At 31.8% G+C, this 70369-nt stretch overlaps 7 protein-coding genes, 1 long non-coding RNA gene and 1 pseudogene across 18 annotated transcripts; 7 read left to right on the top strand and 2 right to left on the bottom strand.

The window, feature by feature from the left end:
* The first annotated feature begins 2020 nt into the window (after positions 1–2020).
* LOC11415652 (F-box protein CPR1-like) lies at positions 2021–3070 on the top strand (annotated as a pseudogene).
* Positions 3071–8366: 5296 nt separating this feature from the next.
* On the top strand, positions 8367–12894 carry LOC11410735 (E3 ubiquitin-protein ligase UPL5). 7 transcript variants are annotated; one of them, XM_039830362.1, is made up of 5 exons: positions 8367–8822; positions 8937–10016; positions 10948–11534; positions 11730–11789; positions 12434–12894. In XM_039830362.1, exons 2-5 carry the CDS (start codon positions 9179–9181, stop codon positions 12695–12697), a joined length of 1749 nt encoding a protein of 582 aa, XP_039686296.1. In that variant the 5' UTR covers positions 8367–8822; positions 8937–9178; the 3' UTR covers positions 12698–12894. The 7 variants fall into 7 exon arrangements, with proteins under 7 accessions (XP_039686296.1, XP_039686297.1, XP_039686299.1 ...); XM_039830363.1 differs by having other exon boundaries at positions 8367–10016; positions 10948–11339; positions 11410–11534; positions 12434–12577; XM_039830365.1 differs by having other exon boundaries at positions 8367–10016; positions 10948–11339; positions 11410–11534; positions 11734–11789; positions 12434–12571.
* Positions 12895–18200: 5306 nt separating this feature from the next.
* On the top strand, positions 18201–22903 carry LOC11410028 (E3 ubiquitin-protein ligase UPL5). Of its 2 annotated transcripts, XM_039830359.1 has the most exons (4): positions 18851–18993; positions 19077–19932; positions 20689–21275; positions 22348–22903. In XM_039830359.1, the coding sequence occupies exons 2-4, from the start codon at positions 19095–19097 to the stop codon at positions 22609–22611; spliced, it is 1689 nt and encodes a 562-aa protein (XP_039686293.1). In that variant the 5' UTR covers positions 18851–18993; positions 19077–19094; the 3' UTR covers positions 22612–22903. The 2 variants fall into 2 exon arrangements, with proteins under 2 accessions (XP_003594229.1, XP_039686293.1); XM_003594181.4 differs by having other exon boundaries at positions 18201–19932.
* Positions 22904–26264: 3361 nt separating this feature from the next.
* Positions 26265–31136, top strand: LOC11407480 (E3 ubiquitin-protein ligase UPL5). The gene is made up of 3 exons (XM_039830358.1): positions 26265–27943; positions 29029–29615; positions 30464–31136. Exons 1-3 carry the CDS (start codon positions 26347–26349, stop codon positions 30725–30727), a joined length of 2448 nt encoding a protein of 815 aa, XP_039686292.1. The 5' UTR covers positions 26265–26346; the 3' UTR covers positions 30728–31136.
* Positions 31137–38744: 7608 nt separating this feature from the next.
* Positions 38745–42504, top strand: LOC11406418 (E3 ubiquitin-protein ligase UPL5). Of its 2 annotated transcripts, XR_005644077.1 has the most exons (4): positions 38745–40480; positions 40896–41287; positions 41392–41482; positions 42049–42060. XR_005644077.1 is itself a non-coding variant. In XM_003594177.4 (3 exons), the coding sequence occupies exons 1-3, from the start codon at positions 38851–38853 to the stop codon at positions 42310–42312; spliced, it is 2481 nt and encodes an 826-aa protein (XP_003594225.2). In that variant the 5' UTR covers positions 38745–38850; the 3' UTR covers positions 42313–42504. The 2 variants fall into 2 exon arrangements, 1 of the variants encoding a protein (XP_003594225.2); XM_003594177.4 differs by having other exon boundaries at positions 40896–41482; positions 42049–42504.
* A 251-nt stretch (positions 42505–42755) lies between these two features.
* On the bottom strand, positions 42756–44372 carry LOC11406417 (fruit protein pKIWI501). Its single transcript, XM_003594176.4, has 2 exons — positions 44216–44372; positions 42756–43644 (listed from the first exon to the last, which is right to left on the bottom strand). Exons 1-2 carry the CDS (start codon positions 44228–44230, stop codon positions 43174–43176), a joined length of 486 nt encoding a protein of 161 aa, XP_003594224.1. The 5' UTR covers positions 44231–44372; the 3' UTR covers positions 42756–43173.
* Positions 44373–53769: 9397 nt separating this feature from the next.
* Positions 53770–56120, top strand: LOC11410027 (uncharacterized). Its single transcript, XM_003594174.3, has 5 exons — positions 53770–54383; positions 54830–54941; positions 55035–55116; positions 55552–55606; positions 55716–56120. Exons 1-5 carry the CDS (start codon positions 53970–53972, stop codon positions 55854–55856), a joined length of 804 nt encoding a protein of 267 aa, XP_003594222.2. The 5' UTR covers positions 53770–53969; the 3' UTR covers positions 55857–56120.
* Positions 56121–60757: 4637 nt separating this feature from the next.
* LOC11411050 (rho GDP-dissociation inhibitor 1) lies at positions 60758–63778 on the top strand. Its single transcript, XM_003594173.4, has 5 exons — positions 60758–61394; positions 61486–61552; positions 62110–62328; positions 62663–62787; positions 63468–63778. The coding sequence occupies exons 1-5, from the start codon at positions 61176–61178 to the stop codon at positions 63537–63539; spliced, it is 702 nt and encodes a 233-aa protein (XP_003594221.1). The 5' UTR covers positions 60758–61175; the 3' UTR covers positions 63540–63778.
* Positions 63779–66068: 2290 nt separating this feature from the next.
* On the bottom strand, positions 66069–68794 carry LOC120578142 (uncharacterized). Of its 3 annotated transcripts, XR_005644076.1 has the most exons (4): positions 68280–68794; positions 67400–67503; positions 66950–67085; positions 66069–66511 (listed from the first exon to the last, which is right to left on the bottom strand). It is a non-coding gene; the product is annotated as an uncharacterized lncRNA (long non-coding RNA). The 3 variants fall into 3 exon arrangements; XR_005644075.1 differs by lacking the exon at positions 66950–67085 and having other exon boundaries at positions 68280–68791; XR_005644074.1 differs by lacking the exon at positions 66069–66511 and having other exon boundaries at positions 66528–67085; positions 68280–68792.
* Positions 68795–70369: the final 1575 nt, after the last annotated feature.

Genomic DNA, 70369 nt, shown 5'->3' with positions numbered 1-70369 from the left:
TTTTACATTGTCAATGTATAATTATTTTTTAAGTATCTTATTTTAATATTATTTACCAAACATATTTTAGCATAGTATATATGTTCTTTTCTTAAAGAAGCATAGTATATATGTTAAAATTTGTATCTCTTTTTATTTACAATTAAGTTTCGTGAAAGGGTCATGCTAACTTGTGTTTTAAGGCACATGTTAAACGAACAAAAACTAAAATTATTCTTTAAAATTTTATGCATTCAATTAATTATTTTTTTGAGTGAATGCATTCAATTAATTAGAAGTTAAAAATTAAATTCAATGGAATTACAGAAAAATATTATTACATTCGACTCATCAATATATATAGGCTTAAATATGCAAACTGTCCCTCTAATTTGAGCGCATTTTGATTTTTATCCCTATAAAAAAAAAATTAATTACATCCTTGTAAGAAAAAATTTGTTTTAAAAATGTCACTGGCCCCACTTCATTGGTGATTTGGCAAGGTTTTGGGCCACGTGGCAGTTGCACGGAGCGCCACGTGGCATAAGTTGCACAATCAGCAACTGCCACGTGGCCCAAAACCTTGCCAAATCACCAATGAAGTGGGGCCAGGGACATTTTTAAAACAAATTTTATTTTTATAGGGATGTAATTAATTTTATTTTATTTACAGGGACGAAAATCAAAATGCGCTCAAATTACAAGGACAGTTTGCATATTTAAACCATATATATATATATATGGTCAAATGCATCTAAAGGTCATTTAAGTTTTTCATTTTTCCTAAAGTCGTCCTTTAAGTTTCAAAAGTCCCAAACAAGTCCTTTTAGTTTTTGAATCGTTTCAAACAAGTCCTATTGTAGATAGCATAGTTGGTAATTGCTTCCTTGAACTCATCTTTGGTACCAAATTTGGCTCCTAACACCCACTTAAAATTAGCTATCTTTTTATGCATGACAAATGGTGGATAATGCTCTTTGTTGCTATCATCACCATCATCCTCTAAAAGGACTTGTTTGAAACGATTCAAAAACTAAAAGGACTTGTTTGGGACTTTTGAAACTTAAAGGACTTGCTTGAGACTTTTGAAACTTAAAGGACGACTTTGGGAAAAATGAAAAACTTAAAGGACATTTATATGCATTTGACATATATATGAGTCAGGATCCGTTGACACCAGGTGTCAACGAATTCGTTGACACCAAATCTCAACCATCAATTTTTTTTAATCAAAAGGCTTGTAATTAATCCATATTTCTATATTGTGCATATCCATTTTCTCAACCGCATAATATAATTTTGTTCAACCATTGAAAAACATGAACTCATGACTCATGATACTCCTTATTCTCTCTTCTTGAATTCTATTTTTACTATCTGCCACACGCACACTAATAATATTTTTGTCTGCATCTTCTTCCCTCTTGACTGATTCCTCTATCAATCATAGCTGATTAAGTCAATTTATGCCAAATTTATGAAAACGATTGCAATTGAATAGCAATGAATTTAAGATTCTTGGGGTATTTTGGATGGGTTTTATTTAATTTATTTGTATGATTTTAGGTTTGACAATTGTGTTTGATCTAAATTTTACTCAATTTATTGATAAATCACAAATTTGAATCGTAGTTTGGTGGAATAAATTATAATTGTCCCTTAGTATTTCAATGCTCAAATTTGAACCTGTAAAAAATATTGAAATGGAGAAGATGATGTGAATTTGATTTGGGATAAGAGAACCGATAGCAAAGAGGGAAAAATCTGAGCAGTAATAATATTAATAACAATAACTAAAATGAGAAAGATGAAGATTGGTGAAATTGAAAGGGCGAGCGAGAATCCAATAAAGTGATGACAACGTGAGATTTAGTTAAGTAAATATGAGCCTTTTGATTAAATAAAATTGATGGTTGAGATTTGGTGTCAACGGATCCTAACTCATATATAGTAGCACTTATCAAAACTGAAGCTCTATTTCCACTTCTCTGTTGTAACGAAAAACCCTAAACCCTAGTAGAAGGAACCTTCCTTCCATCCAATGACGACTGATCTATTGCCGGAAATACCTGCCGAAATCTTCTCCCGGTTACCAGTACAATCACTTCTCTGATTCCGATCAATCTCAAAATCACTTAAATCGTTGATTGATTCCCACAACTTCATCAACCTTCATCTCAAAAATTCCCTCAATTTCAACCTCATTCTTCAACACAACACCCAAACTCTACGAACTCAATTTCCCTAACCTAACCAAATTCATAATACAACTCAACCATCCTTTCAGTAGCAAGCAACAATGATTCTTTCACGCGTAACAGCACCATGGCTCTTATAGGTTCATGTAACGGCCTCATTGCTATCTCCAATGGCCAAACCGCCTTCAGGCATCCTGACGATGCAAATGAAATTACAATCTGGAACCCTAACACCGGTAAACATCGGATTATCCCTTTTCTCCCTCTTCCTATACCTAACATTCTCAAATCAGACAACATTGACAGTGTTGCTTTGTGCGCTGTGTTTGTTCACGGTTTTGGTTTTGATCCTTTATCCGGCGATTATAAACTTCTCAGAATCTCATGGTTAGCTGATATACATTACTCTTTTGAATCACATGTGAGACTCTTCAGCTTGAAAACAAACTCGTGGAAAATAATTCCCAGTATGCCGTACGCTCTTAAATATGTTCAAGCCATGGGGATTTTTGTTGAGAATTCTCTTCACTGGGTAATGACTAGGGAAATTGATGAGTCACACCCTTGTTTAATTGTTGCGTTTAACCTAACACTTGATATTTTCAATGTGGTTCCTCTTCCTGAAGAAGTCAATAGTGAGAGTTTTGAAATTAATGTTGTTGTTTTGGAAGGGTGTCTTTGTATGACTTTGAATTATCGAAATACTGAATTTGAAGTTTGGGTGATGAAAGAATATGGTTCTACAGATAGTTGGTGTAAACTTTTTACTTTGATGGAACCTTGTTTCCTTGTAGATTTGGAAATTTTTAGGCCTTTATGTTATTCTAGTGATGGAAGTAAGGTTCTGTTGGAAGGAATTCATGTTTCAACGGAGGGAAATAATAGGAACCTGATTTGGTATGATTTGAAGAGTGAACAAGTTAGTTTTGTTAAAGGAATTCCTAACTTCAATGGAACTATTATTTGGGTTGGAAGTTTTGTACCACCCTCCTTCCCTGTTGATAATTCTAGGAAGAAGGAGAATCATACAAGCAAGAGCAAGAAAAGGTACTATATATGTAGTTAAACTTTATGCTAAAGGTCATGTTGAATTCTTATTATAGGACAAGGATTCACTAATTACTTTGAATCTACCTTTGTTTATGTATATGTGACAATGTGTGTATGCATGATTTCTAAAGAACAAAAAAATTGACAACAATGTATGCTATGTGTTGGTTTAAGAGTTGACCTTGAGATCTTCATTCCTAATAATATTTTGGCAAAGCTTATTTCTGAATGTTAAGACTATTCCACCCTGTCGTGGTATGTGAAGAGGAGAAAATTGTTATTTAGAAATTGGCCTACAATGAAATTATTTTAAATTTAAGCATAGTTCCTTTCAAAAGCATGTTTTTTATCAACTATTTTTTTGTGATATTGTTGAACTTCAATGAGATTCATTTTTTTACTCCCTCCGTCCCTTAATACTTGTATATTAGTTGACCTTATTACGTATGTCAATGCATAACTTTGAACTTAAATATCTTGAATAATATAGGGTTAATAGTGTTTTTCACCCCTATAAAATTTTCGGTTTGATTTGTGTCCTCGTAAAATTTTTATTTTCCAGAAAACACCCTTAATAAGCCATTTTCATAATTTTTTTTCAAGAAATTTTGGTTTTTGAATGGCCTATTAAGGGTGTTTTCCGAAAAAAAAATATTTTACGAGGATGCAAATCAAACCAAAAATTTTATAAGGGCGAAAACCGGAAATCGCATATAATACAGGGGTGAAAAGCACTATTAACCTAATAATATATTAGGAAAAATTATGAAAATTTGATATTTTGAAAATACTCATCGAGAAGAATCTAACGACATCTTATATGATGTTATTTATCTTTGTATATTAGTTGAAAAATACGGTCAAAGTCAGTTAAGTCAAAATTAAAAAAATTCCAAATGAGTCAAGTTTAAGGGACGGAGGGAGTATTTTTTTTACAGGGACGACTTCTTGTCCCGAGGATTTAAATTGAGATTGTGAGGGATGGAAGGAAGGACCTGTGATATGCAGCTTTAACACGATGCTCAAGTTGCTTCTTGTTATGGAATTAGTCTCCTTGGTTTGCGAGAAAGGTTGAATTGATAATGAATGGAGCTGCATCCATTTTTGTCTCTCATTTTGAATTGAAACTTTGGTGTAAACTTTTTACTTTGATGGAATTATGTTATTCTAATGGTGTGTTTGATTTAGAAGAGAAGTTGGGAAGAGAGAAATAAATGAGAGAGAGTATGGGAAGAGAGAAAGAGATGAGAAATAGTGTAGATTTGATGGGTTATTTGGTATAAGAGAGAAAGAAGAGAAATAGAGAAGAAAGAAGTGTGTTTAATTTTTAAAAAGACCGAAATATCCTTATACTAAAAAAGTTTTTTTTTGACAATTTTATCATATTTCAATTTAATTTTGCAATGAAGTTAATGTAGTTTATTTTAAAAATACTTTTTTTAAACAGAAATAAATATTATATTTACTTGTATTTTACTTCTACTTTTCTCTTTTGTTGCATCAACGTTGCTCCACCAGCAATGCATGCCTACAACCTCAAATAGCTTTGCTGCATTTTCCACTACTTTGTTCAAGTACCATTGGTGTTGAAAGCTATGAGAACTTTGTAACATTTGAAGGCAAGGGCAAAGTAGGAATAACAAAGACTAGAAACCTTTCTCTCCCCTTTCTTCCCTACTTTGGAGAGAAAATAAAAAGTGGTGGGCCCTACAGTTTTATAATCTCTCTTCCCTATTTCTCTGCATTTCAAACAAGAGAAAAGTATCATCTCTTCTCTCTTTCTCTCTTCCTCATTTCTCTTCAACCAAACAGAGTGGAATGTACATGCAAGAGAAGTACTTCTTGATTATCTGTTTTTTTTTTTTTTTAGTTTTTGCTATGTATAAGTTAATGTCAGTTTAATGAACCCATCATATGATCTTTGCAATTAAACCCAATGCTAAAGGTCTAATTGAATTCTTATTATAGAAATAGGATTCTCTACCTTTGTTCTGGAATACGCAATTTGTGTAAGTTGTGCTAGTTTAAGAGTTGACCTTGTGACTAGCTAGCTAAAGATTTGCTTAAAGAAAGAATTTTGGCATGAATTGTATTTTTTATTTTTTATTTATTGTTTGAGATCTTTACTCCTAAATGTTGAGACTATTCCACCCTGCCGTGGTATGGTATCTGTGTATGTAAAGAGAAGAAAGTAGTTGTTTGAAAATTGGCCTACCATGAATTTATGCATACTAACTTTCAAAAGCATGGTTTTTTCTATCAACAACTTTTTTTATCCACAGGGTCGACTTCTTGTCCCGAGGATTTAAATTGAGATTGTAAGGGATGGAAAGAAGGACATGTGATGTGCAGCTGAAACAGGATAATCAAGTTGTTGTTTCTTGTAATGGAATTAGTCTCCTTGGTTTGTGGGAAAGGTTGAATTGATAATGAATATGGAGTTGCACCCATTGTCTGCAATCACACTATCCCTCTTGTGTAAAACTGATATATCCCTATTTTTAGTGGAATTGATAAACGCTATTATAGCCGTAAAGATTTTGGCATCGGCATGTGAAGCATGAACTTCATGTCACAATCAATTTAGATGTCAATATTGAAAATGGTCGATTTAAAAGATTTGGGTTTGTGGACTGACTCTAAAATGAGGCAAGCATCTTAGTAATGAGTTTGGCATCCAGATGCAGCAATCTCTTTTTGGTTTACTATTTTCATTTTTAGTATTTGGATGCACGTTTAAAGGAATGACTATTGTAGGTTTTAATTCTTTATCAAATCAATGATCATTCAATTCTTGTAATTATTTGTTCAAAAAATTCCCCGTTATGATATCATTAGGAGTTTTAAGTTTTAACATAAACATTAAGGACAATTTTGACTTGTTGTTTTAGATTATTATTATTATTGACTCTGTTTATAATCAATAACATGAACATTAAGGAGCTTATGAAACTTGTTAGTGAAAGAAGTGGTGGTGGTGAGACTACATGGTGTTCATGAGTCCATTTTGAATGACCGTTACCTTGTTTTTGTGAGAATCTTTTGGAACTGTTCTGAAAATGTCCCTGGTTTACCATCCTTAGACGGAAAACCGCGCAAAGGTTGTTAATATATGTTTGGTGGCTTATCTTCACTGTTTGGTATTAGTTACATTACTGTTAATTTATGTATACATGTATATGTAGGACTTATGAATTAAAGCAGTTTTATGATAAGAAAGGGTATTTCTGCAAACTGGTGATTCTTATCGTTTTGTTTTAAAATCTTGTTTGTATTTATGTCAAGTAATGTAAAGTTGTTAGTGAAAGATTTTAAAAATGTCATATTGGTGTGGTTTGTCATCTTGGTTAAGTAATTATTCCTTGTCTTTTCAATGTATAGATATCGAACATTCTCAACTACACCTTAACCTCTCGTGATAGATGGGATTGAGATTAAATGACACAGATCAAAAGTTTCTTCTTCTTCTTTCGGCTTGCAACATAATGAAGGTTTGGTAAAAAATAAGGATGGAATTAGAAGGCAATATATATGTTCATCCTCATGAACAGTTGAGTTAAGATATTTCAACTCTCATCAACAAAACTTGCTAGAGTCATAAAAAAGGAGTGATCATTTGGCCTTTTGTTTTTAAATTCTAGCTCTTTTTTGTTTGTCCTCTCTAAGTACCTCAGATGCTAAGAGGGTGATGGTTACAGAGTGAATGATGAAACAAGTGCAGTCTTGTACGTACGTACATACATATATACACACATATAAAAACATTAAGATTTTTCTTAAAAAAAAAACATTAAGATTTAAGTTAGCAAGTGTGCATTTTTCATTTGAACAAAAGAGTTACTTTTTTTTTTTGAACAAGCAAACAAAAGAGTTACCTGCCCTAATTCAAACCAATTTAAAACAAAGGATAATTTAGTAAATTGTACTAATTTTTTTATTTTTCAATAAAACATTCAAAAAATTGTTTGAATAGTAACAAATGGTTGTTTTTGCCCAAATAAAAATGTGCACACTTGCTTTCTAACGTCCATTTAGATTAGGTTGACTTTGAGCTTATCCATAACAGCTTATGCAAATTAAAAATGTTCATATATTATTTATAAATTTGTTAATGTAGTTTATAAAAAACAGTTTCTGAAAATACAATTTTTGTTATAGAAAACATACAAATCAACATAAGATTTTATTTATTTACATAAATTATTTTTCATAAGCTCAAAAGTATACAAATACAAATCGACCCTTAATATTTTTAGGTTTGTCTTACTTAGCAACCCCTCCATCTTTCTCTCCCCCTAGGTATGGTGAGTTGGCTAGCTTGGCTAGTCAAAAAGCCGTGTAGGTCGCTTGTCGAAAAAACTTGTGCTTTTGTAACTTGCAGGGAGACAAGCATTTACTTTTAAAACTCTTTCGTGGCATTGAATTTGAACGACTTACGTTCTTGAAATCTTTGTTGTGTTTAAGTCGAGTTGCAGATCAATAAATATGGCCGTGTTGGTCCCTTATTGAAAAAACTTGTGTGCATGTAACGTTGCGGGATGATTAGCATTTGCTTACAAAAATCTTTTGTGACATGGAATTTGGGTCGACTTACGTCCTCGAAATCTTTGTTGTGTTTGAGTCGAGTTGTAGTGCAGGTTAATAAACAAAGCCGTGTTAGTCCCTTCTCGAAAAATCTTGTGTCCTTATAATGCTACGAGGCGACTACCATTTGCTTACAAAACTCTTTCGTAACATTGTATTTGGGTCAACTTACGTCCTCGCAATCACAACGATCTATATAAAAAAAGATAATACATGATGATTTTGAGTTGTTCATTTTCAATTATACTTTTAGATAAAATTATTTATAAGAATATTATATTATTAGTGTCATTCAAAAGATACAAAATTATATTATATTGACTAAAATTATTTATATCAATATATACACTTTTAATCAATATGAAATTTTCTATTTTTTAAGAGAAAAAATAACATTTCAGAAAAATCCCCTTTAAAAATAGTTCGTAAAAAATCATTCTTATGATTTATACGAATTAGAGCAATAAAAATAGGAAACCCTAAACCCTAAACCCTAAAAATAGGAAACGAACACAAGACTGCGTACACTTGTTTCATCACTCACTCTGTAGTAACTGTCACTGAGAACTCAGGTTTCCTCTCCGCCGTCACGATTAACACCGGCAAATGTCACAGACCACCAAAACTCTCACGGCCAACCACGGCAAAAACCACTTCTCAAAACTCACATGCTCGTCTTCGAAGATGAAAAAGGTCTCAGAAACGAAATCATCGAAATTACAATTCTTCGTCCGCATGTGGAACAGTAACACCTTAGTGATTCGTGCTTCTAGCGAAAAAAAAAAGTTGAATCCCTTCTCGAACAAATTTCATTCAAAACCAAAATTCCGATTGAACATCAACGATTAATATACGAAGCAAAACAGCTTCAGCTAGAATAGAGTCTTCGCGAATGTGGCATCGAAAACGATGCAAATCTCCAATTGGTTGGACGATTGAGGAGTATAGTTTGTCCTAAAGTGTGGAAAGCCAAACATTATATTGTTTCTTTGATTCTCAGGCTTTGTACAGGTAAATCGGTGATTGGTGCTTCGACAATTATTGATGATTGCTTTACAAATTACATCAATGATTCTGAATATTTTTCTGTTTCCATGTTTATGGAAATTCCTTCACTGTTGGTAGATCTTTATGCAAATGGGCGTATTGCTTATTCTGTGATTAAGGATTTTGTGAAAATTTGCTTAAATTCGAAGGACAAAAAGTTGCAGGGTGTTTACCTTGAAGTGTTATTGGAGTTTTGTGAATTGCTTAGAAGGACAGGGTGTAAGTCCGATGATCGTCTGTATGTTTTTTGCCGGGATAGTTTTGCATCTTTGTTGACGCTTGTTGGTGGTGTTAGCTTTCATAATCCTAAAGGAAAGGTTATGCTTCGGGGTGTTTTTGACTGTGTTCACGAGATCGCATATAAGTTGTTGAGGTTTTTGGATTTGAGTATGAACTGTCCCACGGGTGAGGGGCTTTCGTTCAAGGTTGTTTTGGATTTTGTTAAATTCTCCGACCATTTGAGGATGGGATTGGCCATGCATCAAGCAACATCCGATGAATTTTTGAATTGTGCTATTTGTTACACAGAGGGTCCCTTGTTTGCAGGAGTAGTTGATCAACTTCATATTGTATTTATTAAGTTATTGAGCAAAATGGATAAGTGTCTTGAAGTCATGGAGGATTGCTTGGTTAACAAGAAACATGGAAAAGGTGATGGGGCCGCTGTCCATAATGGATGGTCTCATTATATTATAATCCTGAAGGTATTGTTTCACATCTCCAAGTTCTACAGTAGTGCACAAGAACAGTTTTGGGGACTTTTCTTGCGTCGAAAAAATGTGCTACCTCATATGATTGTTCGGTACGTGAAGAAAACTGATGATCATCGGTGGCTTCTTGAGAACAGAATTGTGACTGATTTTGAATCCAGGAGGCATTTGGTAATGATGCTATTCCCTTACTTAAACGATGAAATATTGGGATATGAGATGCTTATTGACAGGTCTCAGGTTTTGGCTGAATCTTTTGGGTACATATCACAAGCTATGCCTAGATCATTGCAGGGTGATCTATTGATGGCATTCAAGAATGAGAAAGCTACAGGACCGGGTGTACTGAGGGAGTGGTTTGTTTTAGTGTGTCAGGAAATATTTAATCCAAGAAATGCTCTTTTTGTGGCATGTCCAAATGACCACAGAAGATTTTTTCCTAATACTGGTGAGTTTTGCTTAGATATCTAAATGCGTAATTTTTCTCTTCTGCTTACCATGTTTTCCAAGTACTTTTCAATAACAAGTACGTTGTTCTCGTGTCCTTTCAAAAGAAACATAAATTTGATAAGATTTATAGAATCTTTACAAAATGATATTTCTTAGGATAATAAAATGTTGACCTAGTGTTCAAGGGTGTAATTGCGAAGTCCCTACAAAACAAAATGCATGTTCAAAGGTTCAAGACTACTTACTTCATTGGAAGTCTCTCAATTGTTAAATATAAACCATCCAACATGTGAGAGAAAAAGAAATATAAAATTATAAAGAAAAAAGAAGATTAAATTTGTGGTGGATATGTAACAATTGTGAAAAATTGAGAGAATTTCAATGGAGAGATTAATTTCCTTGAATAGAACTTCATATCCCAGCTGTCTTAGGTATTTCAACTCGCCAAAAACAGGGAGGTTTTCAGATTTGATTAAACATGACAACCTTGTAACAGAAGTGTTAAAGTTGAACCGTGATGGGCCAGTTCACCTATTAACTCTTGATTGTGTAATACTAATATGTCTGATCCTTAGCATTTTGTCACAAAACTTGAGTTCCCATTTGTTAATGTTAGGTCCTATGGTTGCTTAGCTATTTTCACAGATATTGATGTGTTTTACCGTATATTTTTTATCAATAGATATTATTAAACAGCTTCTGTGAAGTCATACTTAGTATTACAAGTCTTGATAGAACTCATAATTGAGAAGAAAGTATAGAAAAGTGAAATATAAATTATATTGACTATGAGGGTTAGTGTGTTACATCAAGTAGCCATTGAGGCTTTATAGAAAATTAGACCAACTACGTTCCAACTAATCTAACCAACATGCAACCAACTTTTACATCTCTAATACTTAGTATACTCTTCTTCTACTTGTCTGCAGCATCTATGGTAAATGCTCTGCACCTAAGGTACTTCATCTTCTCTGGACGTATTATTGCATTAGCTTTGAAGAAGAAGGTGCACGTGGGTATTGTTTTTGCTTGTGTATTTTTCAAGCAATTGGCTGGAAACTATATTATTACTTTAGAAGATATTCGGGATGCAGATCCTATAATGTATAGTAGCTGCAAGCAAATATTGGAGATGGATGCTGATTATATTGATTCAGATGCATTAGGACTGACATTTTCTATAGAGGTAGAGGAATTAGGACACAGGGAAGTGATTAAGCTCTGCCCTGGTGGAGAAAGCCTTGTTGTGGATAGTAAGAACAGGGAGAAGTATGTTCATCTTCTTATACAGAATCGTTTTGTGACATCCATATCTAAGCAGGTATCACATTTTGCCCAAGGTTTTGCTGATATTATATCTTGCTCAAGGCTAGAGTTCTTTCAATTTTTAGACCATGAAGATTTTGATTGGAAGCTGCATGGGAGTGAAAATGACATTAATGTTGAAGATTGGAAGGCACACACCAAGTATCTTGGCTATAAAAAGAACGATCGTCAGATATCTTGGTTTTGGAAGGTATGTAGGATACTGATCTTATGGGATATCATTGTCTTTACCTTCATCTTCACTATTTATTTTTTCCCTCTTTTCTTGCATTTTTTGGTTAGCGTAAATTTATTATATTTATTTTCATATTTAAGAACAGACTAAATTGCAACCAAAAAAGGAGAACAAACTAAATCAATTTCCCCCTTTTTATATAGTTCATAGGCAGGATGCAGGAGTAGCTTTATTGGGCAACACATATCTTGCTACATGGTTATCTCTAAGGTTGTCCCCGCTGTGATCCATGTCCTCTAATCTTATAAAATAAAACCAATTTCCATGACAGAATTGTTTGTCTCGTTTCAAAATAAAACCACTTATAAAATTCACTTCTCTCCTTATTTCCTGATCATCAGTCATGCTATAGAGTTCTATTCTGTGCCGTGTTAGGTTCAAGTTTTGATTTGCTCTACATTTTGTATAAATGCCTCCCTTAGTTCCTTTATGCTTCCAAATAGTAACATGATTTTGTTATTGATGCATGAAATCATAATTATTATACTTTGTTTACAACAATAACCAAGTCTTTTTAAGAAGTGTGTTCTGAATACCATAGTGCAGTCGTATTTACCTTTGCAGAATCTAGTTAAAACCAATGTTATAATGAATTTGAAAAATCCTAGAATTAATGTGAAAGTTTCAACACTTCCATCTGCATAGTAAGTTCCTATGACTTTTTTATATCATTATTCTTATTATTAAAAAAAAGCTTTAGTTATTATTTTAAGAAAAAGCATGCAGTTATTGAAGTCTTCGAAATAATTTTTTCTGGAATGTTTCTAAAATAACTCATCATGTAAATTTGCAAGGAGATGATGATCAGTGTTTAATTTGTTGATATTATATTTAATCCAAAAAAACCTTGGCAGATCGTTGGAAAAATGTCCGCGGAGCAAAAGAAGGTTCTTCTGTTCTTTTGGACATCAGTGAAACATTTACCAGTCGAAGGTTTCCATGGGTTGAGTTCGACTCTATTAATTTCCAAATCCCGTGAACCTGGTAATCATTTGCCCTCATCTCACACATGTTTTTACAAGCTGTGCTTTCCCCCGTATTCTTCTATGGCTATCATGCAAGATCGCCTTGGAATCATCACTCAAGAACACATCAGCTGCAGTTTCGGTACTCGATGATGGTGAATAGAATACAGCTGCAATTTGGTTAGAAGTGGTTTCGAATCTTTTGATTGCACATAGAAATACCGGTAGTCACCTTTGTACATTTGGATAGGATTGTTCCTTTTTTTTTTTTTTTTTTTTTTTTTGTCAAAATGATAACCTGAGAATGATTTCTAATTCTGTTTCTCAAATTGATTATGGGTGGCAAGGCAATGCCGTTGATCTTATGTGAAGGGTTTATGGGTCTGTTTGGTTAACCTAAAAAAGAGCTTTTAGCTTATAGCTTATAAGCTCGTTTGACAAAAAAAGCTCTGTTTGGTAACACTTTTTCACCATGAGCTTATAGCTTATTTCACGAGCTTATAAGCTATTTTTCAAAAGCTATTCCAAGTAGCGTTTGAGCTTATAGCTTCTCACTTTTTCTTCCAATTTTACCCTTATTATTTCATTTAAATTGTATTTTTATCCATTATAATTTTTATAATAAGCTACGTAATAAAGACTACTATCCCTTTATTCCAATTTTTGTATATATATCAGCTGACCTTTTTTTTTTTTTTTTGAAAAAATATATACCTTCGTTTTTTTTTTTTACGAAACAAAATATTATTATTCTATTAGTGTTACTTTTTTTTTTTTTTGAGGTAAGTGTTATTTTCTTTATTCTCTGTTATTAGTATTACTCTATTAGTGCTACCTTTTTTTTTTGTTTTTGAGGTAAATGTTATTTTTTTTATAAAGTGGAAACACTTAAATGATAATAAATATAAGATAAAATTTTAGTGAATAAAATTTAATTTAATTTATAATACATAGGATATATTAAATTAATAAATTTAAAGTATTTTTTTTTAAAGAAAAATTAGTTTATCAAATTACAAATACTTAAATTAATGATATAATTTTTATTATGAATTAAGAATACCCTTTATGTCATTTTATATTTATCAGCTAGTTGAACCGCTATTTTTACCAAACACTTCAGTTAGCTTATCAGCTATAAGCTATCAGCTAACTTATCAGCTATAAGCTATCAGCTATCCGCTATTTTTACCAAACAGAGCCTATATGAGGGGTAAAGAGTCTAGAAAACAGGATTGAAGGAAATAATTTTTTTTCTGTTGACAATGTTAAGTAAGCAAGTGCAATTTTTCCTAGCTCTATGATTTATGGAGTGATGTTAACTTATATTCTTCTTCACTCTTTTAAATCTGAAGTTGGTCGGTCTAGTGGATTATTTTATCAGCGTATCTGGCTTGTTTCAAGCTTGAATGGTTGACTTTTGGGGTTGCATACTTTCTGTGAAGAAAATCAATGTTATAGCCAATTTTCAACTTATAAATTTTTTCTACTTAAAAATGTTACACCACATGCATTGTGAATACTTTTTTGAGGGAAATGCATTTTCAATGTTTCCACATAGTAATACTCCTTACAAAAATATTTATATTTATCCTCTTTTAAAGACAAAATATATAACAAGGCACATATTTTTATCACTAAATCAAACTCTTAAAATGATCGATCAGCTTTAAGTGAAATTAGCCCAAAAAAAAACACTTAATAATTTTCAAATATTAGCGCAATAAAAAGAGCGGAATGAAGGGCATGTAAATGCCCGTCTTTTCGCTGGTAGAGAATAAAAATAGATTATTGATTGATATCAGAAATTTTAAAATATAATGAGTAGTTTGTTGAGATATTTATGTTACAAAAATATTAAAAATAAATTTAAAACTTAAATAAAATATTTAGTTGACAACTCTTTCAAAAAAAATATGGCTTAAATAAGTAAAAGGTTCCTGTAAGTTCGCGCGTATTTGGTTTTAGTCCATGATCTTTTTCTGTTGCGAAACAATCCTTGTATCTTGTTATCTTTATGGAATTGGTCCCTAACGTCAACTTCCATTAAAAAAAGTTGTGCTGGCTAACGGAGACTTACGTGTCACTTACTGAGTTGGCAAAACACAGTTATGTGGCGTGAGAGATGATAAGTGTTATGATTAGAGGGACTAAAACCAAAAAAGAAAAATTGCAAGGGATGAAATTAAAAAATGCAAGCATAAAAAATCTATTAAATTATAATCATCAACAACTATTTTTTTTTCCTTTCTTCATCTTCTTTCCCTCTTCTCCTTCGTCATTTTCAACATAATCTTCATACCAACACAAAAAACAACAACACACAAGCTCAACAAAAATTACCTTGAATTATCATCACCCCTCTTCTCCTTCTAGTTCCACTATTCCATTTTCACTTCACATTTATCTTCATTCACATTTATCTTCATTGAAAATTCAACCGCACCTCTTCGTCTTTTGCAAAATCAACCCATAAAATCAATTATAATACTTTTCCTTCAATCCTCCATGTTTAGTTTACTCTCACCATTTCCAGGAAAAAAAAAACCACCATTTTAATATTTTTTTTCTCTCTTGAACCCTTTTTTCTTTGACCCTTATACAAAATCATTCACATCAATTATATCATATTTGAATTCGGATTCAGACTTTAATGGAAGAACTAAAGCGAGAGCATCCAAAACCATCCTTGTTTGTTCAACATAGATCTGAAGCGGCTCGAAAAATGCAATAGAACGTGTTCGTTTGTGTGGGAGGCGATGGAGGAGTGGATGATGATGGGAGAAGGAGAATGAGTGTTGTTGTGTTGCGTATGTTTGGAATTGGAAATGGGAGAAGAGAAGGAAGATAACATGTCTATGTTTCCACCATCTCAATCCTTTTCTTTTTTTAATTTTAGTTCTTCTGCCATTTCGGATTGTGTTATTCTGCCATGTTGAGTTGTGTTCTATGCCTTTTCTTTTTCAATGGAGGAAGAAATTGATGAATTATTGTGTTTCAATTTTAGATTTCAGTGATTGGTGAAGAAAATGGGTTTTAGGGTGCAAGCAATTGAAGGGTGGGCATGGAAGGATTGAAGAATAAAGAAAGATCAAAAGAGAGGAAGAAGAAGGAAAGAGTGGTTTTTAAATTCAAAAATTAATGATTACGTTTTTTTAATTACATACTTTTGTAAAAATACGTTTTTGGTTTTAGTCCGTCTACTTATACCAGTTGGCATCGGTTGCCATATCAGCAAGTGCCACGTAGGTGTTTGTTAGCCAACAATGCATTTTTTTCACGGAACCTGACGGCAGGGACGACTTTCAAAATGTCTGGTAATTACAAGGATTGTTTTGCAACAAAAAGATACAGAGACTAAAACCAAACACGCGCAAACTTACATTGACCTTTTACTTATTTAAGCCAAAAAATATTTAGTTGATAAGATCAAAATAATATATGAAATTTGTTAAGATATTTATGCCAAATAAAATATTAGTTTTAGAAAATAGAAAAAATAATAAATATATTGAGAATAAACGTGAAAGCGACATGTGGCATAAAAAACCTTCCTCTATATATATATATATATAGGGTGGGAATATTTCGACTCCAAGAGTAATTGTAATATCTTACTCCAAATCTTGACCTTTAATTCTAATATTGGTTAATGACTTAGATTAATTGATATGATAGACTTTAATTCCATTTTATATTATAGTCAACACTTATCACCACAAAATAACAAAACAATAAATGTCTTTTAATTGCATGATTTTTTTCATCTTCCATTGTTTTTTTTTTGTTTCACGCTAAAATATTTTTTGAGGGTTAAATTAAAATCATTTCCTTAAAATAAAAATTTCAAGATTCACTCATTCTATTCCTTAAAAAAATTTGCATATATTTTTTTATGCTAAAAGAATTTTTTTCTTCGTTTTCCTTCTCCCTTTACTTTTTTACGCTAAAAAAATTACATATATATTTTTTTTTTAAAGAAAGCAATTGTAAAATTCAAAGAATTGCATATTTATTCTTTCTCCCGTTACTATTTTTTATACGACATATTTTTTTTTATTTCTTCATTATAATCCTGATCTTTTCTTATGTTATTTTGTAAACACACATTTTTGTATTAATTTGTCACGAAAAAAAAGACGATAAAGGAAGTAACCCTAGTCTTTTCTTATATCTAATTCATTTACAATAATTGCATGAAAAAATAAATAAATTTGTGTATTTTCTTATATAAATAACGACAAATTAAAATAATCATCTCCATCGTAATTAGTTTTTTTTGTCACTGACATACATGGATGATGATGTTATTTGAGAAAGAGCTCAAGAATTCAACATAACATAATAAAAAAAAAATAAAAAAAAACACGTGAATCCAACATAACATAACAAGAGCTAAAAATTCAAAAACAAATTCGTAAAAATTCCAACATGAGGGTATATTTGGTCACACATTATGCCATTCAAATTCCTTGTAAATCACTATGTTGTGGATCCAAGCATGGCCATAAACCTGCATTTGAACATAAGTAAAATTAGTTATTTTAATCATTAATTTAAATTTAATAATAAAGACAACATGTACGAATGTAAGAACACTTACCTACACATGTATTAATCATGTTGAATTTTTATTTCAAGGAAAGGATTTTAATTTAACCCTCAAAAAATATTTTAACGTGAAACAAAAAAAACAATGGAAGAAGAAAAAAAATCATGCAATTAAAAGATAATTATTGTTTTGTTATTTTGTAGTGATAAATGTTAACTACAATAGAAAATGGAATTAAAGTCTATCATATCAATTAATCTAAGCCATTAACCAATATTAGAATTAAAGGTCAAGATTTGGAGTAAGATATTACACTTACTCTTGGAGTCCAAATATCTCCATCCATATATATATATATATATATATATATATATATATATATATATATATATATATATATATATATAAGAAGCTTGGAAAGGACGGGGCGGATAGTTGATGTTATGTGGAAGAAACTAGATGATGGTTGGATTCGGTTGAATACAGATGGGGCTAGTAAAAGAGATATTTCAACCGGTAGTGGAGGGCTTTTTCGAAATGTTGAAGGGAAGTGGATTAGTGATTTTTTCCGTAACTTGGGTAGATGTAATGCATATTTAAAAGAGCTTTGGGGAGTCATTGATGGTCTCCGAATTGCTAGAGAGAGGTTTTGCGAAGGTTGAGTTACACGTTGATTCGAGTGTGGTGGTGAGGACTCTGTAGACAACTAAGGATGGAAGTGTTGTTGGTTGGCGTCTCATTCAAGAAATTCGCCGAGTGCTTTGGAGTGGGGAGTGAAGATTTGTCATTCTTATTATGGGGCGAATTTGTGTGTAGACGCTCTTGCAAACATGGGTTATGAGCATGCGCCTGAGTTGCGTGTGTATGAGTAGTATCCAACTGAGCCAAGTTATATGTTGTTAGATGATATTATGGGATACCCTAGAGCCATCTCTATTTAGTTTTCTCTTTTCTCGGACTTTGACCCTTTATTTAAAAAAAAAGTAGTTCATAATAAATTGTTCATAATTTATATGAATTAACGCATTAAAAAGAGGAGATGTTCTTAACAACTGTGTGTAAATATATAGGGAGGGAGGCACACAAGACAACACACACTTTTTTTTTTTTTTTACCAAAGACAACACGCACTTGTTTCATCCTTCACTCTGTAACGGTCGCCGATTACTTATCTTTCCTCTCACTCATCACTATCTCCGCTGACGGCGTCAGTGAATTTCATAAATGTCACCAACCACCAAAATTCTCACGGCCAACCACCGCAAAAACCACTCCCCAAAACTCACATCCTCGTCTTCGAAGATGAAAAAGATCACGAAAACGAAATCATCGAAATTACAATTCTTCGTCCGCATGATGTGGAACTGTAACACCTTAGTGATTCGTGCTTCTAGAGAAAAAACAGTTGAATCGCTTCTCGAACAAATTTCGTCTAAAACCAGAATTCCGATTCAACATCAACGATTAATTTACGAAGGAAAACAGCTTACTCTAGAACAGAGTCTCTGCGAATGCGGCATCGAAAACGATGCAAATCTTCAATTGGTTGGTCGCTTGAGGAGTATAGCGTGTCCTAAAGTGTGGAAAGCCACACAATATATTGTTTCTTTGATTCTCAGGCTCTGTAGAGGTGAATTGGTGATTGGTGCTTCGAGAATTATTGATGATCACCTTACATATTACATCAATGATTCTGAATATTTTTCTGTTTTCATGTTTATGGAAATTCCTTCACTGTTGGTAGCTCTTTATATGTCACGGTATGCAAATGCGTGTGTTGCTGATTCCGTGATTAAGGATTTTGTGAGAATTTGTTTAGATTTGAAGGACAAAAAGTTGCAGGGTGTTTACCTTGAAGTGTCATTGGAGTTTTGTGAATTGCTTAGAAGGGCACGGTGTAAGTATGATGATCCTCTGTATGTTTTTTGCCGGGATAGTTTTTCATCTTTGTTGACGCTTGTTGGTCGTGTTAACTTTCAGAATCCTAAAGGAGAGGTCATGCTTCGGGGTGTTTTTGACTGTGTTCACGAGATCGCAGATGAGTTGTTGAGGTTTTTGGATCTGAGTATGAACTGTCCCACGGGTGAGGGGTTTTCGTTCAACTTTGTTTTGGATTTTGTTAAATTCTCTGGCCATTTAAGGATGGGATTGGCCGAGCAGCAAGCAACATCCGATGAATTTTTGAATTGCACTATTGGTTACGAAGAGGAACCCTTGATTGCAGGAGTAGTTGATCAACTTCATATTGTATTTATTAAGTTATTGAGCAAAATGGATGAGTGCCTTCAAGTCATGGAGGATTGCTTGGTTAACAAGAAACATGGAAAAGGTGATGGGGCCGTTATCAATAATGGGTGGTCTCATTATATTATAATCCTGAAGGTATTGTATCACATATCTAAGCTCTATAGCGGTGCAAAAGAGATGTTTTGGGAAGTTTTGTTGCGTCAAAAAAGTATGCTATCTCATATGATTGTTCGGTACTCGAAGAATACTGATGATCATCGGTGGGTTCTCGAGAACAGAAGTGTGACCGATTTTGAATGCAGGAGGCATTTGGCGATGATGATGTTCCCCGACTTAAATGATGAATCGTTGGGATATGAGATGCTTATTGACAGGTCTCAGCTTTTGGCTGAATCTTTCGAGTACATATCACAAGCTAATTCTACATCTTTGGAGGGTGGTCTATTTATGGAATTCAGGAATGAGGAGGGTACAGGACCGGGTGTAGTAAGGGAGTGGTTGGTTTTGGTGTGTCAAGAAATATTTAATCCGGAACATGCCCTTTTTGTGGCATGTCCAAATGACCGCAGGAGATTTTTTCCTAATGCTGGTGAGTTTCGTCTTGAATTCAAAATGCATAATTTTACTCTTCTGCATGCCATACAATTGGAGTATTTTCAATGCCAATGACATTTTTATTGTATTCTTTCAAAAGAAACATAGATTTGAGTAGCTTTATAGAATGTTTACAAAATGATAGTATTTCTTAGGAGTTAGGATAGTAGAATATAGTGTTCAAGAGCGTAAAACTCTTCTGCAAAATAATAAAACAAAGTACCTACTTTATTAACATCAGACTTTAACAACAGTGAATGCTAGACTTCAGCTGAAAGGCAGTAAACTTCATGGTAGAGGGTTTAGTTGAGGTTAGCTCATTTATTTCTGTACCAGGAGCAATCATTCCTCTTGGTTGTAGAGGTGTTCCATTAACTTTCCGTTTTTTCACGGTCTCCTCCCAGTGAAACATATTTTTCTCCCAAAATATAACTTCATATCCTGGCTGCCTTAGGTGATTCTACTCACCAAAAATAGGGAGGTGTTCAGATTGTATCTGATAGATACTGGTTCTGAACAGAAACAGATTACACAATACTAACAATTTATTGATATTCAATACCAGAAATATTACAGACACACAGTACAATAATTATACAAAATAACATAACAAAGACACCTAGATTTCAGAGCTTGGCCTCTCCCCTTCTCAAATGTTCAAGAGTTGGGTCTCTCCCAATAACCACTCAATTGATATTATTGAAGAGCTTAGGTGCAATCATATTTAGTATATTCTTCTACTTTTCTGCAGCATCTAAGGTAAATCCTCTGCACCTAAAGTACTTCAGCTTCTCTGGACGTATGATTGCGTTAGCTTTGAAGAATAAGGTGCACGTGGGTATTGTTTTTGATCGTGTATTTTTCAAGCAATTGGCTGGAAACTATATTATTACTTTAGAAGATATTCGGAATGCAGATCCTATAATGTATAGTAGCTGCAAGCAAATATTGGAGATGGATGCTGATTATATTGATTCAGATGCATTAGGACTGACATTTTCTATAGAGGTAGAGGAATTAGGACACAGGAAAGTGATTGAGCTCTGCTCTGGTGGGGAAAGCATTGTCGTGAATAGTAAGAACAGGGAGAAATATGTTGATCTTCTTATACAGAATCGTTTTGTGAAATCCATATCTGAGCAGGTATCGCATTTTGCCGAGGGTTTTGCTGATATTATATCTGGCTCAAGGCTAGAGTTCTTTCAATTTTTAGACCTTGAAGATCTTGATTGGATGCTGCATGGGAGTGAAAATGCCATTTCTGTTGAAGATTGGAAGGCACATACCAAGTACCGTGGCTATAAAAAGAATGATTGTCAGATATCTTGGTTTTGGAAGGTATGTAGGACACTGATCTTATGGAATCACATTGTCTTCTTTATCTTCACTATTTTCTATTTTCCCCCCTTTTCCTGCATTTTTAAAATTCTTTGGCGAGTGTAAATTTATTATATTTATTGTCATATTCAAGAACAAACTAAGTCAATTTCTCAGCTATATAAAAAGGCGGTCCCTCAAAAAATAAAATAAAAAATTAAAGATAGCAGTGGCTTTATTAGGCAACGTGTATCCTGCTACATGGTGCTCTCTAAGGCTTTCCCTGTGTTCCATGCCCTCTAATCCTGATTACTTGTTAAGTTTCCCCATTTCCATGACGGAATTATGTGCCTTGTTTCAACATAAACCACTTTTGAAATCTACTTCTATCCTTACCTGGTCATCAGTCATGTTAGAGTTAATTTTGTGCTTGTTTAAATTACTCCTTTTTTCTAGCCATATTAGTTTAGGTTCAAGTTTTTTTTTTTTTTTGACAAGAGTTTAGGTTCAAGTTATGACTTATGATTTGCTACATTTGTATAAATGTCTCCCTTTAGTTCATTTATGCGTCCAAAATCCAAATAGTAACATGTTCTTGTTACTGATGCATGAAATCACAATTTTAATACTTTGTTTATAACAACAACCAAGTCTTTTTTCCATAAGTTGTGGTCGGCTAGATGGATCAAACAACACCATTAAATATCATGCTTTATTATAAATTGAGTTCAAAGATGGACCATTCAACTCTAAAATACCATAATGTAGCCATATTTACATATGCAGAATCCTGTTAAATCATTGTTATAATGAATTCCAAAATGCTAGAGTGTAGAAGTGTCAAAAATTTCCATCTTATGTTCACATACAATAAGTCTGCATAGAAGTTCTTATGACTTATTTATATCATTATTTATATTATTAAAAAAATGGTTTAAGATACTATTTTAATTAAAAGCATGTGGTTATATTGAAGCCTTTGAAATGATTCTTTCTTGAATGTTTTTTAAAATAACATCATTTAAATTTGCATGGAGATACTACTCAGCGTTTACTTTTTTGATAATATATTCTTTAAAAAAAAACTTGGCAGATCGTTGGAAGAATGTCAGCAGAGCAAAGGAAGGTTCTTCTGTTCTTTTGGACATCTGTGAAACATTTACCAGTTAAAGGTTTCCATGGTTTGGATTCTTGTCTATTCATTTGCAAATCCAGTGAACCTAATAATCACTTGCCCTCATCTCACACTTGTTTCTATGAGCTGTGCTTTCCCCCGTATTCTTCTATGGCTATCATGCAAGATCGCCTTGGAATCATTACTCAAGAGCACGTCGGCTTCAGTTTTGGTGCTCCATAACGGTGAATAGAATACACCTCCGATTTGGTTAGAAGTTGTTTTGAATCTTTTGATTGCACATAGAAATACCATCACTCGCCTTTGTAAAGATTTAGGATAGGATTATTCCTTTTTTTGTAGAAATGATTATTTGAGATAGCTTTCTAGTTAGTTCTGTTTCTCAAATCGATTATGGGTGGCAATGTAGTGATGTTAACTTATAATAACGGCCTCACTCTTTTAAATCTGGCTTCTTGTCTGAAGCTTCACTGACAGAAACTTTGGAGGTTGTAAATATGCAAAATCATCAAGAAAATCAATGTTATATATCAAATTTTCTATTTTTCTTAGGATCATCAAATTTCTATTTTAAAAACGTCACACCACTTAGTAGTGCATTGACAATACTTAATAGTACCATAATATATTTACCAACTAGCAGAGGTCAAGGAAGAAGAGAACCTGGTCTTTTCTTGTTTCAATTTTCTCGTGATCTTACATGGAGGTTGAGCACAAGAAGGGTCCATGGAATTTCGAAAATTATCTATTGGTGGTGGATAGAGTCAAGATTGGCAAAGCTTTGGAGGATATACCCCTTTTTCATGTAGATTTTTGGGTGCAAATCCTTAATCTTCCTGTACGTCTTGTGTTAGAGAGTGTAGGTCGGCCTATAGCAAACTACATTAGTGAGTTTGTAGAATATGACAAGAATGATGATACTAGTTTTTGGAGGACCTACATGAAGTCGAAAGCCGGAATGATGTTTGGAAACCCTTGATAGCTGAGCATAAGATCAAGGTGAGTAGGGGAACTTGGTGTGTGGTGAAATTACAGTATGAGAAACTTGATATCTTTTGCTTTGTGAGTGAAGTTAAAGTATGATAATATACTATAATAAAATTTTACATTTTGTCATAAAAAAAAGTTCAAATCACATTTTTAGTCTCTTATCATAATTTAAGATAACAGTTTGGTCATTTATTTTCTCATTGCATATTTGTTCATTTACATTTTTTTTTTTTTAATAAAGGAAACTTGCCAAACAGACAAGCCCCAGAATATATATATATATATATAAAAGAAAAGAGAGCTACAAAAAAGGGGGGGTGGGCAAGCACCTGCCCCTCACAGATTAGCAAAATCTAAAGCAAGGTAAACCATGTTTGTTTCTAGCAAAATCTATACAAATTTTTCTGGGAGACTATCCCACCACATTTGAGTTTGTAAAGAGAAATCAATGTCTGCAAGCTTATCAACACAATGGTTTCCTTCTCTAAAAACATGTGTGACAAAAAAAGAAGACCTCGAATTACAAAGGTATAAGCAATTTTGCCAACAGTTTCTTAATTGCCAAGGCAGAATTTTGTTAGATTTAAAAGCTAAGGTAACTAACACTGAATCTGTTTTCAACCAAAGATGACTCCATTATTTATTTTTCTGATGACCTCTCAGTCTTTAAATATATGGTCTTTCGTTCATTTGGTTCATTTACATATGAATATTCAAGCTTTAAATCTATGATTTTTTTTTTCTCATGGCCTCTCAATCTTCAAATATATGGTCTTTCATCTATGTTTTGATATAAATCTTAGATTTGATGCTTGAAAATTCATATGCAAATGAACCAAATGATAAAATTGCAATAAAAAAAAAGATAAAAAACCAAACTATTATTTGAAATTAAGTTAAGGGACTAAAATTATAATTTTGCCAAAATAATTAACATTTATAACATATTTTACCAAACTCTTGTTAGATTTAAAGTGTATTTTAAGTTTTAAAAAGTTATAATTACCAAACAATTTTAAATTTACTCTTTTTTTTTAGAGAACTTTAAATTCACTTTTAAAGATGTTCTTTTATCTTTAGTTTAAAAATAACTTTAAAATTCAAAATGAGTCGGGGTCAAACGATCCCTTAACATATTAAATTAATTCCAACTTGAGCAAGGAATCAAAATAAAAACTCATATATGTCAATTTAATACATGTCTTAGATCGGGAGATTTTGAGTTTGAACTTCGCTAATATCTTTAAAGACTGATAATTATAAATATATATACAAATTTAGTTTCGGATGCTTAAATAAATTTTGTTTGTACACTACTTATTTTATAATTAATGCTTAATAAACTCATGTCAATTTAATACTTAAAAAAGTTATTAATTATAAAATGAGTAGTGTACAAACATAATTTATTTAAGCACCCAAACTAAATTCAACTCATTTCATATATAACAACAGTCGTAATATAAGATGACATATAATCATTAACATGAGAACTAGGATAAGATAATAACGTCCAGGCTAACAAATGGGTAACATTATTCGTTTGTCTTTTAATGAAACTTATGTTAAAGTTTTGATGATTCAAAAGTGAAGCTTTGCCACCATTCAGAATAGCGCTGAACATGAAATTGGTGCTTAGATTGCTAGAGATGCCGTCAACCACTTGCTTACAATCAAGTTTGATAGACACGAAGAAAACCTCAAATTATCAAACCAATTTATCGCTTCTTTTAAATCTCTTGCTTCCACCTCGTTGGATTGTGGGATACCTTTAAACCAAGTTGTATTCGCCCCAATGAACTCCCCCCTAAGACACATGTCGACCTCATATCATCCTTGCTCGTTAAAAAATGCCACATCGACATTGCATTTTACTACTTCATCTGATGGAATTGTAATTATAATTTTAATCAAAACCAAAATTCCACAAGTTTGAATACTACTACACATAAGTTTTATCCATTAAATATTGATATTTTATTCACTTACTATCAATTAAATCTATTCATTAAAAAATTAAAAAATGAAATCAATTATATTTCTATAGTAAAAAAGAATCAATTAAATATCTATATTTAGGTCCGTTTTTTAAGGGGAAAAGTAAAGTGATTTTAACATTCCATAATTTAATTCCTTAAAAAAAACATTCAATAATTTAAAGATTATTTTTTATACATTTTCTATATGAAGAAAAAAAGTAGAATCTATTATTTGTTTGTTTGTTGTAGTAAAATCCATTTTCTTTTAAAAATAGTATAGTTGTTGGATATGACAATATAAAAGAGATTTTTTGTTATAAAATTATTTTAATCTTTTAATATTTATTTTATCTCTTTTAAAAAAATCACTCTTAAAATTCTTTTCATATTGTGCTTGTGTTCAATTATTTTTTTTAGATTTTGAAATTTTTATAAACATGTAAACATATATATATATATATATATATATATATATATATATATATATATATATATATATATATATGTAATACTCGGCCAAGCGTTCTTCCCTCTGGGATTGAATCCGGTATTTTCTAGGTACGTCTTTGGAAGGAGCTCATTGTCACTGAAGCCTAAACAACTTGAGAATATATTTATACTATATATAAATGATATATGAGATTCCTTCTTAAACAAACTTTTCTATAATATTGTTTATTGTTTATATCATTCAAAACAAACTATATATAAAAATTTATATTATACTTTTTTATATTATTGTTGTCAACATCTCTTTAAACTTTTTTTTTTTTTTTTTATCAAAAACATCGCTTAATAATACTTTTTAAAAAAAGTACCATTCATAATAATTCATATTCATAATTATAAACATTGACGCAATAAAATAGAGAGGAAAATAGTGTCCGTTTTCTGCTGCTTATTCGTAAAGTACCAATAGAGCCAAGTGTGTTGTCCACTGTAGTTTCCCTCTCACTCACCACGTTGACGGCGGTGAGCGCTAACGTCAATGTCATCGATCATTAAAACCCTCATCGGCGGTTGTTTCTATGGCACCACCGCCGACCACCACAGCAACCATTCCCCGGAGCTCAAATTCAATGACACCAAAACGACGTCGTCAGAGTTGCAATTCTTTGTTCGCATGATGTGGAAATGTAACACCATAGTCATTCACGCTTCAAGAGAAGACACAGTGGAATCTATTCTCCAACAAATTTCATCCAAAACCAAAATTCCTATTGAATATCAACGATTGATCTACAATGGAAAACAGCTTCAGCAACAACAGAGTCTCAGCCAATGCGGCATCGAAAACGACGCCAATCTTCAATTGGTTGGTCAATTGAGGAGTATAGTGCGTTCTGTAGTGTGGAATTCTACAGATGATATTGTTTCAATGATTCTCAAACTCTGTAGAGGTGAACCAGTGATTGGTGCTTCCATAAATTTTTGTAAACACTTTACAAAGTATATGCATAATTCCTTCTATGTTATCAAGATTATGAAAATTCCCTCTCTGTTGGTAGCTCTTTTTAAGTCTCCTCACGCAAGTAATGCAAGCATTGCTGATTCATCTATTAGGAATTTCGTGAAAGTTTGTTTAGATTTGAAGTGCAAAACGTTGCAGAGTGCTTACCTAGAAGTGTTGTTGGAGTTTTGTGAATTGCTTAGAGGGGTAGGGTGTAAGTGTGATCATCCTTTGTATGTTTGTTGTCGGGATGGTTTTGTGGAATTGTTGATTCTTGTTGGCGGTGTTCTCATCAAGAATCCTAAAATGAAGGTTTTGCTTCGGGGTGTTTTTGACTGTGTTCGAGAGATCACAGATGAGCTGTTGAGGTTTTTGGATTTGAGTATGAATTTTCCCACTAAAAGGGGGCTTTCGTACAAAGTTGTTTTTGATTTTGTTAAATTCTGTTGCCCTTTGAGGATGGGATTCGCCAAGGAGCAAGCAACATCTTTGAATTGTGATATTTGCTATGAGGAGGATCCCTTGTTTTTAGGAGTGCCTGATCAACTTCATATTGTATTTATTAAGTCATTGAGCAAAATGGACGAGTGCCTTCAAGTCATGGAAGATTGCTTGGTTAACAAGAAACGTGGAAAAGGCGAATTGGATGTTCTCCATAATTGTTATCTTATTATTCTTAAGGAATTGTTTCACATCTCCAAGTTCTATAGCGGTGCACAAGAACAGTTTTGGGGACTTTTCTTGCGTCGAAAAAATGTGCTACCTCATATGATTGTTCGGTACGTGAAGAAACCTGATGATCATTGGTGGCTTCTTGAGAACAGAATTGTGACTGATTTTGAATCCAGGAAGCATTTGGTGATGATGCTATTCCCTGACTTAAAAGATAAAATATTGGGATATGAGATGCTTATTGACAGGTCTCAGGTTTTGGCTGAATCTTTTGAGTACATATCACGAGCTATGCCTAAATCTCTGCAGGGTGATCTATTTATGGCATTCAAGAATGAGAAAGCTACAGGACCAGGTGTACTGAGGGAGTGGTTTGTTTTAGTGTGTCAGGAAATATTTAATCCAAGAAATGCTCTTTTTGTGGCATGTCCAAATGACCACAGGAGATTTTTTCCTAATACTGGTGAGTTTTGTTTAGATATCTAAATGCGTAATTTTTCTCTTCTGCTTACCATGCTTTCCAAGTATTTTTCAATGACAAGTACATTGTTCTCGTGTCCTTTCAAAAGAAACATAAATTTGATATTTCTAAGGATAATAAAATGTTGACCTAGTGTTCAAGGGTGTAAAATCTTCTGCAAAATAATTACACAATTGTTAAGTCCTTACATACTTCATAAGCAATATCTGACTTTAAAAACCTCAATATTTTAGTTGATGTTTGCTTATTTATTTCTGTATCGTAGCAAATAGCAATGATTCATCTTGGCTGTTGAGGCGCTCCATTAACTTTCAATTTTTTAAGAGACCCCTCCTAGTGAAACATCTTTTTTTCCCTGAATAGGGGGCATGGATTCTCTCCATCGGAAGTCTCTCAATTGTTCTCAATTAATTGTTACATCTGAACCGTCAAACATGAGAGAAAAAGAAATATATAATTATAAAGAAAAAAGAAGATTAAGTTTGTGGTTGATTGATGTGTAACAATTGTGAAAAATTGAGAGAATTTCAATGGAGAGAATCAATTTCCTTGAATAGAACTTCATATCCCAGCTGTCTTAGGTATTTCAACTCGCCAAAAACAGGGAGGTTTTCAGATTTGATTAAACATGACAACCTTCTAACAGAAGTGTTAAAGTTGAACCGTGATGGGCCAGTTCACCTATTAACTCTTGATTCTGTAATACTAATATATCTGATCATTAGCATTTTGTCACAAAACTTGAGTTCCCATTTGTTAATGTTAGGTACTATGGTTGTTTAGCTATTTTCGTGAATATTGATGTGTTTTACTGTATATTTTTTATCAATAGATATTATTGAACAGCTTCTGTGCAATCATACTTAGTATTACAATTCTTGATAGAACTCATAATTGAGAAGAAAGTACAGAAAAGTGAAATATAAATTATATTGACTATGAGAGAAGTGTTTTACATCAAGTAGCCATTGAGGCTATATTGAAAATTAGACCAACTAATCTAACCAACATGCAACGAACTTTTACATCTCTAATACTTAGTATACTCTTCTTCTACTTGTCTGCAGCATCTATGGTAAATGCTCTGCACCTAAAGTACTTCATCTTCTCTGGACGTATTATTGCATTAGCTTTGAAGAAGAAGGTGCGCGTGGGTATTGTTTTTGATCGTGTATTTTTCAAGCAATTGGCTGGAAACTATATTATTACTTTAGAAGATATTCGGGATGCAGATCCTATAATGTATAGTAGCTGCAAGCAAATATTGGAGATGGAGGCTGATTATATTGATTCAGATGCATTAGGACTGACATTTTCTATAGAGGTGGAGGAATTAGGACACAGGGAAGTGATTGAGCTCTGCCCTGGTGGAGAAAGCCTTGTTGTGGATAGTAAGAACAGGGAGAAGTATGTTCATCTTCTTATACAAAGTCGTTTTGTGACATCCATATCTGAGCAGATATCACATTTTGCCCAAGGTTTTGCTGATATTATATCTTGCTCAAGTCTAGAGTTCTTCCAATTTTTACACCATGAAGATTTTGATTGGATGCTGCATGGGAGTGAAAATGACATTTCTGTTGAAGATTGGAAGGCACATACCAAGTATCATGGCTATAAAGAGAACGATCGTCAGATATCTTGGTTTTGGAAGGTATGTAGGATACTGATCTTATGGGATCACTTTGTCTTTACCTTCATCTTCACTATTTATTTTTTCCCTCTTTTCTTGCATTTTATGTCGAGTGTAAATTTTTCTTTCAAAAAAAAAAAAAATGTTGCGTGTAAATTTATTATATTTATTTTCATATTCAAGAATAAACTATAACAAAAAATAAAAGAGAACAAACTAAATTAATTTCCCTCTAATCTTGATTAGTTGTAAAGTTTACCAATTTTCACGACGGAATTGTTTGCCTTGCTTCAAAATAAAACCACTTATGAAATTTACTTCTCTCCTTATTTCCTGGTCATCAGTCATGCTAAAGTTCTATTCTGTGCTTGTGTAAATTATTCATATTTTCTAGCCGTGTTAGGTTCATGTTTTGGTTTGCTCTACATTTTGGATAAATGCCTCCCTTAGTTCCTTTATGCTTACAAATAGTAATATGATTTTGTTACTGATGCATGAAATCATAATTATAATACTTTGTTTACAACAACAACAAAGTCTTTTTAAGAAGTGTGTTCTGAATACCATAGTGCAGCCGTATTTACCTTTGCAGAATCTAGTTAAAACCAATGTTATAATGAATTTGAAAAATCCTAGAATGTGAAAGTTTCAACATTTCCATCTGCATAGTAAGTTCCTATGACTTTTTTATATCATTATTCTTATTATTAAAAAAAAGCTTTAGTTATTATTTTAAGAAAAAGCATGCAGTTATTGAAGTCTTTGAAATAATTCCTTCTGGGATGTTTTTAAAATAACTCATCATGTAAATTTGCAAGGAGATGTTTCTCAGTGTTTAATTTGTTGATATTATATTCTAAACTTGGCAGATCGTTGGGAGAATGCCAGCAGAGCAAAAGAAGGTTCTTCTGTTCTTCTGGACATCTGTGAAACATTTACCAGTTGAAGGTTTCCATGGCTTGAATTCCCGTCTATTAATTTGCAAATCCCATGAACCTGATAATCATCTGCCCTCATCTCACACATGTTTTTACAAGTTGTGCTTTCCCCCGTATTCTTCTATAGCTATCATGCAAGATCGCCTTGGAATCATCACTCAAGAACACATCAGCTGCAGTTTCGGTACTCGATAACGGTGAATAGAATACAGCTGCAATTTGGTTAGAAGTGGTTTTGAATCTTTTGATTGCACATAGAAATACCAGAAGTCACCTTTGTACATTTTGATAGGATTGTTCCTTTTTTTTTTTTTTTTTTGTCAAAATGATAACCTGAGAGTGCTTTTCTAGTTCTGTTTCTCAAATTGATTATGGATGGCAATGCCGTTGATCTTATGTGAAGTGTTTATATGAGGGGTAAAGAGTCAAGAAAACAGGATTGAAGGAAAGAATATATTTTATTCTGTTGACAATGTTTAAGGTTGCAAGTGCAATTTTTCTTCGCTCTATGATTTATGGAGTGATGTTAACTTATGTTCTTCTTCACTCTTTTAAATCTGGCTTGTTTCAAGCTTCAATGGTTTTAACTTTTGGTGTTGCATATTTTCAGCGAAGAAAATCAATGTTAGAGCCAATTTTCAACTTATAAATTTTATCTACTTAAAGACGTTACACCACTTGCATTGTTATACTTAACACCTTAATATGTTTCCATATATTACGGTTATTTGAGTTTTTATCAAAGAAAAAAGTTAATAGTGTTGATTTTAATGGTAAAATGTATATCATTTACTAAAAGACTCTTGTTAATTATTGTTAGAGAAACACAATAACACACTACGACAAAGTCATGGAACCTTCCCAAGAACCATATCACCTTATAGTTGATGACTTCAATACACGACTCATAGGAGATCATGTTCGATCCAAAATAGAGAAGACGATAGAGTTGTTTAAATAGTACTTACAAAAATATTATATTTATCTTCTTTTAAAGACAAAATATACATGACAAGGCACATATTTTTACCACTAAATTAAACTCTTGAAATGATCAATCAGCTTTAAATTTTCAAGAAACACTCAAATAAGTAAGTGAGATTATGAAAAAATTTAAGTGATCCCTAACTCTATTAAAATGTTAAGTTGAAACTTTTTTTTAAAGAGAGGAACCTTGGATTTAACCACTTGCTATTGAATGTGATATGACTCTAAATTTTAACCACTTAGAATCAATTTGATCTCTATATTTAGTCACTTATTATAACGTTAGTCCTAACATTATTATTGAAGAACTAATGAGTAAATTTTGATAGAACCAGATACCTCTTCAAAATATTTATAATCTCAGGGACTTATTTAAGAGAGTCTTACGATGTCAGAGATAGATTTGGTATGTTATAACTTTCAGCTCTTTTGTACTAGTTTTTTTCTCTTTTAAAAATGTCCTCAATTTTTAATACAAATAATACATGTAACAAATAGATAAGAATAAATTTAAATATTAAGAAAATGTAACAGAAACAATATGAATATGACAAACTAGATGAGTAAATTTATACTTACTTTTTCATTATCCTAATTAAAAAAGATTGTTATTGATATTATTAAAAAAAGAATTAAGATATATTTTTTTGGTTATATTGTTGGTGTCATTGAAATATATAACCATGGTTAATTTGGTTTGTAATAATAATTTCTAAGCAACAAACATTTATATTTTTAGTTTTAATCAAAATCAAAATTTCATAAAAAAAAACATTGTTAATAATTTTCAAACATTAACTCAATAAAAAGAGCAAAAAGACGGGCACTCACGTGCCTATCTTTTCGCTAATGTAAATAACAAAAAGACGGGCATATTTTATCGCATTTAATTGTGTATAGAAAAGATATCGGTGTCTACATATACTATGATCAAATAGTTTTAGTAAATCAGATTAAAATAATATCTTTTTATAGTGTCCAATATTGTTTCTTTTATAACTGCCTGATTTATATTTTAATGTGATTTAGCAATTTTGTTTTTAATTAAGAATTTAAATATTATAATAAAACTGATAAAATAGTAAATATACATGGTTTAAATCTATACCTATATATAAATGAGATAACCAAGTGATTGACTTAAAGTGGTTAATGAGTTCTAGTAAAGGATAAATCAATATGGAGAATCCAAGTTTGATTATTGTATGAAAATATTCATGGCATACTTTACTTACCTCTCAATCTAACTCCGGATTACTAGGTCCCTTTTGCCTCGAAATCGGAGTGTTAGCACCAATAAAATATATAAATAGGATACATGGGTTTGAAATGGCTTTTTTCATTAGCACTTTTGTGTTAATGAAATTTCAATTAATAATTTAAAAAAAATTAATTCTCAACAAATTAATATAAAAACAAAAGAGTTTATTTTAATCTTATTTGTCAAAAAAAATAATATCTATATATATGGGGTGTTAAATGAAAATTACATTTATACCCTTCAATTATAATTTTACCAAAATAAAAAAACAAGGGTGTTATTGTCCAACTGAAAAGGTGTTGGATGCTAAAATAGACCTTCATAAAAATGAGTGGGTCTATTGAAGAAATTTGGAGAACATTGGATTAAAAGGAGCTTAAGAAAACGTACAAGAGAGAGGAACACAGTATCGAAAAAGCAAACCAAGAGACTGAGAGAGTACGATGAAGCAAAAAGCGGGATCCTTCAAAGATCAATTACTATTTTATCCTTTAGGTTTGACTTCATTCTAAAAATTAAAGGTGGGTTTTTGGTCCAAATGAAAAGGTGCTCGGTGCTAAAATAGACCTTCATAAAATGAAGTGGGTCTATTGTAGCAAACCCCATATGTATATATATATTATAAAGAAAATAACATGTTTCCGTTCTTTTGGATTGACTTTTTCTCTTTTCAAAATTGTCATCAACTTTCAATACAAATAATACATATAACAAATAGATAAAAATAAATTCAAATATTAAAATAAAAGTTTAACAAACACGATATGAGTATATATATGTCATGTTTTTTCCTTTATCCTTTGAAACGTATAACAAACTAAATGACTTTTTCATCACCTCAATTATACCCTTAAACAACTTTTTCTATCATAAAGATTGTTGTTATTGTCATTAAAAAAAAAAAGAATTTAAAGTATATTTTTTTGTTATATTATTGGTATCATTGAAATAGATATTCATGGTTAGTTTGATTTGTTATAATTTTAAATCATCAAACATTTATATCTTTAGTTTTAATAAATATAAAAATAAATTAAAAAAAAAACATTGTTCATAATTTTCAAATGTTGTCTCATCTGAAGCATAACCCTGATGCATAGGCACTTAGAGAAGTGATATACCTAATATTGATGTATACTTGTCTTAATCAGGATGTAACTAGGGAAACAAGTCATAAAGCAGAACCCTAAGATAAAAGTACTTAGGGAAGTGACATATGTAACGCCCTAATTGTTATTTAATTATTTTTAGTTGATTTAAAGTCTTTTATATGATTTTAAATGATTTATGTTGATTTTTTTGTGTAGTGTATTTTATTAAATGGTTATTTTCATTATTTAATAGAATAAGTGGAGAAATAGAATTATTTTGGAGTGTGGGAGTTAATTAGGATTTAATAAAAATTAAGGGAGTTTAATGAAATAACGGGGGAGTTATAGTTTTAGGAGTGAGGAAAAGAAAAGGGGTCAGAAGCAGTTTTACGTGAAACAAGTTTTGGGAGAGAAAATCAAGAACAAGGGTGGGAAGAACAAGTGGAGTCAGGGAATCCGATTGTTGTGCTTTTGTTCATCTAAATTAAGGTAAGGGTGAGGCTAACCTTCAATGATTATAATATATGGTTTCTGAAAATTGTTTTGATTAGAATTGTTCTTGAAAAATAAGAATTGGGAATTAGGGTTCTATACTAATTTTGGAAGAAAAGAGTAAGGATTCATGTTAATTATGCTTAGAATTCATATTCAGATCGATTTTAGGAATTATAATGTTGCTGTAATCCAAATTTGGAGAGGTTAGGATTGTTGGAGAAAAATTGGGGGAAATTGCAAGATTGTGAGAATGAGATGAATTGTTGTTGTTGATGCATGTTTTATGTTCCTTAGATGCCTAATTGTATAATGAACCTATAAACAATCTTTGGAAACATGTTTGGGCATTGGGAGATCAAAATTGGGAGTTTTGGGGTGAAAAATGGTTTAAACCCGTGAAAAATTATGCAGAAACGATGACTTTTCGCTTAAGCGAGACGGAAGCGAGCTGTAAGCGAACAGCTACTGTAAGTAGTTCGCTTAAGCGAAGACTCGTTCGCTTAAGCGAAGTGCCTTTTGACAGCATTTCTTATTTCTCGTTCTTGTGTCTTTTTCACACGTTTCTGTTTTGAATTGGACTTTGGTGTAAACATGGAAGTTTTAGATAATTTTGTTAGCTTCCCAATGGCTTTGGTTTGACTTTAAAGTGATTTTTGGTTTAGGAGTTATGATGAAAATACTCCAAGTAGATCTTAGGGAAATCTTATGAAAATTCAGCACAACCATTTCCAAGTTAATCCAAAACTTATGGGATAATTCCAAGGCTCAAAACTAGAAGTAATATGAGTGCAACTAAGGTGTTTAAGAGTATTTAACCCATGTTGTGAGTTGACCCTTGGGGTAGGAATGAAGGTTGATTATAGTACTGTTGATGTTGAATGAGTAAGATATAATATGATTTGATGTTGTTAGTAATGAGATATATTTGTATATGCATTATGTGGATTATATAAGATGTTTAAGTTGATGTTGATTATCATTTGATATTGTTATATCTTGAGATGTTTATGTGCTGCCTATGTTGCTGTTGTAAATTGATTAAGCTGCATGTGTCGGTCTAAGATGTAAGATGTCGTCCAAAGTATTGGAGTCTTAAGTTGTTGATGTTGACCAAGTTGTGGAGTAAGTTATAATTATTTATGCACAGTCGTCGTTGTCTACGTTGTCGTTGATGTTGCCGTTGTTGAGTTTAGTGAATTTGGAGATGATTGAGTATGAAACCAAGTGAACATATACATGTTGAATGAACTTGATGCATTAGTTTGATTATGATTAATTATGTATTTTCTGGAATCATTGGATCAATTATGATGGATTATTGTTGACTGTGATGTATATTTATATTTAAATAAATTATACATGTTGCTGAATTCATTTCAAAGGTTGAAGTATTATTAATTGGATTGTCGAGGTGAAGTCATATTTACATATATGCATTGATGAGTAGTGGTTGTCGTTGATGTTGTTGAGTTGTATGTAGATATACACAAGTGGGTCAGTTGCATAAGCATAAAAGTGGAAGAACTTCGGCTCTGGAACGCCTTGTCGTTCAAAGCGGTGGAACATTAGTTGTTCAAAGCGGTGTTGAGCGGTGAGGACTTATGTCCTGATGAGAATGCTTTAACCATTCGACAGCGGTGTGGGTCACGACCCTGATTATGGTACCACATGCATAGTTGCATTTGTTGAGGAGTCTTAGTGGAGTTGTCATGTCTTGCATGAGTCTTAGCGGTGGTGTCGAGTTGTTGCATGAGTCGTTGTTGTTGGTTTTAATTACCATTTGTTGTTGATGTTGTTAATGATGATATACTTATATATTGATGAATTATTATTATGACAGGGTGTTAGATTTAATTGATGAATTAGATATCTATTATTGATGATATTGTTGATTATGAAATATATACATATATTGGATATTTGTAGTTGCCGTTGTTCTTGAGAGATTTGTTGTTGTTGTTGTTGATTAAGTTGTTGTCGTCGTTGTTGAGTGAGTTGTTGTCGTTGCCGTTGAATCTTGTTGTTGTCGTCGTTGTTGGTTGAACTAGCAAGTGTTACTAAAGTTAAAGAAGTAAGAACATTATTGTTGAATATATGTAGTTGTTTATATTGTTATGATTTGATGATTATGTTGTGTCGTTTATATTATTATGAGAAGATGTTTATGATATGGTGTTGAATATGAGGTAGTTATGATGTTACATGATGATGATTATGTATGTTATGATGATGATTATGAATGTTGTAATGATGATTATGTGATGTTATCTATGAGTTGTTAAATGTACTTGATGATGGTTATGTTAAGTTGATAAGTTGTCTTCTATTCATGAATTGCTAATGGAATGTTTGATGAATAATTATTATTATGAAATGATGATGTTACGTATAGTTGCTAAGTTGTCCTCTATTCATGAGTTGTTAATAAGGTGCTTGGTGGAGAACGTTAATACGAATTAATGATGTTGTTACGTTGTTTATGTCATTGATTATGAAGTTGTCATGTTGTATACGAATTATGAGTATGATGTTATATGATTATGATTAAGATGTTGATTATGATGTTAAATGATGTTGTTTATGATATCGAGTTATGACTGTTGATATGATGAGTACATGATATGGTTTATGAGTCGTTAAAAGAATTATTATTACTAATTGATGGAGTTTAAGTTGTTAGATGCATTTGATGAATTATATATTATTATTATTGATTGTGAATCTCACCCCTTCTGCTTGAAAATGTTGTCCTTCGTATGGGTAACTTGCAGGTAATAAAGATTAGTAGGAGTGGTGGCTCAAGTGTCTTAGGACTCTGATACGTAACGGGATGGGAAATTGTTGTTATGTTTATCATTCCTTTATGTGTCAATTTTGGAACATGTTGTTGAAGCTTTTATTGTCGTTGAATTAATTCCGCTGCAAAGTTTTAATTATTACGTTGTTGAAATTTGAAGGATAATTATTTAATATTCCATTTGTGATTTTTAAGAAAAGAAGTGTAACATTCCGTTGAAGGTGTTTTACTCTGATTAATTTATGAAATTTTTATGTTGGGAAAACGGAGTGTTACAACATACCTAATATTGGTGCAAACCTACTCCAATCAGGAAGTAACTAGTTAGTAATTACAGAAATATGTGACTTCACGACTTAAACCAACCTAATAACTTCATTTTCCTCGAATCTTGGTAAGGTAGACGCTAATAGGGTTGCCCATTTGTTGAACTACCTAGAGAGAGAGAGAGAGAGAGAGAGAGAGAGAGAGAGTCAATATACGAGAGAACCATTAGGATACTTTGAATTTAAGAACCCTACCATCCGTCATTGTTTCAAATATCTCTGAGAAAGTAAGAACCTACATTAAAACCTTCGCGCGTAAGTGTATCTCTCTATAAGACTGACAATCCTAAACACTTAAACATGTAGGAACTCTGGTGTAATGGTTACAAGTGACAATTAGAGGGTAATGAACTCATATCTCTGAGAGAGTAAGACCCCAAGCGTACCTACTCGTGTGATCAGCAAGTGCAATTCAACAGTTGATATGTAGTAAAACCTCACGAACTCATCACTTGGATAGATAACGATTAATAACATGAATAATACTTGATTGTTACGTAATTCCAACAATTAAATAAGGGGATTCAAAGAATCCTAACTGCCGTTAACATTTTGTAATCAAACTGGTAAACTCCACTTTGTTGCAAACAGATTAAATTGGTAAACTCTAAACCTTTATCTTTTATTTTTATTGTTCCTAAATAAGTAACACTAATTATTTGGTTAAAACGAAAATTCATGTGGATATGATGTTCTACTTATCATTTTATTACTTAGGAAACAATTTGACCATCAACCTTCCATTTCATCACTACTCCTCTTAAAAACTAAACAAAAAACTACCAAACTAAACACTTCCTACTACTTAAATTTTTTTATTTATTTTTAATTGAATGTGTAGGCATAGATAGTTTAAAAAAGATGGGTGGTGATGGGAGAGAATATGTTCAGACATACAATGGTATGAAGACCTCTCTCATCGCCACTCATTTAAAAACTAAAAAGGAAGCCTTAAAATATGTGCCAAATTTAAATGATATTTTGTTGTTTCTAGCCTTTTTCGCTTTTATCATCTTTCCTTTTATCATTTTCATTCACACATTTATGGTTTTTCTACATGCATTGTTTGATCGTTTGATTTTGCAACATACTCAGATGAAATGTGCTGTTATGGAGAAACAATATCGCAATGGCACCTAACTGCCGTTGGAATTGACCCGGCGGTAGTTAACTGCCGAGGAAAAGAATCCAGCGGTAGTTAACTACCGATGAGGTTAAAGTTATCATTTTTTTAGCTTTCTTTGATAAGTACTGGAGTCTTTCATTGCATGACACTTTTTCATCACTCAAGTCAATAACCGTCACCGATAACTTAGTTTCACTCCCACTCACCGCGTTGCCGGCGGTGAGGGCTAACGTCAATGTCATCAATCACTAAAACCATCGCCGGCGGTTGTTTCCACCAACAGAGCATCAATGGTGCCACCGCCGACCACCTCAGCAACCATTCCCCGGAGCTCAAATTCAATGACACCAAAACGACGTCGTCAGAGTTGCAATTCTTTGTTCGCATGATGTGGAAATGTAACACCATAGTCATTCACGCTTCAAGAGAAGACACAGTGGAATCTATTCTCCAACAAATTTCATCCAAAACCAAAATTCCTATTGAATATCAACGATTGATCTACAATGGAAAACAGCTTCAGCAACAACAGAGTCTCAGCCAATGCGGCATCGAAAACGACGCCAATCTTCAATTGGTTGGTCAATTGAGGAGTATAGGGCGTTCTGTAGTGTGGAATTCTGCAGATGATATTGTTTCAATGATTCTCAACCTCTGTAGAGGCGAATCGCTGAATGGTGCCTCCATGATTATTCATAATCACTTTGCAAAGTATATGAATAATTTTGAATATTTTTATTTTTTCAAGTTAATGAAAATTCCTTCTCTGTTGGTAGCACTTTATATGTCCCCGTTTGCATGTAACAAGAATATTGCTGATTTCTCTATTGAAAGTTTCATCGAAATTTGTTTAGATTTGAAGTGCAAAAAGTTGCAGGGTTTCTACCTTGAAATTTTGTTGGATTTTTGTGAATTGCTTAGAGGGGTAGGTTTTACGTGTGATGAGCCTTTGTATGTTTCTTGTCGGGATGGTTTTGGAAATTTGTTGACACTCGTTGGTGGTGTCCCCATTAACAATCCTAATATGAAGGTTTTGCTTCGGGGTGTTGTTGACTGTGTTCACGAGATCGCAGACGAGTTGTTGATGTATTTGGATTTGAGTATGAATTGGGACACTGCCAAGGGGATTTCGTACAAAGTTGTTTTGGATTTTGTTAAATTCTGTGGCCCTTTGAGGATGGGATTTGCCGAGGAGCAAGCAACATCCGATGAATCTTTGAATTATGATATTTGCTATGAGGAGGATCCCTTGTTTTCAGGAGTACCTGATCAACTTCATATTGTATTTATTAAGTTATTGAGCAAAATGGACGAGTGCCTTCAAGTCATGGAAGATTGCTTGGTTAACAAGGAACAAGGAAAAGGGGATGTTATCCATAATGGGTGGTCCCATTATCTTATTATTCTTAAGGAATTGTTTCACATCTCCAAGTTCTATAGCGGTGCACAAGAAAAGTTTTGGGGACTTTTATTGCATCGAAAAAATGTGCTACCTCATATGATTGTTCGGTACGTGAAGAAAACCGATGATCATCAATGGCTTCTTGAGAACAAAATTGTGACCGATTTTGAATCCAGGAGGCATTTGGCGTTGATGCTATTCCCTGACTCAAAAGATGAAATATCGGGATATGAGATGCTTATTGACAGGTCTCAGGTTTTGGCTGAATCTTTTGAGTACATGTCTCGAGCTAAGGCTAAATCTCTGCAGGGTGGAATATTTATGGCATTCAAGAATGAGAAAGCTACAGGACCGGGTGTACTGAGGGAGTGGTTTGTTTTGGTGTGTCGGGAAATATTTAATCCAAAAAATGCTCTGTTTGTGGCATGTCCAAATGACCACAGGAGGTTTTTTCCTAATGCTGGTGAGTTTTATCTGGATATCCAAATGCATAATTTTTTTCTTCTGTTTACCTTGCATTCCAAGTATTTTTCGATGACAAGTACATTTATCCGTGTCTTTTCAAAAGAAACATAAATTTGATGAGATTTATAGAATGTTTACAAAATGATATTTCTTAGGGTATTAAAATGTTGACCTAATGTTCAAGGGTGTAAAAATCATCTGCAAAATAATTACTTAATATGTTAAGTCCCAACAAAACAAAATGCAAGTTCAAAGGTTGAACACAACTTACTTCTTAAGTATCGACGTGTTTTACCACACACACACACACACACACATATATATATATATATATATATTTCAATAGATGTTATTGAACAGCTTCTGTGCAATCATATATATATTTAGTATACTCTCCTTCTACTTGTTTGCAGCATCTAAGGTAAATTCTCTGCACCTAAAGTACTTCATCGTCTCTGGACGTATTATTGCATTAGCTTTGAAGAAGAAGGTGCACGTGGGTATTGTTTTTGATCGTGTGTTTTTCAAGCAATTGGCTGGAAACTATATTATTACTTTAGAAGATATTCGGGATGCCGATCCTATAATGTATAGTAGCTGCAAGCAAATATTGGAGATGGATGCTGATTATATTGATTCAGATGCATTAGGACTGACATTTTCTACAGAGGTAGAAGAATTAGGACACAGGGAATTGATTGAGCTCTGCCCTGGGGGAGAAAGCCTTGTTGTGGATAGTAAGAACAGGGAGAAGTATGTTCATCTTCTCATACAGAATCGTTTTGTGACATCCATATCTAAGCAGGTATCACATTTTGCCGAAGGTTTTGCTGATATTTTATCTTGCTCAAGGCTCGAGTTCTTTCAATTTTTAGACCTTGAAGATTTTGATTTGATGCTGCATGGCAGTGAGAATGCCATTTCTGTTGAAGATTGGAAGGTACATACCAAGTATCATGGCTATAAAGAGAATGATCATCAGATATCTTGGTTTTGGAAGGTATGTAGGATACTGATCTTATGGAATCACATTGGCTTCACCTTTATCTTCACTGATTTTTTATTTTCCCCCCTTTTCCTGCACTTTAAAATTCTTTGGCGAGTTTAAATTTATTATATTTATTTTCATATTCAAGAACAAACTAAATCAATTCCCCCCTATATAAATATTGTATTGGCAGCAGTGGCTTTATTGGGCAACATGTATCCTGCCACATAGTGCTCTCTAAGGCTTTCCCTGTGTTCCATATCCTCTAATTCTTATTACTTGTAAAGTTTCCCCATTTCCATGACGAAATTATGTGCCTTGTTTCACATAAACCACTTTTGAAATTATGTGCCTGGTAGTCATGCTAGAGTTATAATCTGTGCTTGTTTAAATTATTCCGTTTTTTCTAGCTCTATTACTTTAGGTTCAAGATTTGATTTGCTTCATTTGTATAAATGTCTCCCTTTAGTTCATTTATGCCTTCAAATAGTAACATTTTTTATGTGGTTATTGAAGCATGTGTCTACTCAGTGTTTAATTTTTTTTAACATTATATTCTATTATCAAAAACTTGGCAGATCGTCGGGAGAATGTCAGCAGAGCAAAAGAAAGTTCTTCTGTTCTTTTGGACATCTGTGAAACATTTACCAGTTGAAGGTTTCCGTGGCTTGAGTTCCACTCTATTAATTTCCAAATCCAGCAAACCTGATAATCACTTGCCCTCATCTCACACATGCTTTTACAAGCTGTGCTTTCCTCCATATTCTTCTATGGCTATCATGCAAGATCGCCTTGGAATCATCACTCAAGAGCACATAAGCTGCAGTTTCGGTACTGCATAACGGTGAATAGAATACACCTGTAATTTGGTTAGAAGTGGTTTTGAATCTTTTAATTGCACATAGAAATACCGGTAGTCACCTTTGTACATTTGGATAGGATTGTTCCATTTTTTTTTGTCAATATGATAATATGTGAAGGCTTTCTAGTTTTGTTTCTCAAATCGATTCTGGGTGGCAATGCCGTTAATCTTATGTGAAGTGTTTGTATTAGGGGTCAAGAGTCAAGAAAACAGGATTGAAGGAAAGAAGTTTTGATGTCATATTCATTTTCACATACCAACAGTTTTACTGACCCAGTTTCTTGCTTCCGTTTCAACTCTAATGATTTCCGGAACCTCGACCGTATAAAGAACAAATATTTAGGCAGATTTTGTTGAGCTAACCGATTCATAACCAAATAAAAACATAAGATGATAAATAGTTGGGACAAAGACAAGACAGAGTATACAACAAAGTAAATATCATTTATTCAAATCTAGAGAAACACAGGAACACACCATGAAAAACTCATGTAACCTTCCCAAGAACCATAGCACCTTATAGCTGATCACTTCAATACACAACTCATGGAATGAAATTTCACATCACATGTCCACCATTCAGCATGTATATATATGCTGACATGGAGTAAAGTTCCATACATAACTGATGTAGATAGCTATACCCTCCATATGAATAACCATTTCCAAAGACTTACTATAACAACAATAATAAACTTAAATAAAGGAAAGGAAAGTAAATAAATAATAATAGAAAACTTTTCAACCTCGACATGCAAAATGGTAGACCCGATCCCAACAACTAGAACCATTAATTTAATCTCTCTTTTTCATCAATTCCATTCACACACCCTCCATTGTTTTAAGCTTCAGATTTCTCAACTGGAACTTCTTCTGCTGCTGGAGCTTCCACTGACTCAACTGGTTTAACATTCTCTTCCTCAGCAGTTACTGCTGCTGGTGCTTCTGACTCATTTTCAATGGTTGCTACAGGCTCCTCCACTACTGCTGCAGCCTCTTCCTTCACTTCTTCAACTGATTCCTCTGTTTCTTTAGGTGCTTCTGTATTCTCTTCCTTGGCTTCTTCTGTTACCACTTCCTTGGTCTCAACTTCAACTGGATCTTGTGTTTCTACGGCAGCTGGAGTTTCTTCTGTTGTTTCTGTTGGCTGTTCGGTTGTTTCTTCTGTTGGTACTTCTGTGGCAGGAACTTCAGCTTCCGGTTGTTCTGGAGCAGGAACTTCGATCGCTGTTTGTTCTGGAATTGTTTCCTCTGTCTTGATCACCTCCGGTGTTGTTTCGGGCACTGTTGTTGGTGGTGGTACTTGTGCAACCTGAAATTACCATCTTCATTTATAAAAAATCTTGCAGTGTACATACAAATGAAACATCAAATAATCAAAATAACTATATATCAAAATCTGTTAACAATACATTAGGTTAATCATATTACATTAATAGAACTTAAGTAGTTCTAGTTACTTAGTCCCATAAAAACTTAAGTCATTGATCCACAATCTTTGTTTTGTATACAAGAATAAAACTTAAGTAATATTACATTAATGTTTGATCTATTGATCAATATATTTATATTGTGATGAAGTGATCATTTATCAAGTGCTTATATAGTTATATTTACAATTTTGTAGATCGCACGCACGTTAGAGGGAATTAAAGGAAGATCAAATTGATTCGTTGATTGAGTGATAGTTAATCATAGCAAACAAAATAAGAATAATTAAAAAAAATTAAATAGTTGTAATATTGTGTTAGTAAGCTTTGATTTTCATCTTGTTGATGTAGGAACTAAATTACACGTAGACTAATTAAAGGAATAACTATATATACAAATGAAAATTATATCAGTCAAAAAGTAACTATGTATCTTATTGAGAGTTATTTTACCTCAACACTGGCCATTTGGAAAAGAGAGGGATTGAAATAAAGTTGAAGGGTGTGTGAATGAACAATGAAGGAAGAGAGAAATTAAGAGTGCTAGTGAGTGATGAAGAGTGATCAAAGTGAGGGTGGTATATATAGATGCATAAAGTGATGAATAGTAGTAGAAATGTACATGTGTATTGTGGTCTGTGGTATGGTCTGATCACCTGTAAGAATCTTTTTTCAGCCAGACTGATCGTGTCATTGACATGAATTAAAAGACATATCAATATGTCTAGTTGTCAATGTTTTTTTCCTTTTGTTTATTTATCCCTGCACAAAACAATATTAATTATTTTTTGAGTAAATTTTTATACGTGTATTGTATAATTTAAATGAAGTATAATCACTCATTTTTATTATTCATTAATTGTTTTATAAGCATATCATTCAATATTATTTGCAAACCTACTAATTCTCAACTTATTTTGCTAATGATCGTCACACAAAAAAAAAAAGTGTTATTTTACTACAATAGTAAAGTTTAAATTTATTTACCAAAAACAAACAAGATGCTTACCATTATGCTTCTAAAAATATGTTGGATATTGTCATATCTCGCGACGTAGATATTTGTTGAGATATTAAAAAATGGTTTGAATATGTGTCTAGTCATATCTCACAATGTAGATAATTATTGAGATATTAAAGAAAGTGGTATGAAAAAATGATATCATGGTGAGGAAAAGTTGGATTGTTATATATTTTTTGTTTGCGCTGTTATTAATCTTTTTTCAGCAAAGAAAAACATCTTCGTTTTTTTATTTTTTATTTTAGAAAAGGCAAAATTACTGCATTTTATTCATAATCAAAGAGTATGAAATATGAGATACATGATGAAAAATATGGAAGCTAGGATTGAATAAGATAGCTCTAACAATATTGCGAACGACCGTCCTTAAAAAAAAAACTTATTTGTTTGCCTTTGAATAAACAATCCTACAAAGTCGGTATTACTTAACAAGAGACTTTTATATTGAATCACAAAATCCCCAACTTCATATTGAGAGGAGGATTAGAAGTGTTCTGCATTGACACTAAAAACATCTTCGTTATTAAAGCATGGAACTAAATTGTTTATCGGAGTTATTCTTTCTTTTTTATTTTTTGGTCAAGATTATTGGAGTTATTCAATCAAACTGTATTATGACATATTACTAATTAGTGACCGATTAGAAAATTCATTTTCTAAACCTTTCGTTATAGATCAGGCTTAAATAATTCAGTTACTAAATTAGTAGTAATTTTTTTTTCTTGTGTCTGCAATTACTTATTAGTGTATATCATACTCTTGAAAAAAATTGTTAAGCCTCAAAATTATTTTTCACTGCCCCAATGGGTGGGTATAGCTGTTTTCCTCTTGAGTGGGGTTTCATTTTCCATGTGTTGTGTGAGCGTGAGGAACTTCTTTTCTTTTATAGTAACACCTTAAAACACGTATTCTACACATCAGAATGGACCATCCTTTCTCTATAACAACAAGTTAATCAGCTAGGTACCCAAAATAAAGCTCTCATAAATAATGAAAATAGGATAATTTAACATAACATTTAATCAAACTTTTTAATAAACTTCAGCATGCAGTTTGTTTTATTAAGAAGCATTGGTAATTATTACGTGCATGAAATATAGGTTTGGTTAATGGGTATTGTATTGATTATACATTATAGCAATGTTTTCTAGTGCCAGTAGATGCTGGGTCATGAGGGAGCTCGGGGATCGTCCACATCAAGGTTAGAATAACCGCATAAGTTAGAGAGATACTACACTCTTAACCAAAACTTTAAGGCGGTGGGTTGATGGATCCTCTTATTTATAATATGTTCAACCTTTACTTTTCTATCTGATATGAGACATATAACTCATACTTACACACAACATTACACACAACAGTAGATATTGAATGTAATTACATTGCATGAATTAGTGGTTATACCAACCTTGCGTATACGTACCTGAATCAGGTAAAAGATAGAAAGTGTAGTTGTTAACCAAATTTAAGGTTTGGAAGTAGCTTCTAGCTAGTAAATAAGCAAAATATGAAATGGACATTGAAGAGATTGGACAAGTGGCCATATAGAAAGGAAACAAATGAAATGAACTAGGCCGGTGCTTAATGAGGGACCCTTTCATCAATTAACATCATTACAGTCCAAAATAGAAAGGAAAATTTGGACCCACCATAAGAAAAAAATAGGAAAGAAAAAACAAGAAAAGAAAAGAGATTAATTGCAAGAAAAAAATAGTCTATACATAGCATTGGGAACCCTTCCTTTTGCAAAAGATGAAAAAATCCACGTGGTCCCACATGGCTATGCTTTCCACGTCGTACACTCGTGACATAGGCCCTGTTCCAGCCCCTTTGGTGCTCCACGTCAGACCATTATCATTCAATGTTGCTTACATATTCTTCTCATTATTAATGCACTTAATTCTGTCAAAATCGTGATCATAAACACTACACTACAAATTAAAATCGGTTTATTGAAATGTATACTTAATTTCATAGCTTTTGTTTGGTAAGAAGGAAGTAATTCCATACTTCATATATGATGAGTAATAAATATGTCATTAACAAAAGATTGTTCTGTCTTATAAACACAATTTAGTTGATGGATGTAAAAACAATGTATAGATCAAAGTTTAAACATCGTATTCGCCATTTATCCACATTTAAAATGTATTATTAGCATGAATCGGTAAATTACTTGAAAAACAAAAGGATTGTTCTTCAAATATGTTTTTTTACTAGTGATGCATTGGGCATGATACAATCATATATATCACGCTACTAAATTAGCCTTTGTCCTTTATTTGTATTCATTTCTAACCCGCACACGTCTTATTGTTGTTTTGGTATTAGACATTATCATGTTGGCTATGAAATAATTAAAATAAAAAATATTATCATGGATCTTGCATGATCATGCTGATAGATCTATATATGGTATATCAGATAATGTTCATTGCTACTTATAAAAATAAAATAAAAGCACGGAACGTAATCTAAAGTGTCCTCTCTCTCTCCATTTTCAGTTTTCACCGTGTGTGTGCCTTGTTATTTACATGCATATGGTCCGTGTATAATATATACTGCATATACTCGTAAACTATATTTGGATCGTTATGGTAGCTGATGTTCTGATCACAATTCCAATGTTAAAATAAAAAGTACTATGTGTGTATTGGATAAACAATATTTTGGTCGTGAGTTTGTTTAACTATTAGACCACTTTTCACATATTAATAAAATTAAGTGTAAAAAAAAAAATTATTAAGTTTATCAATTTATATATTGATTTTCTAAAATTGTACACTTCAATTACCGTTTTAGTTTTTTTTTAGTTAAACGATATAAACAATTAGGTTTCTTTAATTTTTGTAAAAAGAAATAATATATCTTGTAATTTAAAAATGATCTTATAACTAATTAGGGGAATTACTTTCTCAGACAGAACTTATATTTGAAAATGGCATTTGATTTGATTGAAAAGGACATTACTTTAATTTTCTTCTTTTCAGTAATTTTAATTTTAATTTTAATTAAGATTATAATATATAATAAAATATAATCTTTACTATCAAAGATTATATTTTATGTTACATAAGATGTGTACTCAAGAATTTAAATAGAATTTGTTAAGACATTTCACCACAAAATATGGTCTGTAAAGGGACAAAAGTTTGAAGGGCGGTGGAGAGTGATCATCACTAATTAGACAGCACATCCTCAGCACAAAAAAAGACTGCTTGATAACTTCATTTGGACCGTTAACCTAAATTTCAACCAATAAAGACCTGCCACATGGATGCTGACTAGGACCAACATCTTTGAAAATTGAATAACTCCATGTTTGGGTGTCTAAAAACTTAACCATTATGGGTGTGATTCCTTTACGTGGCAGACTAGAACATGTTAAGGTGAGCTTTCCAACCAGGTGACTGAATCATTCCAACTTTGATAATGTGGCCCAATAATAGTCACCCCATGTGGACCCTTCATTTATCATATAGATTCCTTTCCATGCATCATTTTCGTATATTCTAATCTTTATCTATAGTGTTACATTTTATTTATTTGTGATGTTGTTGTTAAAGAAAGAATATTGCATAATAATAATGGTTCCAGCGTGTAAACACGTAGTTTAGGGATGGACATTTGTGGAGTCACATCTACATCGTCACATAAGCACTCCACTTTACTCACTGATCAAACTACAAATTGCTGCTGTGGTCAATTGCAATTTGGTTTGAGATAGCGATTTCTGACTTATCGTTTTGAAATTTGCTGCTTCTTTGTAACCAGAGCAACAAAGTGCCTAAATACATGCTGATTGATTAGAGCAACGTTCTATTATAATCATATTGGTTTTAGCTGACCATCTGTCCCCTATTTTTGATAAATCTTTAAATTATTATATAAGAGTTATATATGTTTTTAGCGTCAACAAAATCACGAATTTTCAAGTTTAATCTTTGTAAAATTTAATGATAGTTTGTAAGTATAGTTACTATTTTAAAAACTTTTTATTTTTTGTCCTTCAAAACTCAAAATACAAATAAAGATTAAAAGTGAATAAATAAATTTTAGGGAGTAAATTTAAAATCTTATAATTTTGTAGGAAGTAAAAACATATTAAACCATATATATTAAAACATATTAAATCTTATAATTTTGTATTGAAATTGTATAGGAATCACATTATTAAGGTTTCCGAGCTACTAGGTGTATATACGTGCTTAACAACCTCATCTTATGAATTGGTTTTTGGGATTAAGATCAAACACAATATTAAAAATTCTATCAAAGTAAGGTTAATGAAGATAATGCCGGAATTAGATCTAGGACCTATGTTAAACCTGGTGTGTATTGGAGTCTCACTTAGCTAAGTATCACGGATAATGTACTATTGTGATTGGACAACTTTTGAGATTGGAATTCAAGCATATTTAACAAAGTGTTCAATCAAGATATCAAACTCTTGTGTCAATAGAAGGTCCAAGGAAACACAAAAAAAGAGGGACGACAATGGTATTTATACACCCTTAATTTTCTAATACTTATTCAATATCACATTTTCTCTTTATTTGTCTCTTCTCGTTGTATCACCAATATATTACATATATCACATCATCATCACTATTTATTTCTCTTTCAATGTATTATTTGGATGTATGAGTGTCCAAGAAATATTTTTCTTATTTTAATAGCTTTTTTTTATGGATTATTTTAATAGCTTTAATTAGTATGCTAATTAAAATAAAATAACTAAATACCAATTAGTTTTTGTCTCTAGATATCAAGTAATTAAAATAACATAGTAAAAATATTACTTTCTTTCTTTTATTTAAATAATTCATCATCAAATATCTTACTCATTATGAAATATCGGAAATAGTAAATAATTACAAAAAAAATGATCTAATAATTTTAGAATGGCAGCAAGCCCGCGAACGTGCATACCGCAAGAAGGAGATAGGAACTTTAACAGAACGATAAGTCATAATCATGACAATTGGAACAAACTGGATATGGGAGAGGTCGAGTGCAATATAGATGCAATAACCTTCATGGAACAACGGTGTTATGGAACATTACAAAAAATCTAAGAGAGTTCGTAAACAAAAAAACAATTTGGTTCTTCGGATTACCACAACCCCACAAAGCGGAGGCAAGTAGCTTAAGGAAGCGATAAAATGATTAGGCAGTATGGGTCTATATAAGGTGTCTATCGAACTTGATTGCAAGCAAATGTGCTGGAAGGCACAACTAGAAGACTCAATACAATTTCATGTTTGACGCTATTATTGCTATTTGTAAAACTTCATTTAGAATCTATCAAAACTTTAAGATAAGTTTCATAGGAAGACACTTTTATTTTTACGATTTTATCAAATTATCTATGTTTTAGATCGACTTTCAACAAAAATAGAGTATTTTTCCAATAAAATTAAAAGACAGTTAACAAAATAAACTTATTTGTCAATATAATTATCAAATATTAGTGTAAAACTATTTTCTTGTGACTATACATCTTCATTAATCTTTTTTCACTAGCTCAATGAAAATCAAAGACACTCGTTGGTTCAGGAAAGAAATTCTATCTTACATAAGTTCAGTTTGAAAGTCAAGATCGGGACTAATTATTGAAATAGTTGCTTTTAGGAGACAATCTTTAGTTTTGAAAATGACGACCACTTGGAAAACATCGTTTTCATTTTGATCCTTCTTTTTGGAAATTTCTTTTATTATTGTTTGATAATGCATTTGGGTGTATGTTTTGTGTCCAAAATAAGGAACAAACAAGGTCCCTTTGTGAAAGTTGGGAAGGGTCATGTGGTATCTATGTTCTTAAAAATACTTCAACTGTCAAGTGAAGTTTTATAATTAATTTTTGGTGTTGACAAATGAAGTTTTATTATGTTATTGTGTTATTTCATTTGGTATAAACAATTCGGATAATTGGTTCCAATCCAACCACGTATAAATTATAACTATGTTCTTTTACAATTGAGTTGTCCAAAATGTATGGAATGATTCAAGCATATTGAACAATTTGATATATTCATCGATCAATCTTAGCTTGCATCTCAATTTGTCAAAAGAATTTGAAGGCTCCATTGCGAGAAGGAAAAATACAAAGAGATTTGAAAATAAAATAAAAATGATGAAAAACACTGTCGAATTTTTTAGTATTTTCCTCTTAACCCTCCTTTTTATTTTTTGAAAAATAGAGAGAATTTCAACCTGTGTTTTCATTCTATTAATAATAGAGGGACTGGATTGATTAATACAATTTGATTTTAATTTTAGGAATTAATTTTTCATATTCTAAATTTTAGGAACAAGTTGCTTCACCTATAAAATTAAGGTAAATTCTTAGGCCGCATGACCAAAATTTGTTCTCTTTTGTCCAAAATTTGTAAACATACAATTCGGAAAATACAATCTAAAATTCTTATAATATTTAGAATAATATAATATGAAATGAGTTTAACACTCTAAAAGATCAATTCTTAACACATTTTAGATTATATAATTTGAACTTATAATGTGCAATTCTTAACATTTTAGATCAATTCTTTAGACATCAAAGACTGCTATCACACACTTAGAAATTACCTTCAATATTTCCAATTGCAGTTTACTGTTTAATTTTTCTTTTTGGGAATGGAAGTTAACTACTGTTAAGGGTTTTTTGGTCATTTTCAGATGTGTAATAGGAAATCTTTTAATATAAACAGCAATTTTAAAAAATTATTTAGGATTTAATTAACCCAATTAGCTAAACGATCCCATTAGAGCTTGAAACACAAGCATGATGCACATTAGCATTTTAGTTCATTGTAGTATTTTATTTGAGTGTATTTAACACTTTTTTTTTTTTCCTAAACACAAACACAAGTTTGAGACAAAGAAAACGATAATTTGTTTACATCCTTAAATTCAAAATACTATATTAATCTTTTTGAGTGTTGTCTAGTTTATGAGAATTTGATACATTAAAAGTATGCTTAGTTTTTTATTAAATGAAATTCATGTAACTTTATGTGAAACCTATTATAAGGTGGTAAAAATGTAAGATTAAAATAAGTTTACCTGATAAAAACTAAAGTGTAAGAGTGAGTTTCGGTAGCCCTTCTCCTTAACTCGTATCTTACAAGGAATTATCTTTAAGCTTTTGTTTGGTTAAAGAGAAATAGGTGAGAGAGAAATTGAGAAGAGAGAAATACAAGAGAGATGACCTATTTCTCTTGTTTGGATAGGAGAGAAGTTGTGAAGAGAGAGAGACAAAATTCGTGGGACTCATTGCTTTTTTCAATCTCCTCAACCCAGCGAAGAAAGGGAGAAGAAATGGCTCTTTTCAGTCAATTTACTTTATGGTGTGTTTGGTTTAGAAGAGAAGTTGGGAAGAGAGAAATAAATGAGAGAGAGTATGGGAAGAGAGAAAGAGATGAGAAATAGTGTAGATTTGATAGGTTGTTTGGTATAAGAGAGAAATAAGAGAAATAGAGAAGAAAGAAGTGTATTTAATTTTTAAAAAGACCGAAATATCCTTATACTAAAAAAGTTTTTTTTTTGACAATTTTATCATATTTCAATTTAATTTTGCAATGAAGTTAATGTAGTTTATTTTAAAAATACTTTTTTTAAACAGAAATAAATATTATATTTACTTGTATTTTACTTCTACTTTTCTCTTTTGTTTCATCAACGTTGCTCCACCAGCAATGCATGCCTACAACCTCAATTAGCTTTGCTGCATTTTCCACTACTTTGTTCAAGTACCATTGGTGTTGAAAGCCATGAGAACTTTGTAACATTTGAAGGCAAGGGCAAAGTAGGAATAACAAAGACTAGAAACCTTTCTCTCCCCTTTCTTCCCTACTTTGGAGAGAAGATAAAAAGTGGTGGGCCCTACAGTTTTATAATCTCTCTTCCCTATTTCTCTGCATTCTAAACAAGAGAAAAGTATCATCTCTTCTCTATTTCTCTCTTCTCTCTTTCTCTCTTCCTCATTTCTCTTCAACCAAACAGAGTGTTAGTGCTCCCATCTCTTTTTCCATTTTTCACACTTGTACTATTTCCATGATTTTTATATAAAACATTCTTCTTTTCCCATTGACTTTACAATAAATGAATTACAGAATTTAAAAAAAATTATCTGAATTTTTTTCGATTTTTTTAATTTCTGAAAATTAATTTTTGGAATTTTTAAATTGTTGGAAGATAATGTGAAGAAAAATCTAGTGTTGAGAGAGCATGTTAAGAATATGTTCTTCACTTAATCTAATCATTGAATCCAACTTTCCCATGGTGGGAAAGGATTAACCTTTCCCATGTGAAATGCCACCATATTTTTATGTATTTTTTTGTAAAGTTGGTGAAAGTTTGAAACTTATTACTTTGTAGACTCTGATTTGGCATTTCGATTGCATGATGATGGTGATGTTTTTCCAGATTTCTTAGTGGTAGTTTTGTTGCTCAAAACGTGGTTTTTGTTGGGTTGAATCAAAGCAATGCTGAAGAAATGAATAAGTTTCATAAAGAAATCAAATTCAAAATAAAAAAAATATTCCTCTAAAAAAAAAATATTGAGCTTTTCATTTAAGGGTATTTTTGTGATTATAAAAAGCAAGCACACTTCTTTCTCATCTATTTCTCTCTTCCCACATTCTCTCTTACCTATTTCTCTCTCACAACTTCTCTTTCAAACCAAACATACTCTAAGTGTGTGATTATTCTTTATTCTTTGTGAACTTTTAGCACTCAACTCAACTAATTTTTTTAATATAAAAATAATTATAGACTAATATAACAGAGAAAGTTTTAAATTGGAAAAAGATAAAATTGATAATCACTAATATTGTTTTTCTATCCTTGACAGAGTACTAAGTCAAAAGTTATATAAGATGGATAACAGAGTAAAAAAAATCCATTTCATTCAAAAAATTATTAATTAAAATATCAAATAAAAGATTATATATCACATGGTTGAAATCTTGGACTTATAGGACATTGTGAGGAAATACCTAGCTTTGAAGTTGAATCAAGGATCAATAGCTTTTATCCTTTTTTATATAATCAAATATTCTTCAACCTTGCCTTAAGATTAAAGCATATTAATCTCTACATCTATATAACACTTTTTCTCTTATTTATTTTCCTTCTTACATATCCTCCATGGTGAAAACTTGAAATTTGGTCCCATCTTCAATGTCTCTCTTTTCTATCACTGGTCCCATAAAATGTAATAATAGAATAATGTCATTTTCTGCACTACCCTTTTCTATTACCAATAATAATTGTTGCAAATATATTTCTCTTCCTAGAAAGCTACATAGAAATGTTGATATACATTACAACTCTATTTCTTCATTTTCATGCCAAACTTCAATTCATGAAAATTTGTATCCTAGAAAGCAGAGAGGGTTATCTTTTATTGCTTTTGATTCTAAGAAGAACTCAGAACCAGTGGGAGAAGATAATGATCAAGCCCTAGATGCAGTTATGAAACTTTATTCTGCCTTCAAAAATAAAAACATACAAGAATTGTCTGAGATACTTGCAGATGAATGTAGATGTGTGTGCAATTTCCTCTCATTCTTCCAAGCTTTCCAAGGAAAAACGGTATCTGCTCCTATTTTCAGCTCATTCAACAATAATTGTCTTGTTTTTAGCTTTCTACAACAATATTTTTGCATTCTGGTTAGTGACATAAATTACGGTGGCAACAATAATTTACCTATAAAAGTTTGTGTTTTAGCACATAAAGTAATTTTGTATTGGCTAAATTTTTCAAATATCCAAAATAATAGACACCGTCATAATTCTATATGGTCTAAATTTTTATCTATCTCATCGTATGAGTTTAAACTTTAAATTGATATAAAAGACGTGGTTGGAAGGAAAGAATACACTAAAGTGGTCTGGTTTCTCGACCGAGATTAGTCATCCGTAATATGTGTGGCATAAACTATCCAATTCACAATCATCAACAAAAAAAAATATAATTTGTCTTATGGTTCATAATCTAATTCATATTGTTTTATGGTTCATCCTTTTTTGCATTGCAGCAAGTGTTGGAATTCTTTTCTCATTTGATACGTTTATTTGGTGACAACATTCAAATTGTGGTGAAACCCACTCTTCATGACGGCATGAATGTTGGGGTCCATTGGAAATTTGGTAAATCATAATCATAATCTCTCCTCTCTGTACATAATCATTTACTTAAGCACAAAATTATCCTTAATCTTATAAAATTTCTTTCATGTGCAGAATGGAACACTATACACATTCCTTTAGGCAAAGGTTTCAGCTTCCACATATGCCAAACTTACCGCGGAAAGGCAGTAATAAAGTTTGTTGATAGACAAAATTAAGACATTTTTAAATTTGGTTTAAATTTAGTTTTGATCCCTCCATTTCTGAAATTTTATCCAATCTACGATTTTAATCATTGAGTTTAAAAAAGTGACAATATAATGTGTGACCTGACAAGAAACGAAAACTTAATTGTTGAGTCGTCAAAAGTAGAGGCTTAAACTAAGTCGTGACCAAACATACATAGTCAAAAGAAGATCAATTGAAATGATACAAAAGGTTTAGAATGAACAATTTATTAGTACGTCATCAAATGAAACGGGGGACCAAAATTCTATGATTAGAAATAGGGGGAGCAAAACGGCGGTTTTCCCAAAATAGAAGGATGAAAACAACATTTAAATCATTGTGGTTTTTCAACTAATCAAGATTGCTTACAGTTTAATGACATACATTTTTGTGCCTAATTCAGGAATATTGATATGTTTATGGAGCCATTGCTCTTCTTGGAACCCTTCATGAGACTGGTATGCAACTATTTCTGTTAACATGAATAATGTTATAAAATGAATGAATATATATGCTTTTGTATATTTTCTATTTTTCCCTCCCTTTTTTATGTGTCCCCTGATGCAGAAAATGAAGGCAAGTGTCCAAGAGATCTTGAAGATAAGTTCATTAACAGGATCAGAATATGGGAATAAGGGAAAAAGAATTGTGCTTGCTGTGATATCTCTGGTTGCCTTATTATTCTTCTTCATGAAACTAGCTTTATAAAAGCCTTGTCATGAATCATGCCATGGTCCATTTGTTAACTTTAGGTACATTTTTTTATGCAAAAATAATTTTATTAATAGAGAAAAAATAAAACCATAGAAAATAGAAAACCAAAGTTCATGTAAAGAGTAAAATGTATTTCACACATTTTCTAACATAATGATGCATGCATCGAATTAAGATTGGACTACACAAATTTTGACTTTGTAAATTGAATTCAAAATACCAAATTGAATAGTAAACCTTGTAATCTTTAAACTGACACTTGGTTTTGCTTAAGAGTGGATTTACCAATTTTTGGAATTTAAGTGTAGGCGGAACTTTTACGGTACACCTCATAAATTGGGATGTACCGATACTCTTAATCAATAAATTGATAAATTATCGATCATTCTAGGAAGTAAAGAGTTATTTATCAAGGTTTATATTGTAGAAAACATTATTTCATAAGAAAAAACATAATTTCATATTGGTTATAAGAATCATGTTAAATTTTTAACATTTTCTCTTAAAAATACTCAATATTCTTCGTTATGAGTAATAAAAATTCAAAAAAATTAAATTTTATTTCTTCGTTATAAGATTTAATTTCTATAATTATCAATGATAGAAAATAATTCTTTTTCTTCAAAAAAAAAACAACTACCAGTACACTCAAATATTTGGGTGTACCATAGAATTTGCGGACTAATTTTTGGTGAAGAATTTTATAAAATTGTGATTTGGTAATGTGAAGGTAACTGCTATTTTCTCCATTTGAAAGTTAATTTTATAATTTGTGTTGTAATTCTCATCTCTACCATGGATTATTCATATTTCAAAGTAATTCTACAATACTTTACCAAAATATCAATTTCACCATCATTTTCTTACTATCACTGCCACAAAACTGACCTATTAGCCAGCCAATATGACCAAGTCCATGCAAAATACTATGGTATATCCTTGCTACAACTACAATGTTCCTGTTTGTACTCTTTTTTTAAATCAGTGAGACAATATCAGTCACTTTGTTACTCTCATTGTTACTAGCTTTGTCCCTAAACAGTACTGGAACAAAATTTCTTCGTCTAAAATACAACATGCAAGGCAAGGCAAGCATTAAATTAAAACACAACATGCAAGGCAAGCATCTAAAATAAAAACTAGATTAGTTGGCCAAAAACCCATACATATTCTCTGTTATAGAAATTATTGAGAATTATATAATAATTAGGAGAACAATTTCTCTATCTTTGCATTAAATTATTAAATTGCTACCATGCTTCAACTGTGTTTTAGTGTAGTCATATATATGATATAATTAAGCATAAAAAATTTCAACAGAACTTCACTTTTTGGTGTAAAATTGTTGGCTAAAAAATTTGAAATTCAATCCTACTCCCGATATGATAATAATACCAAATAATACCAATATTACAATTGGTTTTTCTTTCTACAATTTTTTATAAGTTTTGGGTGCGATCTTAGGTGAAATACTTTGATATTGTTTGGAATCACGTCAAGAATTGCATCACTGCATGATAGGATTGAAGCAGCAACTTAGGCCTCGCATTGGAGGAATGAATGTTTCATTACTTGTAAACGTCAAAACAAGTTTTTTCATGATTTCCAATGTTTGATTTCAAGTTGGGTTCATGATTCCTTCCGTGCAAATGGGAATCCTAACACAAACAAATATATGCTTTATCGTATGGTATCATTGGTATGGTTCTTGAGGCATCACTAAAGTGTGTGTTCAGGCGACTAATAAATCATTACAATACCACACATTTGGTTAACTCTCAAATTTTGCATGATCTCGTTGATTTCACATTAGGACGTGAGAAATCCTTCTCCAACTCCATCCAAACATAACATAACTTTAGTCATTAATATGATACATTATACACCAATCATGTCCTCTTGCTCCTCCTTCTCTAAGTTGAACACTATCATATTTTGAGTTTAAGAGGAACAATTTTTATTTTTTATTTTAAGAAATTAAATTAGCCCATTCAAATTGACACCAAGGAGAATTGAACCTGAGACCACACACTCCTAGATCTCAAATCAATAGCATGCCAACCCAAATGAGTTTTTTTAGGAAAAACACTTGTATGGTCATAACCCTAAATATATTATTTCGACACATTTACACAAATTGAAAAATGTTAAATAGAAACCTTAAACAAATTGATTGGGTTTAGGTTTAGGTTTTTCCCATTTCAAAATTACATGTTTACCTCTCTTTAATTAGAAACCTTTAAACAAACTTGTTAAATTACACTCATATTGTTTAGTTTTATTTTTATTTATTTTTAGCAAACAAACAAAAAAAGTGTCAAAATACGGTCCAAATTCATGCGGGGATGGAGTGGGACTAGGATATTCGAACTCATGGATACGGGTTTGGGGTTACAGAGATACTCAAACTCCATCAAATTTAGGGACAACGAAGGAAAAAATTGTCCCCACTCTGCACCGTTGGCATGAAGGCCTGCTCAACACATAATATAACTTGACAAAAAAAGTATAATATGAGGCTTTTTTTTATTAAAAAAAATATATGTATTCACTGTTTAGGTAAATGTAATTTAAAAGTTTACGGAGGCACTATTACTCACTATGAAAGGTTGTTATAAATTCAGTTTATGTGTGTACAACTTATTTAGGTGACGGACGTGAACTCCTTATACATGTAAGCACGTAAACTGAGTTTAATTCATTTATCTAAGCTCAGTTTACATAAACCACGTAAACTAATTTTACATCGGTTGAAAAACTAAACTACTATCTTTCTCTCAATTTCACATTTTTCTACCTTATGTTTCAATCAATTTTACTTTTTTTTTTTCCTCTTCAATAAATGGAACTCTGAAGAAGAAGAAGAAATTATTGACGTAATCAACAATAAAATCAAAGAAGAAAATGTTGTCGCAGTTAACAACCACGTGAAACTTGAAAACACACAATTAGTAGAATCTACGGTTGTATTTACCACTAATAAAGTGTTTGTTATTGAAGAAGATACGTGAACCAGAAAGAGATGAATGAGATGACGACGTTCGAAAAAGGATTGATACAAGTTTCTAGCTTTGACAGAGTTTAAAAGATGAATACGTGATTTGGAGATGATGGATACATAAACTTATTTATGCGATAAGTGCGATGAAACAGTTTTGAATTAAATTAAAAAAAAATCAATTAAAAGGTATATTAATCATTCCAAAATGTAACTTGAGTTTTTTTAAAATGTGTGTAATATCTGTCCATCTTGAATCATATGAAATATGACACAAAATACTTTAAAAAAAAAATAGAACGGAAACAAATGTGACGATACTTTATAATTATAATAAGTTACAACTTCCAATATAAAGGCTAACACCTCAAAAGAAAAAGATTATCCAAACGCATAAAAATCATACAAACGTTAAAGTTGTGAGTATGATACATCCAAATCAAATAACTCAATTTTTCTTTTCTGAAAATAAAAAAAAAACGATCTCTTTGACAAAACATTTTTTATGAATAAGTTTATTTGACTGGAAAATATTTGTTAGTTGATTGTCACTTTCTCATAAGTTTATAATCTAATTTTACTGTCTTCATAAATTTATATTTATTTTTACTGCCCTTGTGAACTTAACTTAGAAATATTATGTAGAGTTTGAACCTAAAATATCTTATTTATTCACTTTCAAATGGTAAATTTATAATCACATGACTAGTTAACCGATTTTTATTTTTTATTTTTTATTTTTACTATGCTTATAACATTTTTCATAAATTAATTCAAGTACCGTGCTTATAACTCATCATATTTTATCCCAATTTCACAAAAAATTAAATATTAATTGAACATGTCTTTTTTATGTCATTTCATATTTATGAGTTAGTTTAACCACTAAATTATCAAACACACTACAAATCATTTGCCTCCTTGGTTGGGAGGAGGAGAGTGTGGCGGAGTGTGCTGCTATTTTGTAAAACATTGTTTTGCAAGATAACATACTAGACAAGGACGGTGGCTTCTTGATCCTATTCATGGCTATACAGTCAAAGGTACATATCATTTCCTCACGACGGTGGATGCACCTGCTGATAGGAGTTAATATGTTGATGTATGGCATAAAAAAGCTCCGTTAAAGGTTTCTATGTTCGTGTGGCGCCTGTTCCGTAATCGACTTCCGACTAAAGATAACTTGATGCAGCGACATGTGCTTGATATTGATGACAACGTGTGTGTAGGTGGTTGCGGGTCACAAGAGACCACCAACCATTTACTCTTCGGTTGTCACACTTTTTGTAGCATCTGGTTCTTGGTTTTTCAGTGGCTAAGCATCTCTTTTGTTGCACCATTCACAACTCGAGATCATTTTTATCAGCTCGGGCACCTTGCGGGGTTACCGTGTTCTTCACATTCGTTTTTTCAATTAATCTGGTTAGCTTGTATCTGGGTTATTTAGGAAGAGCGTAATAGTAGAGTTTTTCAACAGAAGATTATGGACTCGCAGAGCATAGCAAACAAAGTCAAAAGACACTCTTTCCTTTGATTGAAATCTAATATGCCCACTTTCGCTATTAGTTAACATGACTAGTGGGGGCACCCTTTAGCTTGTATGGGTGTTGTACTCTTCTCTTGTTATTATTTTGCTTTTTTCTTTCATCGTGGTGTTTAGTTTTTACCACCGATGACTTAACATTGTAATTGTTTGAGTGTTTCTCTTTTGCACGTTTTATGTTAGATGAAACATTTTTGGTATCTATTATATTCCATTTCGGCTTGTTAAAAAAATTATCAACTATAAATTTATACGTCATAAATGAATTTATTTAATCGCTATTTTTATAGTCATGCTTATACAAATAAATATGTTTCGTGCATCATAATAAATTCATAATAAGAAAGAGAAAAAGTTTTCCTGGAATCTTGGTCTTGTTGCAACAATATGAGAGTGACATTCACGATCTCTCCTCCACCTCTCTCTCATAAACTTTCTCTCTCATAAGATACTATATTTTCTCTTTCAAACCTCCCCTATTTCGGATCACCACACGACCGTTTCCTTCTCTGCCTTCTTGGCATCTTTTCTTCCTCTGCTTTATCTCATTTTTCTATTCTTTCATCAAAAACACAATCTTTTTTTTTCTTCTTTCTTTTCTTTTGTTACAAACCCAAGGTACTTTTTTCTTGTTCTTTGGAAGATTCTACCAACTGGGTCGTTTTTGTTTTTGCATATTTGTCCTTTTTTCGTTGATGGGTCGTTACTTTTGTTGTTGATTTCTTTAAGTACAACCATTGAAGGAGAAGTGGTTTTGAATTCTGAGAAAAAGATGGGTCTTGATGATGATAATGTGAAAAGTGATAAGGAAGAAGAGAAGAGTTCTTGTGTTGTTGAAGGAAGTGATAATGAAGGTGCTGGTGGTGGTAACGATAGCAGATACATGAGTGAGAGTTCTGTTGCTGCTACTGAGGAGGAAGATGATGATGAAGATAGGAAGATTGAGTTGGGTCCACAATGTACCTTAAAGGAACAACTTGAAAAGGATAAGGTTTTTGTTTTGTTTCTTTCTTCTTGTTTTATTCTCTTTGAAATTTCAGAAATTAAAATTAAAAAATTTAATTTTTTTGTTGTGATATTAGGATGATGAGAGCTTGAGGAGGTGGAAGGAACAGCTTCTTGGAAGTGTTGACATCAATGCTGTTGGAGGTAATTTCTTTGAAATTATATTGTTTTTTTTGGTTTTCAATTTATTTTTGTTCTTGTTAATTGTTGTCATCTTAATTTATTTATTTCTCTTATGTTTCTCATTTTTGAAATATGTGTTAATTCTTTGTATGCATTTTCTGCATTGTTTGTTGGATTCAAAACCAGCTTTAATTCAATTAATACTATGATGAATTCTTTGAAGATTTTGAATTGTGGTCCTAAAGCATTATCTAAAACAGACAAATGTCATTTTGGATATGGATTTTACAAAAAGAAAATGAAATTAAACAATCTGCATCATCTTTTATTTAAGGTCTTATAAATGTTTTTCTATTTGTAATTTCTGTATCATTATATGCAAATGTATCAAATATCCTTCTAGTCTTGCTGGTTTTTCCTTTTAATTATGTTGTTTATATATATAGAAAAATCTGTTTCATGATTTCATTTTGTGAATTCCAAGTACTAATTGAATCATTAATCATTCCAATGTTCAATGTCTTGTAACTTGACCATTGGTTTATTTTGAAACTTTACCTAACTTGTGGGAAATTTAGAAACTCTGGAGCCAGAAGTGAAGATTCTGAGCCTTGCAATAAAAGCTGCTGATAGACCTGATATAGTTCTTCCAATACCAGAAGATGGAAATCCAAAGGGTTTGTGGTTTACTTTGAAAGAAGGTAGCAAATACAGATTAATGTTCACTTTCCAGGTCAACCATAACATTGTTTCAGGTCTCAAGTACACCAACACTGTGTGGAAAACTGGTATCAAAGGTAACACATATCGTTCTCTCTATCTCTCAGAGCTTGTTTTACTTCACTTATTTGAATTTATCTATTGATATAAGCACTTACGGGACTGTTTTAGAGCACTTATTGAAACTGCTTGTGACATGTTCATAAGTTGGTCTCAGCTAATTTCATTAAGCTCTCTGAGATATAGCTTATGCGAAAATATTTGACTTATTTTATCTTTTGTCGTAGAAAAAACGTATACATAAGTGATTATGCAATAAACGGTTCATAAGTTATTTATCCAATCAGGGTAATAGTTTATGTCAAACCATAAACTATGGTCTCATTGTTGAGCCTTGTTTGTTTGTTACAGTTGATAGCAGTAAAGAAATGATTGGAACCTTCAGTCCTCAAACTGAGACTTACACTCATGAGATGCCTGAAGAGACAACACCATCTGGGATGTTTGCTAGAGGGGCATATTCAGCTAGAAGTAAGGTAACAATTTTTAACATATCATGCGCTTCCTTAACGATGAATCAAGAGCTAGTGTATGTTTGGATTGGCGGTGTGTTTGGCCACTATGGTTTCATCAAACTCGCTATATTATTATTGTTGGTTGTGTACTGTTTGAAATTGAGTTATGACAAAGGTATAAACTCGTACTAGTTTTTGTGCATTTACAATCTTCATGCTTTTCATGAAAAATTGTTTGAGATGCTATGAATGTTGTGAAGGCCTACACCTTTCACTAGTTTCATTTGCCAGCTGCTATGAGTTAAGATAAAGAGTTAGTGATCCTGAGCTGGACTCTTATCTGCTTACTATTTTTACTTGTTTGGTAAATCATGTGAAGCTGAATTAATGCTTACTATTTTGCATACATCACTCCATCAATAAATTCAATAAATGTTCTAATAAATTTGGTGTTGGACTTCACGAGCACACCTTCAACCACTTTTCTGATATTTGAATTACTTCTCTGAAATTCTTGGATAGAATTGTAATGAAGCCTTTGCTTTTGAATGAAGCAATTGACAGAGGCTAAAAAGTAAAAACAGACTATTTAACATGTTATTTTAACCTATGAAGCATCGACACAGACACGACACCGGACACTTTTAATATATGTATTTGATTTGATGACTTCTTGTTTTGTTTTTCATTTTCATTTTCAGTTTGTTGATGATGATAACAAGTGCTACTTGGAGATCAACTACACTTTTGATATCAGAAAGGACTGGCAGTAATTAGGAGTCAGATAGCAGAATTCTCCTCCTACATTGATTCATATGTTTAATCCTTAATCATTGTTATTTGTGCTGAAATCTCCTTCAGTGTTTACTTGTTTCTTTTTCATTGTTTAATTGTTTGTTTCTAATCCTGTCTGAGACCGGTAATCTTAACAATGATGAGAGGATTTTGAAGGATGAAATTGGTATTACTATTCATTTCATAGATAGTTTTGTCAATAAATTTGAGTTTTGCATGTTTGGGGTGGTGCACAACTATATATGCTCCTTGTTTTTGGAATAATAGCATGTAAATACTTAATCAAACTGTTCACTCTTTTGGTTCATCGTTTGTACCCAAAAAGAAAAATAACTTTAGGTACATTGTATTGTAAAAAAAAAAAATTAGGTACTTTATGAAGAAAAATAAAGTTCATTAATCCTTGTTTATATGTTTCCCTTGGTCTTTTCTATACCTCTAAACCTAGACCCCTAAATTCACAAACCTAGTGAAAAGTTCATTTTACTCTTAGTTCCGTTTAATTATTTTCATTTGCATCTCCAGTTTTCCAAAATGTTTTTTGAGCTATTCGAAATTAAAAACATGTTCTTTTTTTGTTAGGAATAAAAACATGTTCTAGATTGATTAAGAAATTCGGGGATATTAACAAAAAATTATGCGATTAATTAAAAATTTCAGGTTTTTTTTTTGTGATAAAATTTCAGTTATTTGATCGAGTAAAAATAATCAAATAAAAATTATTTAAATGAAAAAAATTATTATATCAAACCATGGTATTCTTTTTACACATAGATGTAGACTATAGATGAACGTACAACTTAACATATAGTTGCATAGACGTTAATATGTTGAGGTATGAGTTTGATTTTAGGATTCTCTATTCCTCCACACTTAATGTGGGTGAGTGTAGTTCTTAGGCTTAAAAAAAAACAGATTAAAAATAAAATTGGAAGAAACTAGTTTCTGCTATGGCTTTGCTTCCTAATGTCAATAAACTAGTTTATATCTTATTGAAATAGTTTATAAGCTTGTTTGTTCAAATTAGATGTGTTTGATAAAAAAACTTTTTTTTTTTCATTAGCTTGTAGCATTCTCAATAATACATGGATAGATAGAAACCTAATCACAACAATTAGGTAAAAATATGGCCGCCTTTGACATTAGATAAGCAAACAAACATATAATGACACCAAATTCTAAAGAATATTTTGTAGATCACTTTATTTAATTGTTGAAACTAAGTATTCAAGTGCTCCAATTTGTATTTTTATTCCAATTGACATTATCCAAACTATGATACACACCATCTTCCCTTGCTGACCAATAGATTTTTTTATTGTCTCCTTCTACGTTAGGATCATACAAGTTGAATGTTGCATGTAGTGGTTGTTGACGCACCCATGTCATCTCAGCTTGTCTTGGTACAAAGTTGGAAAAGAAAACTACAGGAGCTCCTCTTTTCAAAACGTTCCTTGGTTTTTCATTGATAATATGGAAGTATAACTCTCCTGAATTTTCTGGTAAATCATTTTCAACCGAGAGTAAAAGTATTTTTTCTGGTGGAGGTTCAGTGGGGAGTGAAATAGAGGCTCTACTACCAAAAGTTGAATTATTGAAACACATAATAATCACAAGTAGTAGCAACAAAGATACATGGTTTGAAGTGGACATTTTGTTTGATGATGACAGGCTTTTAAGTTTCAACAATTGCTATTGATTTCTCTTCTGCTCCATTCTATTCTATTTATATTTGAAATTTCAAGTTATGTGCACTAAATATTAATTAATAAAAAAAACGTTACTAATACAAAAGTAGTAAAATTAGGCAAATCAATCGGAATTATAATGAAAATATATTGAGATATAATGAAAAAAGATTTGTTAAAAGGAACCCATAAATTAGTATTGGTGCTTCTCTCAAGCTATTGATGCGTTACACATAAGTTGAATCTGAGGCTAGGCATTGAAGCTATTACGATATGAAGCGAGCCAAAAAAATTATTGGGTCAGATCTTAATATGTTAGGACTAGTGTGTTCTGACCTAATTCGAAGAGGATTATGGTCCTTGGATCAATCAAGAACAACTAGTGTGGAAAGTATTCTAACGGTATTTGTGTATACTAGAACTTTTAACAATGGAGAAGTTAATATAACATCAACAATATTTTAGGATATATAACAGGTGATCATACATTTTTTGAATATCTCTTTATGCACTACATATGAAGTGGTGTAATTACAGTCCTCATTGTCATGCGTTAATAATATCTTCAGACCATCTCTTAATGTAACTCGAGATACTTACTTAAAACTGAGTTGATACTAACACTTAATTATCTGAAATTACATGCACGACAAAAGAATATTATTCTGAACAGTTTCCATGAATTGAGCAATTAAAAAATTAGATCACAAGGAAAAACTACTATGCTATATAAATATAAGCAACAAACGATCAACAAAGATAAATTTAATCCATGCCAATGTCGTCAATTGAAGATGTATTTTGACATCTTTTGTTGGATTTATGCATAGGAGAAGTGTGAACCATAATGATTAATAAGAAAGAGAGCTGACATGTAACCCTTAAAGGATTTCGACCTAAACAAAGGAGGGATGTTGATGCCAATTGAACATGTTTGCTTGCCAATTTGCTGAGAAAAATAAATTATTATTATATATTAGGTAATATTACAAATGTTACATTGGCATATTAGCCTCTTCCTGATTCACTTTGGCACACTAATATCATACCATAGTTGTTCTAAACCTTGCAGTAAGTAATGTGCAAACTCCAATATATATGTCTCAATTTGACTTGTAAAAATACCATAAGATCAGATATCATCCCTTGATCATAAACATGATGGGTGAAAAATGCTACATAAGTTTTGTTAGATCTCTTGTCAAATTCTTCAAGTATAGTAAAAAGTTGGCTTTTAGAGGGTTGAGTGCCTCAATTATAAGCTTCATAGCATAGAAAATAGAAATACATTAGTAACATAGTTATCCAAGAAAACACATAAGTTTGGAAAACATGTTACTGACCTTGTAAGCACAAACCCAACTTGCAGTCTATTATAACAAAAATGAAAATGTGAACCCCCACAATAACTCAATTTCCCAAAACCTTGAACTTGGATGAACTATTAACAAACTAAAATTTGCGAATTAAACTTTCTTTCAGTTTTGCTTTGAACATTAATTAATAGCTAATACTCCTGAGTAGTGGAGGAGCACCCAATATGAGTCATCATAGATCAAATAACAAATTCATCCCAATGTTTCTAAAAATAAAGCTTCAAACTATTTGAGTTGGTTTAATATAAAGAGTAAGTTTGACAATCTAGATACCAATCTCAAACTTAATACTCCTCTAACTGTATGAAAGTTTCTCTTGCATACCATGTGGTTGTCCTTATTAGAGTCTCGTCATTTTCTATTTTAATTAGAGACACATGTGGCTGTCCTTATTACAGTTTCAACCCGAACTAAATGAAAGTTCCTCTTGCATAACATGTGGATCTAATTTGACGACAAACTGAAATATGACGACAGATTGAAAACAAAAAATGCAATCCGTTAAAACCGATAGATGAAAATAAAAAAATAAAAAAAAAAATCATCATTGGAACAATCCGAACTAATAAATTATTGATAGAGAAGAGTTATCTATCTATAAAGTGTACAAATGAAAATCACACCCAACATATCCCAATTGAAGCTACACATCAAAAAATGACTATATTAATCAGGATCAACAATTAAGTGACTGGTTATCCATGGAAACATGCCACTATTTTATTTTATAACATAATACATTCAAGTGATCCTTCACACATTCCAAAAACTCACCTGTATGGTCCAATCATCCTTCAAGTTTGTAAAAGTGGAGGATTTTTAAGGCATATCAAAACTATACTCAGCTCCTTCCTATGCAGCCAAACAGAGGATTTTACCTACAAAGAATGATTTTTTTTTTAATCTTAAATGCTATGATGAAATTTCAGAATAGATCCATAACTACACTATAGTAAAAAAATAACTCAGTTAGTAATAAAACTATTCCCTTAAAGACCAACCTGAAAGTTATCAGGAAAATAACATTTACCCTTGCCAAAGCTTTTATGCTGATATAGTGCAATCAAAAATAAAATGAATATAAAAAATTGAATGGTAAAATTAGAAAATAAAGTGCATCAATAGCACAAAATCAAAATACATAAACTAAATACATTAGTGAATAAGTTAAGAGAAGAATCAAAAGTTAAACTAATGGAATAGTTTTATTAGTAAACAAAGATGATAATGTGAGAGCAGAGATGAGTATGGGACAAACAGTTGAGAAAAAAGTTGCTTAAGGACCTCTACCATAACAAAACCTGCCAACGGCTGCAAATCAAACAAAAATGGTGTTGAATATCTAAGCTAAAGCAGAAATTACAAAAATAAGTAATTAATTGCTCCTAAAATTTTCTGAAACTCATATAATAATAGAAGGATATCGTTGAAGTGCGAAGATATTCAATTGAATCTACCTAGTTTTTTGATATACAAATTTGTAATTGAGTATTTGATATTCAAAGAACAAAGTTATTTTTTTACATAGATAAACATAAAAATCAACTTTCAGAGGAAAATTGAAGGGTAAATCGATTTTCATTTATGGAGGCGTGAGAATAGAGTGACGAAGATGAAAGTGTGAGCAAGAAATTAACCGTTTACAATTGCTTACCTGAAAAACGTGATTATAGGAAAGTCATTCATCGGTAATCCAATTACATTAGCAGGCGTATTCTCTTTTCTTCTCAGAAACTTTGAGATCTGATTTGAATAGTCAATTGATAGGAATTAAGATTGAAGATGATGCTGAAAAGGGAAAACCCAAAATTGGAAGAAGAAAGTGTTGGGTTGGAATCAAAGACAGCAGCGGCGGAGCTAAAAGGCTTGGTTGTGAGGAAATGGTCAGAGCTAAAAGGCTTGAGTGAGAATTTGTGGAAGAGGAAAAGAGAGGGAGGAGAGAAAGCGACGATGAAGAGGGTGGGTTGGAGAGGTTGTTGTTTTACTATATGCATTACATTGGTAACCAAAGCATTGGAATTAACAATGCAAACATTGGAACTATGCACGCGTTTCACAAAGTTTGATATAAAGGGCTGGATCAATCCAAGGGCCATAATTAGTTGGCGCCTAAAACTTTAGGATTAGGGTTTTGGAGTGATAATTGGAGTGTTAACTAGGATTAGGAATAAGTTAGATTTGTCAAAATGACAAGATGTTGAATGAAGCAAACAAGAGTAAAGGTTAACTTCAAATCTTAAAGAGTTAACTTTTTATTTTGTAAAACTCAAATTCGAATTTTTTTTTTTTTAGATAAAAATATATTTCAATAAAAATGAAATTTGAGTTTTACGAAATAAAAAAAAAAAATTACTATCATAAAATTTTAATTCGTGTTTCACATAATATTGTTTATAAAATTTACTTTGGTAGCACAATATCAAATTTTAGATAAGTAAATTTTTATTAGGTAAGAATAAAATATCTTGTATTGTCCCCGTGAACTTAGCACGGTTGCTAGGGACGTTGCATAATATATGTAGAGTCGGGGTTCGAACCCTGACCATACCACTTGTTCATATTAAAACTGAATTTCTAGCCATTAAGCTATTTGATCCACACAAAAACAAAACTTGTATTCTTCCACTACTTTGTTATCTCTCTAACCAAAACCCTTGTGCCGCCTCGTCCTTCCTCTAAAATCCAACCATTTCTTCATCATATAGATTCGGCCTATAGTGGTGCGGGGAGCAATTTTTCTTAAAGTAAAATAAGTGAAATCTGTTCATTTATTGCTCTTTAACCAGTGCCTCCGGGACACCGGTTAGCAATACCCAATAAATATTAGGCCACATGTTAAATTTGTTTATAGAACATTTAATTCATTTTATTGATTTTAATTAAGCTTGAATGGATCACCTGAGTCTAACAAAAATGATTGATGTAGATGCAGGAGTGTCGTAATCAAAACATAACTAATGATATTATTGATATAAGTTGTGTTATTTGAACATCTATATATGTGATAATTTTTGTGACAACCAAAATTTTACAAAGGAAATGAGGTAGTGGCACAAAAACCAAAGCAATAGAGAGAGAAAGTAAAAAAATAATGTGAGTATGAGAGAGAAAGTTGTCACAAAAGTTGTAAAAAATGATTGTTCAAATATCATTTCTCTATCATGTTTAATTAATTTAATTTTAAAATGATTGTTAATTAATTTAATTTTTTTTTTAGAAAATTTAAAGTTATTTCTTATAACTCCCACCGAGAATATATTTACAAACAAAATTACAAAAGGATGTGAATATAAAAATGATTGTGTGACATAGAAAAACAGTTGACTTTCATTAAAGATCAAAATAAAAGTGTACAAACATTAAACTCTTTTTTATATAGAGAATGATTTAACTCTTTTATTTTTATATACTCTTTAAATAAAACTCTTTTTTATATATGGATAGCACTTGTGTACCATTATGTTATATATATGGGATTGGAGAATTCTCTCTTGTCGGCCGTCGCCAAAACCTTAGTTTATTCTCCTTCATACATCAAAGAGACATATGGTTATTCCGGAGATTTAAATATAGTCATATGTGTAGGAATTTGTGTTTTGCCGTTTTATGTTATTAACATGAATGTTGTGAGCATGTTCACATATTCATCCTTTTTGTTTTTAGCAAATTTGCATTATATCGATGTACTCTATCAATTCAAATGAATGAATGTCATTTATTTTGTCAAAAAATAATAATATATGG

Source organism: Medicago truncatula, chromosome 2 (assembly GCF_003473485.1).
Source record: "Medicago truncatula cultivar Jemalong A17 chromosome 2, MtrunA17r5.0-ANR, whole genome shotgun sequence".
Classification (NCBI taxonomy): domain Eukaryota; kingdom Viridiplantae; phylum Streptophyta; class Magnoliopsida; order Fabales; family Fabaceae; genus Medicago; species Medicago truncatula.
This window is presented reverse-complemented; position numbering and strand designations above follow the sequence as displayed.

What these genes read in the sequence shown, in the direction of transcription:
- LOC11410735 (XM_039830360.1), top strand. Translation starts at nt 8,906, where the DNA reads ATGTTTATGGAAATTCCTTCACTGTTGGTAGATCTTTATGCAAATGGG. An exon ending in AAGATTTTTTCCTAATACTG is followed by an intron (nt 10,017 to 10,947) that starts GTGAGTTTTGCT and finishes ACTTGTCTGCAG; the next exon opens with CATCTATGGTAAATGCTCTG. An exon ending in GCTACATGGTTATCTCTAAG is followed by an intron (nt 11,790 to 12,433) that starts GTTGTCCCCGCT and finishes AAACCTTGGCAG; the next exon opens with ATCGTTGGAAAAATGTCCGC.
- LOC11410028 (XM_003594181.4), top strand. Translation starts at nt 18,321, where the DNA reads ATGTCACCAACCACCAAAATTCTCACGGCCAACCACCGCAAAAACCAC. An exon ending in GAGATTTTTTCCTAATGCTG is followed by an intron (nt 19,933 to 20,688) that starts GTGAGTTTCGTC and finishes ACTTTTCTGCAG; the next exon opens with CATCTAAGGTAAATCCTCTG. An exon ending in AGATATCTTGGTTTTGGAAG is followed by an intron (nt 21,276 to 22,347) that starts GTATGTAGGACA and finishes AAAACTTGGCAG; the next exon opens with ATCGTTGGAAGAATGTCAGC.
- LOC11407480 (XM_039830358.1), top strand. Translation starts at nt 26,347, where the DNA reads ATGTCATCGATCATTAAAACCCTCATCGGCGGTTGTTTCTATGGCACC. An exon ending in GAGATTTTTTCCTAATACTG is followed by an intron (nt 27,944 to 29,028) that starts GTGAGTTTTGTT and finishes ACTTGTCTGCAG; the next exon opens with CATCTATGGTAAATGCTCTG. An exon ending in AGATATCTTGGTTTTGGAAG is followed by an intron (nt 29,616 to 30,463) that starts GTATGTAGGATA and finishes TAAACTTGGCAG; the next exon opens with ATCGTTGGGAGAATGCCAGC.
- LOC11406418 (XM_003594177.4), top strand. Translation starts at nt 38,851, where the DNA reads ATGTCATCAATCACTAAAACCATCGCCGGCGGTTGTTTCCACCAACAG. An exon ending in GAGGTTTTTTCCTAATGCTG is followed by an intron (nt 40,481 to 40,895) that starts GTGAGTTTTATC and finishes ACTTGTTTGCAG; the next exon opens with CATCTAAGGTAAATTCTCTG. An exon ending in AGATATCTTGGTTTTGGAAG is followed by an intron (nt 41,483 to 42,048) that starts GTATGTAGGATA and finishes AAAACTTGGCAG; the next exon opens with ATCGTCGGGAGAATGTCAGC.
- LOC11410027 (XM_003594174.3), top strand. Translation starts at nt 53,970, where the DNA reads ATGTCTCTCTTTTCTATCACTGGTCCCATAAAATGTAATAATAGAATA. An exon ending in TGGGGTCCATTGGAAATTTG is followed by an intron (nt 54,942 to 55,034) that starts GTAAATCATAAT and finishes TTTCATGTGCAG; the next exon opens with AATGGAACACTATACACATT. An exon ending in TGGAACCCTTCATGAGACTG is followed by an intron (nt 55,607 to 55,715) that starts GTATGCAACTAT and finishes CCCCTGATGCAG; the next exon opens with AAAATGAAGGCAAGTGTCCA.
- LOC11411050 (XM_003594173.4), top strand. Translation starts at nt 61,176, where the DNA reads ATGGGTCTTGATGATGATAATGTGAAAAGTGATAAGGAAGAAGAGAAG. An exon ending in TGACATCAATGCTGTTGGAG is followed by an intron (nt 61,553 to 62,109) that starts GTAATTTCTTTG and finishes TGGGAAATTTAG; the next exon opens with AAACTCTGGAGCCAGAAGTG. An exon ending in CATATTCAGCTAGAAGTAAG is followed by an intron (nt 62,788 to 63,467) that starts GTAACAATTTTT and finishes TTTCATTTTCAG; the next exon opens with TTTGTTGATGATGATAACAA.